The 68,959-nt window shown below is 40.2% G+C and overlaps 1 protein-coding gene across 6 annotated transcripts; it reads left to right on the plus strand.

The window, feature by feature from the left end:
* The first annotated feature begins 9,323 nt into the window (after positions 1 to 9,323).
* On the plus strand, positions 9,324 to 60,585 carry GUCY1A1 (guanylate cyclase 1 soluble subunit alpha 1). 6 transcript variants are annotated; one of them, XM_075127762.1, is made up of 10 exons: positions 9,324 to 9,490; positions 9,920 to 9,993; positions 35,668 to 36,087; positions 41,767 to 41,828; positions 43,542 to 43,600; positions 44,931 to 45,640; positions 47,354 to 47,839; positions 48,411 to 48,554; positions 50,877 to 51,031; positions 55,423 to 60,585. In XM_075127762.1, exons 3-10 carry the CDS (start codon positions 35,833 to 35,835, stop codon positions 55,622 to 55,624), a joined length of 2,073 nt encoding a protein of 690 aa, XP_074983863.1. In that variant the 5' UTR covers positions 9,324 to 9,490; positions 9,920 to 9,993; positions 35,668 to 35,832; the 3' UTR covers positions 55,625 to 60,585. The 6 variants fall into 6 exon arrangements, with proteins under 6 accessions (XP_074983863.1, XP_048703432.1, XP_048703426.1 ...); XM_048847475.2 differs by lacking the exon at positions 9,920 to 9,993 and having other exon boundaries at positions 47,354 to 47,645; positions 47,733 to 47,839; XM_048847469.2 differs by lacking the exon at positions 9,920 to 9,993.
* Positions 60,586 to 68,959: the final 8,374 nt, after the last annotated feature.

Below are 68,959 nucleotides of genomic sequence, written 5' to 3' on the forward strand. Positions count from 1 at the left end.
TTTATCATTGGCCACTCCTGTAGCCAGGGGAGCTGCACTTTTGATAATGCAACAGTGAGAGATTTCATCCAAAAAAAAAAAAAAAAGCCAGTGTGTAGAGAAGGCCTCAATGGTGAAAGAATGAAACCATCCAAGCAATACGATTACTCCCTTCTTACTGTTCACAGACATTTTCTAACCTTGATTCATTCTTCTGTTGCCACTTCTTACTATCACATATTTCCTCTTTTAGCCCCAATTATTCAGACTCTAATCAACCCCATTTCAGAATCTCTCTTTTTGTCTTCTTAATACCACATCTAAAGATTCAAAATTCAGACTGTACTGTATCAATACAATATAATAATAATGATTACTTTGTACTAATTTCGTATAAAGAATATGATCATAGGCATACTCGGATAGTAGAATGGAAAGGTCTATAGAACAAAGGGGATATCAGACTCATTATAGGACAACACATACTGCTAAAATGAGTTCTTTGTGATTAAATGCAATTGTAGAGTAAAGAGAAAATGATAAATGTTCCTGCTTAAAATGGCAAAAACGGAAGTATTCTGGCAGTGGTCTGATGTTTTAAAAACCACTTTGGGTGTTTTTAGAATAGGTGCAATAAGTATAAATAACTATCCGCACACATTAAAGCAAGCCACAGGTTAATGTATTAAATCCACAAAAGCCAAAAAACTTACAGATGATGTTCCCGCAGCCATCGTCAGTCTTAGGCCAATTAAACATGTGGTTATTTGGGGATCCACCTTACACATACACACTATCAATTACTGCTCAGGTAGGGGTCTGCTCTGATGCATAGGGAGTCAAATAGCAGACCATAGCGGCTAGTCCCTACTGCCACATTGCAGGGGTTGCTCTGTTGCTGCAGAGCACTCAGCTGGTTCATTTGTTTGTGATTTCCTGGCTCCTCCACTTCTATATTGTATGTAATGTGTGTCAGGGGAAGAGAGGTTCTAGCAGGCAGTGCATAAAGAAAAGGATTCAGTCGACATTAATATTGCAAGAAAAGCAAGGAGGGGGAAAAAGAGAGATGAGTGAATCCATGCAAATGAAAAGAGAGATGAGAGAGAAAAAGGCAGAGGGACTAACAGGGAGGAAAGGGAGAGAGAAAGGAAAGAAAAATAGGGTCTCTGGTGAATAAAAGAAAAGTAGAAATAGATGAGACCTATCTAAAAGAAGTACTGAGTAGGGCTGATGCTGCAAACGCCTACTTATGAGAGTAGCCGTTACTCACATGAGGAGTCCCACTGAAGAAAATTGGACTTCTTACATATGTAGGAGCTAGTTATGTGAGGAAAGGTTTTCTGGTTTGAGACTCTTGTATTTTTTTCTCATTTGAATAATTTAAAAGAATTTCAGTAACAACTAGTCACTAACTTTTCCACAACTGTAGACACTGAGCTGGGTTTTCAGTATTTGATGATAACTTTTTTGACTAAAAATGTGAGATTAATGAGGTTAATATAGCTCAAATGATCGTTACCAAGTGTGACGGGTTCGGTCACGGAGACCCACCCCCTTGGGACTGTCACCTGATGTGCTGAAATTACCTCTGAGCCCGTTTTCCCTGCCAGCTTGGGACCTCCAGAATCCTGTCTTGCTGAGCCAGACACGCTAGCCTGCTGCAACACAGACCCAGGACCCGGGCCATGCCCCCAAAGCTGCAGGCTTTAAGTGAAAACAGTGCTGCAGGTTACCTGACTCCAGCACCCAGACACCCAGCTCCTAGTGGGATCCAAACCCCAAATAAATCCATTTTACTCTGTATAAAGCTTATGCAGGGCAAATTCATAAATTGTCCACTCCCATAACACTAATAGAGAGATATGCACAGCTGTTTGCTCCCCCAGGTATTAATCACTTACACTAGGTTCATTAATAAACAAAAGTGATTTTATTAAGTATAAAAAGTAGGATTTAAGTGGTTTCAATTAATAACAGACAGACAAAGTAAGTCACCAAGCGAAATAAAGCAAAAACACACACCTCTAACCCTAATACATTAAGAAACTGATTACAGGTAATATCCCACCCTCAGAGATGTTCCAATAAGCTTCTTTCACAGACTAGATTCCTTCCTAGTCTGGGCCCAATCCTTTCCCCTGGTACAGTCCTTGTTAGTCCAGCAGCCATCTCAGGTGGTAAGCAGGGGTTTTCTCATGACTGGCAGCTCCCTTCGTCCTGTGCCACCCCCTTTTATAGCTTTCACACAAGACGGGACTCTTTTGTCTCTCTGGGTCCCCACCCCTCCTTTTAAATGGAAAAGCATGCCCTGGTTCTCATAGGTGACTTTAATTTTCCTGATATCTGCTGGGAGAGCAATACAACGGTGCATAGACAATCCAGGAAGTTTTTGGAAAGCATAGGGGACAATTTCCTGGTGCAAGTGCTAGAGGAGCCAACTAGGGGGGGGAGCTTTTCTTGACCTGCTGCTCACAAACCAGGAAGAATTAGTAGGGGAAGCAAAAGTGGATGGGAATCTGGGAGGCAGTGACCATGAGTTGGTTGAGTTCAGGATCCTGACACAGGAAAGAAAGGTAAGCAGCAGGATACGGACCCTGGACTTCAGGAAAGCTGACTTCGACTCCCTCAGGGAACGGATGGGTAGGATCCCCTGGGGGACTAACATGAAGGGGAAAGGAGTCCAGGAGAGCTGGCTGTATTTCAAGGAATCCCTGTTGAGGTTACAGGGACAAACCATCCCGATGTGTCGAAAGAATAGTAAATATGGCAGGCGACCAGCTTGGCTTAACGGTGAAATCCTAGCGGATCTTAAGCATAAAAAAGAAGCTTACAAGAAGTGGAAGGTTGGACATATGACCAGGGAAGAGTATAAAAATATTGCTCGGGCATGTAGGAATGAAATTAGGAGGGCCAAATCGCACCTGGAGCTGCAGCTAGCGAGAGATGTTAAGAGTAACAAGAAGGGTTTCTTCAGGTATGTTGGAAACAAGAAGAAAGCCAAGGAAAGTGTGGGCCCCTTAATGAATGAGGGAGGCAACCTAGTGACAGAGGATGTGGAAAAAGCTAATGTACTCAATGCTTTTTTTGCCTCTGTCTTCACAAACAAGGCCAGCTCCCAGACTGCTGCGCTGGGCATCACAACATGGGGAATAGATGGCCAGCCCTCTGTGGAGAAAGAGGTGGTTAGGGACTATTTAGAAAAGCTGGATGTGCACAAGTCCATGGGGCCAGACGAGCTGCATCCAAGAGTGCTAAAGGAACTGGCGGCTGTGATTGCAGAGCCATTGGCCTTTATCTTTGAAAACTCGTGGCAAACGGGGGAAGTCCCGGATGACTGGAAAAAGGCTAATGTAGTGCTAATCTTTAAAAAAGGGAAGAAGGAGGATCCTGGGAACTACAGGCCAGTCAGCCTCACTTCAGTCCCCAGAAAAATCATGGAGCAGGTCCTCAAGGAATCAATCCTGAAGCACTTACATGAGAGGAAAGTGATCAGGAACAGTCAGCATGGATTCACCAAGGGAAGGTCATGCCTGACTAATCTAATCGCCTTCTATAATGAGATTATTGGTTCTGTGGATGAAGGGAAAGCAGTGGATGTATTGTATCTTGACTTTAGCAAAGCTTTTGACACGGTCTCCCACAGTATTCTTGTCAGCACGTTAAAGAAGTATGGGCTGGATGAATGCACTATAAGGTGGGTAGAAAGTTGGCTAGATTGTCGGGCTCAACGGGTAGTGATCAATGGCTCCATGTCTAGTTGGCAGCCGGTGTCAAGTGGAGTGCCCCAGGGGTCGGTCCTGGGGCCGGTTTTGTTCAATATCTTCATAAATGATCTGGAGGATGGTGTGGATTGCACTCTCAGCAAATTTTCGGATGATACTAAACTGGGAGGAGTGGTAGATACGCTGGAGGGCAGGGATAGGATACAGAGGGACCTAGACAAATTGGAGGATTGGGCCAAAAGAAATCTGATGAGGTTCAATAAGGATAAGTGCAGGGTCCTGCACTTAGGACGGAAGAACCCAATGCACAGCTAGGGACCGAATGGCTAGGCAGCAGTTCTGCGGAAAAGGACCTAGGGGTGACAGTGGACGAGAAGCTGGATATGAGTCAGCAGTGTGCCCTTGTTGCCAAGAAGGCCAATGGCATTTTGGGGTGTATAAGTAGGGGCATAGTGAGCAGATCGAGGGACGTGATCGTCCCCCTCTATTCGACATTGGTAAGGCCTCATCTGCAGTACTGTGTCCCACACTACAAGAAGGATGTGGATAAATTGGAAAGAGTCCAGCGAAGGGCAACAAAAATGATTAGGGGTCTGGAACACATGACTTATGAGGAGAGGCTGAGGGAACTGGGATTGTTTAGTCTGCGGAAGAGAAGAATGAGGGGGGATTTGATAGCTGCTTTCAACTACCTGAGAGGTGGTTCCAGAGAGGATGGTTCTAGACTATTCTCAGTGGTGGAAGAGGACAGGACAAGGAGTAATGGTCTCAAGTTGCAGTGGGGGAGGTTTAGGTTGGATATTAGGAAAAACTTTTTCACTAGGAGGGTGGTGAAACCCTGGAATGTGTTGCCTAGGGAGGTGGTGGAATCTCCTTCCTTAGAAGTTTTTAAGGTCAGGCTTGACAAAGCCCTGGCTGGGATGATTTAATTGGAGATGGGTCCTGCTTTTGAGCAGGGGGTTGGACTAGATGACCTCCTGAGGTCCCTTCCAACCCTGATATTCTATGATTCTATGATAAGTACCAGATTTAAGATGGATTCCAGTATCATGTGACATGGTCACATATCCAGTGAGACCCTAAACTCCATTCTTCCTGGGCTGGCCCACAGGTACACAGGAAGATTTAGAGCCATTTAGAGTTCATTGATTCTGAAGCACCCTTAATGGCTTCCACTTAATATGTTTACATCAGTAATACAAGTGTATATCTTATTCTCCTAACTTCAGACATAGAAATAATACATGCAAACAAATAGGATGAACACACTCAGTAGATTATAAGCTTTGTAATGATACCTTACAAGAGACCTTTTGGATAAAGCATATTCTAGTTACATCATATTCACATTCATAAACACATTCTCATAAAACATATGAAGTGCAAAGTCACACCAAGTACTTCTTAACATTGATTAAAACTAAACTACGCACTTTGCTTGAGGGCTCCACATGGTTTTTCTGCTCAGTTTCCAAGTCAAAACCCTAATCAATTCCTTGCAGTCCTGCAGTATATATGAGAGTAGCTGCTATACTCAGCCATTTCCAGCAGTCACTAGTATCTATTAAGGGCCAGATTCTGTTAATGATAATTCCTTTGCTCACATTAAGAAGCATTTTACTCCACAAGCAGTCCCATTGGCTTTACCTCAGCATGAAACAGGATATCAGCACCCAGGCCTAAATGAACAGGAGATCTAGTCCAATAGCAAATGTTGAGCAAACTCTTCACAGTGTTGTCAATGGGAATTTGCCATTGATTTTAATAGGGGTAGGACTGGAGCCTTTATTTGTATAAATCAGAGTGATTGCAAAGCTGAGGTCAATCTAATTTCATTCCAAATAATGCTGTAGTCCTCTGAATGGAAAAGGCTTAGTTCTGTGTTTCATTTTCTTTTGACGAGGAGAGATGTTTGGAATAGAGTCTGTTTAACCACTCATAACATTTTCCCACACAATGAAGAGTGGATCCAGATGTTGGTAAAAGTGTCCAAAGGAGAATTTTCTTGACATTGTCCAAGAATGTTTTCATGAGTGGTTTATTAGTAGGAAATTGAGAGATTGTGTATATAGGAAGTTGGATCTTATTATTACTATTTATTTGGCATGAAAAAAGATTGCCTCCCCATTGTATCAGGCAGGGTACAAGCACTGAGTATCTGCACCAAAGGGAAAATGAAATTGGTTATGTATAATTATGAGGTTTTATTTAAATTAGAAGATCAGAGAGCTGAGATATTCAATGAGACATCCCAAATTTGTTGTGCACAATCTTACCAGCGATCTCTAATTTTCAGTTATTCCAGACTGGCAGATGGATTGACCATCTAAGATACAAATGTCATATTGTGTGCAATTTCTTCATCACAGATCAACAGATTTCATAACTGGATTTCATTGAAGTGATGTTGAGGATTTATATAGGAAGTGTATTAGTATAGTAGTGTGCTATGATACATCTTTCTCAATACTGAGGCATCTAGGAATAAATTAATTCTTCCTAAAATCAAACCCATTTTACGATATAAGTGAAAGGTCAAAAATGTAGAAATAACCATGGAAGGGTCATGCTGCCTAAATGCCAGCTTTCCCTCAAGTGTTTAATGCTATTTGTGTGTTTCCCTCTGAATATAAGAAATGTGTTAAATGAATGATCTTTCATGTGTATACCACTTTTCCTCCAAACAGATCCTTTACTATCTGACTGTACATATAGGAATCACTTTGCTCACCAGAGGGTGAAACACAGCAATATTTAGAACAGGAAGACCAGATAGCAAATGTCAAAAATCAGGACACTTTTTGGGGGTGGGTGGTAGGGCAGGAGATGAATAGTAGCATATATAAGATAACGCCCCCAATATTGGGATGGTCCAGATAATATCAGGTCATCTGGTCACCCTAGTTTAGAAACACAACAACACAATAAAGATTTCTTAACAATTGGTCGGGACAGGAAGTAAAGAATGGCATAGCAACTGAAATTACGGGATGAATTTTGATAAATAGCCAAACTTGCTCAGCAATAGAAGCAGAGTGACAAAAAAGGGCTCTAGGATTGGGAGAAACCACCGACTTGCTGGTTGAAAATGCGGAGGAAGAAGGCCAATCAGAATTGCAGGTGGAGGTTCTGCAGGAAGTAAAATAGCAGGAAATGCCTGGTAAAACCAGTGTGCTTCCTCCAATGCAAAAAGAGGGAATAGTCTTGCATATGTGCTGTTGCTGTTAGAGCTGCTGGAATATCATCCATGATTCATTAAGGTATATTGCGTAAGACTTTTTCTTTACAAAAAAAAAGAGAGTATTCAACAGAGTATGTAGAGGTACCTTCAGAGGGAACAACGTAATTCTAGACAACCATCCATGGACAGTATTTTAACAAGGAAAAAAAAATTCCTTCAATTCTGATAAACCATGGGACCCAAGAATGTGCACGCTTGTAAATAAACTGTATGGAGGAATGGGGAGTTTATACATTTGTCTCCAATTTAAACAAAAATTCTCTTCAATAACCTTAACCAATGGGGAGGAAACTCCCTTTGCAAAAATCATATTTTAATAAAAAGTTTAGGCTTTGTTCCCGAAAACTATACTAGGACTGATTTACTACTGCGTTACTCTGGTACTAGCATAAAACCGGAGTAACATAGTGGTGAACCAGCCCCACTGACTAAACTGACAGTATAGTCTTGTATAATTTGAAGATGTAAACAGGGGAGAAAGCCTTAGAGAGGAATATGGAAAGGAAATACATTTTAAAATATCTACCATTTTGAAATGCAGTGCATCCCCATGGCGATAAATGTGTTCTTCATAAATGTATTTCTGATCCTTAAGCTCTGGCAAATATGAATTAACAGTACTCAGAAAGGGGCAAATTCAACTGAAGGCATGTCAAGCACCTAAACCTCTTTTGAATTAGATATAATTTTTATATGACACATCAGGCACATCAGTGGAAGTCTATTTACCACAGTGCTTGCAGTTTCCCATTTCAAAGACAAATGAAACAATAATAATAAAGCCAGGAGGCAAAGAAAGTTAATATGTATTTTAAAGTTAAATTACCCTCCACTTTGCAACACATCTTTTGACTCTAAATCTGGGCTGAAAGTGCTCTCCAAAAAATGCAGGGTCTGTCATTACTTTTGTAGCCTCCCATATCCCCTTCTCCCTCCATTTGTTATTGTCATTCTTTGCTTAAAATTGTAAAGCTTAATTTTAATTGTAAGCTCCTTAGTGCAAGCACCTGCCTTTTTATTTGTCTATACAGTGCCATGAGCACCTAAATGTATAAATAATAATTAAATATATTAAAAGAATGCTAAGGTTGCAAAGTGAACCACTCCAAAGTAGAAAATGCAAGAATTAAGTTTGTCTGTGCATTGAGAAAAGACGCAGTCTTCCTACTCACAGTTCTGGTGTCTGGTGCCATAGCAGCAGGGATCATAGAATCTCTGGGTTGGAAGGGACCTCAGGAGGTCATCTAGTCCAATGCCCTGCTCAAAGTAGGACCAATCTCCAATTTTTGCCCCAGTTCCCTAAATGGCCCCCTCAAGGATTGAACTCACAATCCTGGGTTTAGCAGGCCAATGCTCAAACCACTCAGCTATCCCTCCCCCCTACTTGCAGGGAAAGTCCTGTGTAGCCCCTGCAATTCTGGATTGGAGCATGCTGGGTTCAGATGGCATGTTTGGAGAATTTAGCTGCCAAACTCAAATGTTTTTACTGAGCACTGTGAACCAAGATTTTTCAAAGGCTTGTAACTTGTACAAATTTGGGTGGATTTTCAAAGGGACAAGGAAAAGGCACATCCCTGACACCAGCGTGACCCTGCCCGAAATCCAGTAGGATCAGGGTGACCCCTCCAGGCAAATTCCAAGTCCCTGCTCCAAAACATTGGAGGTGCTAGAACTTCTCAACAAAACAGTTGTAAGACTTTTTTCACATGGGCAACACAATGTATTTTTTTTCTAATTTCATTCTTGGGAATGAAACTTTCCAGAAAAGTCCAGCCTGAGGCACACACTTGGTACGGGAAATTTCAGACTTAAAGTTAGATGTTAATAGCAACTGAAAACAGGGGCTTATAATGGAAAGTGCTGGGCAACCTTAACTACAGATGGTCCTGTCAGCTCTGACTATAATAAATGAATGTAAATACTAGTAACAAGACTCAGGGGATGGAATGTCAAGAGTGAAATCAGATTTTAGGGCTCAACCAGATTATTTGAATACATTTATAAGGCCTTTGATCAGCACTGACCTAGCCTGGCCCACAGATGCCAAGGCCAGAAGGGACCATTGTGATCATCTTGTATGAGCACAGCACAACACAACCAATAGAACACCACCCCCCCCCAAATAATTCCTGAAGCATCTCTGTAAGAAAAAACATCCCATCCTGATTTGAAAATTGCCAGAGATGAACAGTCCACGGGGACCCTTGGGAAATTGTTCCTAGACCCTCTTCTTTCTCTCTGAGCCTATTTCCCAGCTCTCTTCCCTCCTTCCCTGTCTCTTTGTCTCTGGTTCCCTCTCCCCCTCCCTGGCAGCCCTGCTCAGCACAGCCCTGATTGGGCCGGGGGGAGGCCCCACCTGCCGCAGAGTGTGTGGCTGGGGAGGGGACAGGGGGAGCGGCTGCCGTCCGCTGGCCAAATACACGTTTCAAACATGAGTTTGCCGGAGCTAGAAGCTCTGGAAGAGGAGCAGCGCCTTCTCCAGAGCCTCTGAGCGGGCCGGGCCGTGGCACAGGGACAAAGCAGGGGGCAGCGCAGCGCTCGCGCCATGGTGAGCGAAGGCAATTTCGGGCAGCGAGATGCGCGAGTCTCTCTCCTGTGGGGCCGGACTCAAACTCCGGTGGCGCAACAGAGGCGGGGCGGGGATCAGCAGGGCGGTTTGTGTGTGTGTGTGTGGGGGGGGGGGGTGGTTCGCCCTCTTGTGCCGCCCGGGGATGGGGTGGGGAGAGTCCCGCCTGCAGAGCTGAGCAGCTCCCGTGCAGCAGCAGGTGAGGAAGGGAAACAGGTGGCTCCGGGGTGTCTGTGTGTTACCCCCCACCCCCGTAGGGAGCGGCGCTGGGAAGGGGCTCAGCCCGCTCCCCCTTCCAGACTGATTCTCCCCCGTGTCCCTCTCCGGGTTTCACCCCCTGCCCCTCCCCCTCGCTGTTCGCACCCCGAGAAGTGACCGTGACCCGCCCCCTCCCCCGCTCCGTGTCCGCAGTACGGATTCGTCAATCACGCCCTGGAGCTGCTGGTGATCCGGAATTACGGCCCGGAGGTTTGGGAGGACATCAAGTAAGTGCCGCCCCCGGCGCGCTGCGAGAGACCCCGGCTCGCTCGCTCGCTCTGTCCCGGAGCCGCCTCTCCTCGGGGCAAGATGCGCCCCCCGCCCCCGCCCCCGCTGTTCGCCCCGCTCCGCCCCTGGCCTGCCCCTCATCGGGTCCCCCCGGGGGCCCCGCGGCAGCAGGAATCTTTCCCCGTGCGGATCGTGGCTCCCTTCCCCCGTCGGGATCCCCCCGCCCGGGCACTCTCCGCGGCAGCCGCGGCTGGTTCCCACGCTCCTGAGCAGGGCGGGAGGGAGCGGAGGCAGCCGCAGCAGCCCGGGGGACACGGGTCAGGGCCGCGGGGCGAGAGGCAGCTCCCGGCTCGCTGGCGCTTCCCGGTCAGCATCGCTCAGGTTCGTGGGAAGGAAGGAGCAAGGTCGGTTCCACAGACTCCGCAGCCTCCTGAATGGGCCGATCCGAGCTCAGTTGCTCGTGGGAATGTTGCAAACGCGCCAGGAGCCTCCAGCGCTGATCCCAGGCTGAGCTCCCGGGTGAGAGTCCAGGGGCTCCAGCGCATCCCCGCTCGCAGCCCGATCCCTCCTTTCACACAGCGCGGCTGCTGAGCTAGGCTACGTGCAGTGAGGGACAAGATATTTATTAGTGCATAGGGAGAAATGTATGTTGCGCGCATGCATTACGGTTGAAGATTCATCACTCTGCAAAGAAATGTGTAAGTACTAACCCTATGGCTTGAAATATGTACGGGACATGGGAAGCTAAGTTAGCTGACAAAATAACGATTTGTAACACTCTCTTTGCTTAACGCAGGCCCATGACTATATACTGAGAAATGTATAGTAAATCCAACAGGAGTCCACATATATGGCTTATGTATATTTCAGATTAATATTTGAAATAATCTCCAAGCAAACTAGAATATTAAAATAGGATGTGCGCTTACTGGAGCTTTGTACACTGTGCCTTTGTAAAAGACCTCACCAATTGATAGGAGATGTCAAGTTAGTGAAATCAGACTGGGTAGCTATCTCATTCTTTTCCTGGGTGTGTTTTCTGAATTTATATATAAAATAAAATGTACAAACATGGATTTAGTCAACATAATTATTTTATACTGTATATAATTTTACACTATTTCTTCAGTTTTATACTTTTTATTGCATATTTTCTGTGAAGAAATTGAACCCAAGGACTGTTTTATAATAATTTTTACTAAAAGTTTGCTTTTTTCTGTTAATTTCCTCAGCCTCACTATTTTTAATTTTAAAAAGTTGTTTTTGTCTATGGCTACATGCTTATGGTTTCTTTGTTGGGTTGATGGAGTTCTTTCTGCTTCAGTGGCACCAATTTAAGACTAACATGGGGCTTAGTAGTTAACTTATAAAAATCAGATGAATGTATAAACACTTGAAAAAGCTTCTCTCCAATATAAAGGAGTAGTTTTATGCATCTTAAGTACTCTGTCAAGCTGCTCCTAAAATGGCTGTATTTTCAGAGGTGGCTGTTTGGCCAAGTATGCACTGAGATGGCTTTCTTGTGTTCTGTGGCTGAATTAACAGCGGGAAAAGTCTTATCTAGAGATTTAACATTAATAAAAAATGAATATTAAGGTGCACATAGCTAGTCTCTGTCACAGTATGATGGCTTGTATTATGTGCTTGTTGATCTCTGGGTTACACTGTACTGCATTTGTGTTAGTCTAGGCAAAATTAATAAGACTTCTGACAGATACTGTAATTTTTTGAGGAAAACAGCATATTTGCTCACACAGACTTTCCATTTTGCAATTATAGAATAATCTAAATGAAGAATTCTTCATTAGAAAATGTAAAGCAATAACAAAACAAAAGATGCTGGTGTTTGCTTATTCATTACATTCGTTAGGCAGTGAATAACGTGGGGTATTAGTAACTCTAAATGGCCTATTTCAGAGTATTTCAGAGTAGCAGCCATGTTAGTTGTATTCGCAAAAAGAAAAGGAGTACTTGTGACACCTTAGAGACTAGCCAATTTATTTGAGCATAAGCTTTCATGAGTGCATCCGATGAAGTGAGCTGTAGCTCACGAAAGCTTATGCTCAAATAAATTGGTTAGTCTCTAAGGTGCCACAAGTACTCCTTTTCTTTTTTCTAAATGGCCTAATCCAACAACCATTGCTCAGGCAAAACTCCCATAGAAGTCATTAGGTGGTTTCCTTGAGTTAGGAATATGGGATCACCCCCTAATTGCAGAAAATAGGGGTGCAGGAACATGTAAATTAAACTAAGCAAAATATGATACTTCTAATTTTTCCAGCAATTGTGACAGTACAAGACAAACATGGATTTCCATAATGGAAATCTTCTCTACTTGAAATCAACTGCATAACTAGGTGAATATGCTGGGTTATGCCATTCAAATGTGATATCAATACACTTAATGGGAAATTCAGTTTACTATATAGAAGTACTTGAGACAGCCCGTGGCTCATCAGGGCTGTACATATGGCTGTGGATTCTGTAGCGCTGATCAGCGTCTCTTTACCAATCATAAGAGCATAAGATGAACCACTAAATAAATGTGAGGTAGCATGTGGAGTATTGAGCAACTGGACTGGTTATATGGAAGCCATCAGTATCCACTATGTAAGGACAGCAATGAAATTACTGAAATTCCTCTGATCTACAGGCAGCCAGGGAAGATGAGGAGGAAGGAGAGAGGAAATATGTTTTTGATGTTTGTCTCATGGCATTATGTCAGTCTACAATGATTGGCATGAAGCAAATACCATCACAGGATGTCAGGATGTTATGCACTGATTATTGTCTTTTTGACTTTGCTGATAAAGTGGCTCCCCATCTTTTCTACCATTGACTTAGCTATGTCTGCATATACGTTTAAAATAATGAAAAGTTTTCTGACGAAAAGAATAAAGGACATCACAGGGTAATATTAATGGTTGTGTCCCATTGGTAAAGAGGAAATACAAGAAGGAAAAAGTCCATAGATATTTGTCTTACTGTGAGTAATGTTTGGTTTATTGTCTGTCCACACCCCTGAGAGACGTAGCGAGGCCAACCTAACTCCAGGTGTAGGCAATGCTAGATCGACGGAACACATTGGAAGGCAATTGAAACCTTGTTATGTAATGGAGAAGAATGTAAAATATCACAGAGGTACATACATATGCTATGCACTTGAAATATTGCGATTAAAAACTGTAAAAACAAACCAACCAGAAACCAATAAAATGTTTCATTGTGTTACAAAAATTATATTTGTTTGTTTTGTTAAAAACTGGCTGTGAAATGTTATAATTTTGGAAATTATTCTATAAAATATAAAGTATCTCAGAAATTTTGGAAATCTTGGGAAACAAATAGAATGCTATTCTAAATTCAGTACAAAGAAAGTAGTTAAAAATATGCATTTGTCTTCGTAAGGCAGATATATTTTGACTGGATTTTGCAGCTTTTGTAGAGATTCAGAAAGTGTATTCAGCATACACACAAACTTTTTATTTTTTTAAAACAGCTTCGGAATGGAAAATACAAGCTTTTAAAATATTTGTAAATGGTTTACTGGAAAGGCTTATTGGAAACTAAAGTAAGATATATCTAGAAATCTTTAGGTGCCATGTTGCATATTTTCTTAGCAATTCAAAACTGAGTTATGAAATGCTAACACTTTTTTGTTGCTAGTCATACATTCAGTTCTATCATCACTTTTCAAACCATTTTGTCTACATAGTTATGACAACATTACATTTATTCAATTGTTTAGCATTATATTGAAGTTTTGCACCAAATAAATTTTAAAGGACAAAAAAATCGAGCCATTTGATGTAACATTTGAAGATTCCTTCTAGCAGGTATTCAATAACCTGAAGTGGTTTTAAAATGTAGAGCTCCAGTAGGTTTTAAATGGGCTATTTGTACCAATGGTACAGAATCATACTTATTAGATAAATGTGATACTTTAAAATAATATTTAGAGCTACAGCCTCGATTCAGGAAAGAACACATCCTTTTGAATACAGAGCTTAAACACACACTTAACTTTAAAATTCTATAGGAACTTAAGCACCTTCTTAAAATCAAACAGGTATGATGGATTTAAGCACTTGCATCAGTGCTTTCCTGTACCAGGACCTAAACCCTGAAGTCATTGGTTGTTTTCCTTTAGTAAAAACTCCAGAATTTACTGAAGACAGCAGTTAGTAGTATTAATTTAAATTCTTGTTTATTGCTCTGCTAGTACGAAGCAATTGAAGAGACTGTTCTATCATCTCTAATGAAGCCTTTTATACATGCTGCACAGCTATTGATTACTACTGATTAAGTAATGTGCTGTTATCCAAAGTTGTTGCTCCTGCTAATGTCATTCTGAGATACACAGCTAGTGTTCTTTAGACATTCTTGGCTCCTCATTTATTTCAGATAATGTGCATTGTGTACGTCTTCATTCTTCCATATGTGGAGTTTGCAGGAGCTTTTGTTTTGTTTTGAATTTTCTGGTAATAATTTCTATATGGTAGATTGCTCTGACACCCAGCAGTGTGTGATGCAGTGAGATTTTTTCTCTTAAGGAAAACAAAGTGAAATGCTTTACTGCATGATAGTCTAAGTCAGAGCCGTACTATTCTCTAGGGGTAAATTTCAGCTCAGGGCAGAGGGCCCACACAAGGTTCTGTGCACCATTTCAGCTCCATAAGATGACTTTTAGGCTTTACAATGATTAGGGTCTTGCACAGGCCCTCTACCTTTAGATGAATTTCACAGTAAAAAAATGTGTGAATTTTGAGGGGGGAGGGGATTTTATTTAACAACTGAGCCTGCTGGCAGTTGCTCTTATCATTTTTTCTTTAATATTATGTTATGACCTTTATTTTATTTAAAGTAGCATCCATGCCACCTCTAAACATTTGTTACTTCTTTTATTTTTAGCTTTAGGGCCTGTCACAGGGTATGATGCCCCACACTCTGCCTCTTACTTTGCAAGCAGTCCTCATACACTCCTGAGTAAGTTCATCACAGTGTGCTTTATTTACAAAGTCTTTGTACAGTTTTGTGTCCCCACAGCATAAGACTTTCCTCAAGCTTCTACCTACTCTCTAGGTATGGGGAGAGGGGTAAAGAGATCTTACTTCTCTGAGATCATGGGCTTCTTTGCCTGCTCTCCCTCCCAACCCCCTCTGTTTCCCTTCCAGTCTCTTATTTAACAGCCCCCAGCTGATGAGCTGAATCTCCTTATTAACTGGTTAATTACTCAATACTCATCAATTATCTCACAATTTGTCCTATGTGGAATGCTTACAAAGTGCACAGAATGATCACTCAGCTCTGGGCTACTCCCATTCTGTCACAAGGCCTTTTTGACTGATCTCATTTTACTAGAAATCTCCCTTTCTAAAATTTAGCAAGACTGTTACTCTTTGGTACCTTACCTGACCATTGGATGTTGAACCTAATTATATTGTGATCCCTATTACTTAGTGATTCAGCTACTGTCACTTCTTGAACACTTCTGTGTGCTACTTAAGACTTAGTCAAAATTAGCATCTCCTATTGTGTGTGCTCTAGATCTAGTTGTTTCAAGAAGCAATCACTTAAAGTGTCATTAAATTGTTTCTCTGAACCTTGTCTTGTTGTGCCATTAGATCAGTTTATATGTGGGGTTTTTATCATTATTATCTTTTTGTTAGATTTTGTTGCCTCTTTGATGATACTCAGTTGCTTTTACTTGATCTGAAGGCCAGTAGTATAGTGTACTTACTAGTGTATTTACATTCTTACAGCTTGGGGTTTTGTCCATATAGGTTCAACTGTGTGGTCTTCTCCACTCACAAGTTTTATCTCTCTGGATTCTATGAAATTCTTTAAATACAGCTACTCCCCAGTCTCTTTAACCTAGTCTGTCTGTCTTATGTAGTTTATAGCGAGGTATTACAGTATCCCAATGGCTTTTGTCATTTTCCCCAGGTCTCCGTAATGCCTGTTATCTCAATGACTTGCTCCACTGCAGGGCATTCTAGCTCACCTGTTTTTGTTTTTAAACTTCTTGCCTTTGTATAGAGACATTTATAATTTTTATTCTTGAGTAGGAGCCAGGTTTTTTTATTTAACTCCTCAGTTTAGTTTGTTACATTTTCCTTTTAGGGCCCTATTACTACTATTGTTTATTTGTAGTGCAGTAGCACCCAAAGGTCCCAATCCGCATTGACACTCCCTAGTGCTGGATGCTCTACAAATATATATATATCCTGTGAAGATTCAATACCTGCCAGGAGGAGTTTACAATCTAACTGAAAACAAGATGCAAGTGCGGGTAGGGAGAGTAAGGATAGCACAATTACATTCAACCAGTTATGTAGTCAAGTGATATGAATAACTTGATAGTTGTGGTTCATTTGAAGGATTTTTTAAATTAATAAATAAGATCAGCAGTCTCTGACTGTCCTTCATTCTAGTCAATGTTACTGGGCTGATTTCTTGTAGATGTCACAATAGAGGTGAGCCTTGAGGATGGATATGAATGAAGAGAAGGTAGTGACTTTATGTATTATTTCACGGAGGCCATGTCCTGTGTAAGGGACTTCGCTCCACCCCTCAGGCATTGTGCCTTGTCTGAGTGCATGGGGTGACTATACTGTATCTTTTTAGGAGATGCAGCAACTTTCTCCATCTCCAGCTGCAAAAAGGGATCGACACCCTGAAGAACTGTTTCATAGAAGGGTATCTGTAAGGCACAGTGGTGCCTGGTGCTCCCCCTGGGTCTGTGTCATCTATGCATCACTCTACTCATAGCTGTGTGTATTGGCACACTCTACTGAAAATTGGTCAATCCAATAGTGGAGGAACTCTGGGAGAGTGCATTAGCTGAGTACACAATGACCCAGAAAGCAGGGTATGTATGCATGCCATCATGGCAGGTGTGAGCCAGTTCCAAAGACTTGATTAAATGCTGCAGAGTCTGGCCCTTAGGGCTTCATTTGCACTGTTTATTATCATGTAGAGCAACTCATACACGTAGTCCAGGAAGTTAGGTGAGAGTAAAAACTAGTCAATGTGAGGAAAAGGTTTGGAATCAGTCCTCTAGTTATTTCCCCTCTCCAGTTGGTTCTATATGTAAAGCTGAAATTAAAATTGAATTAAATGCACGTTTATGAATGGAAGTCTCCACCAACCAGAATATGGCAGATGATCAGCACAAAAATAACTACTGGTAATTATTTACAATTTGCTTTTTCCTCTCATAGAAATCCTCCTGGCTCTTTGTTTCAGTGACATGCTGGGGTGTCACAGATTCCAGAGATTACAGTGAAACTTCTGGAATCTGTGATGTCATAACAAGAACAGGGGTTGCTACTAAAAAAGCCATCATATAGCAATAGTTATAACACGGTGGTTATTGAGATACTAGGGTCAGGAAATAACTGCAGTATAGGGATACATTGTGTGATAGTGAGGGATATTTTAATTGTGACCAAGGTAAATATGTATTTAACTTAGTTTTCATTTTAGCCTTGTATTTCACTTTGGATTGATGTAGGTGGAAACTGTCAAATTTGTTCAGGGAAAGTTGATTTCTCTCTGCATCAAATGCAGAAACTGTTTACATGTGGAAGAGCTTTATGATTGCAGGATACCTTAGCAAGATTTTCAGTTTATTACATGGAAAAATGGCTAATTTTGTGTAATTATTTCTGTGATTAAAAAACAAAACAATATACAATCATGTTCTCCTTTCTTGGTTATGGGTTTTGTTATATGCTTTCACTAAAAGCTGTGCAGCTCCCTATTCATCACTGCATGGACTCCAAAGCCTAAAATATTTGTTGCAGGGCCAGTTTCTTTAACTTTCACTGCTGAAAATGGCCAGAGTTCCATGTATTTTGAGAACATATGTATGTGTCAACCCAACTTTTGACTGCTCCCATTTTCCCTAAATTGTTTCCCCTATTGTCCATTTAGTTTGCTGAAAGTACAAAATCACTCAACTTGTGTTCTGAAAGTGCTGCACTAATTGAAATGTGGTGGAATGAGACGTGTTTGCTGTTTGGCACAGACATTCCTGTAAAACCCAATCAGAACAAATCACAAACATCATTGACCTCTACAGTGTGGTTTTCAAGATAGAATTTTGGTTTTCCCAAACAGGAAGAATGCTCTGAAGGGAAGGACAGCCATGTGGTAAAGCTACTCAGGAAGTCTGGATTCAATTCCTGGCTCTGCCATAGATTTCTTGTGTACCCTTGTGCAGGTTCCTCTATGCTTCAGTTTCCTATATGTAAAATGGGGATAGTAATACTTCCTTTCTCTTGATGTTTATCTGTTTTATTTATTTGAGACTGTAAGCTCTTCAGGGCAAGTATTGTCATTTACTATAATATATTTATACAGGGCTCTGATCTCAGTCAGGGCTTGCTAAGTACTAATACAAAAAATAATACAATCCATGACAGACTTAGACAAAGCAGTAAAACTAACATGTGCAAGGTAACTTTAGTGCACTATCTCAGTCAAAGAAGCACAGCTGAGGCTAGACAACAGGGTAATCAATAGCATTTCCGTTTAAGCAAAAGCTAGAAAAGAGTTTGCATTTGTTGACTGAATGCAAAACACATTGATTGCATGTAAGCCTAGCCAAAATTAAGAGAAAAGTAATTAAATCATCTCTTTCTAAGCCACAGGCATTCCACTGACTAGAGCAGATTAACATAGTAGATCTTATTCCGTTAGGAGAGCACAGAACGGCATTAGAAAAATATGTCTGTGTTGCTTTAGCATTGGTCTGTACAGTACAGCAGAACATGATTTTCCACAAACCTTTTCTGAGAACACTTTACAGTGTTAAGTAATACCATTATAATTTTAGATAATAGATAAGGGAGGAATTAAAAGGTAAAGGGAAGCAATAAAAGATGTCTTTTCAGATTGGCTTTAAAGATTTTAGGTGGCAGCAACTAGAGAAGATTCCTCTTGTTCCAGTTGTGGCCAGATTTTGGTTAGGGACGAAGTACAGTGGAGCTAGATGAGATGAGGCCGTGAGAAGAACAGTAAGCAGGAGCAAGCTCTATGTAGGAGGCTGGAGGAAGTCCATGGAGAGTTTTAATAGCAATGCAGGCAATTTTAATTGATTCTGAAGTGCCACGCATGTTTGATTCTGAAGTATGATGTGACTGTTTGTACATGTGAGGAAGCAGGTAGAAGTATTCTGCACATACTGGGAACTGGCTTTTGGGGAAGTGAAAGAAACAGCTGCATTAATAGTCTAGATGAGAGGAGATATAGGCATTGAAGTAGATTTTATCTTTAGTAATTGGAGAAAAATATCTACCAAATGCCAGATTAAAAGATAAAACTGCACAATCTTCCAAAAGATAAAACAAAGGGGAAAAGCTATGTGTATACTGATATAGGACGCATCTCTTTACCATTTGCTTATTATAGTATACAGGGCTGTAGACTGGTACAGTTTGCATCATATACATGAGAAGTGTAGCTCCCCAGCACTTAAACCTGTCCAACGCCAAATCTGAAAACATTGCTCTCTCTGTTTGAAAGATGATGCTTAAAGTCAATACTTTTACCAATGTATAGGATTTACCACTGCTCAGAGCAGTCACTGTGTGGCTCTTCCAGTATAGCAGGATGAGGCTGAAAATTCTTAACTGAACAAGAACATTGAGATATATGCCTATTTTAATACTCTTGGACATGAGACTTATCTTTAAAAAATCAATGCCATTTTAAAATGATGTATTCAGAATTTTATTGCTATTGCTGTAATTTATGTACTGTGGATGGCTGGTCTATCTGATGTTAGAAGAAGAATGTGATAGGCGAAGTTCTTATGCAAATGTTTATATAACATATCACTACTATTTTATTTCAACAGTTACTGTACAACTAGTGGAAAACATTCATAATCTTAAGTCAAATATTAACAACTGCTTTCTGAGCCTCAATGCTAAACTTAGGTTTGGCTTTTAGTTACAGAGCTGCATTACTTTGGAATTCACTCCTGTTGTCAGTTTGATGTACTACTAGCAACGGAGGATTTAATCCTCTGTTATAAACAGAGTTGAAAACTCTGTGCAAAGATTTTTAATATTAATGTGTTATAAAGATAGTTGTAATGCTGTGGTTATGCACCACTCCTTCATTTCTCTGTCGCCCTAAGACACCCTTGGGGATTAGATATTTTGTCGCGATGGAAATTTCGTGGTGCAAATATTTTAAATACATTACAAAAATTCCAGTCTGATCTGGGCTCAAAACAAAGAAATAGCAGGGTTCTGATTCTGGCTCCACCTGTATGAGTGAACAAAGCTGGAGAGGATGCTGAAGACTTCTTTCCTCCCTGTATTATGTACCTACATAGGGGACAGTCACAAATCCTAGAGCATAAATACCACAAGATTCAGAATACTGCCAGCAGCATTAGATACTCCAAAAGAGGTGGTGTTGGGCCCTCATCCTGCTCCACTGTGGTACCCATTGGAATTCTAGGGTCAGTGCTGGAATGGAGTGTGTGCCGCCCTTCACAAAAGAGATGTAAGAGCTGCTTCTTAGCATGCTTTCCCCCTGCGCTTCTGTCCTCTGGGAACTAGCACTCATGCAGCATTCCTGCACACCAAGTAGCAGAGCTGCTATGTCTTCTCCACCCATAGGCTGTCTCTAAGAGATTTTATAGAATCCCTGCTAGCAAGTATGTGTGTAGTCTGAATTTTGGATTTTTCATATTGTCATTTCATATGTAAGATGGCTCCTTACATAACACACACAATAAGGTTTAACCATCCTTTATGGGGTTTCTAATGTAAACTTCCTACCAGAGAAACTGATTCAATAAAACATTCCTGTTTGGGACAATACTCAATTACATGCTTAACTTTAAGCATATGTGTAAGTGCTGTCCTGAATAGGAATGGATTAAGCGGTTGTCTAAATGCTTTCCTGCAGCTGGGTCGGGTTGTTCTTGGGCTGTTTTTAGGGTTGTTCTCCTCAGGTAGATGGACACTCACATTGCTTTATATCGTGGCTTGGAGCTAATTGTAGGAGTGCCAGTGTGAACCAGTAGAGGAGCTCTGAACCTACGCATAGATTCTTAGAACCGGTCTTCCTGTTACAAGACCACCAAAGAGCCATCAAATTAAAATCAGCTTTTGGTCATTTGGCTGGAATCTAACTGGTAACCTATGATGAGCATGGTAAAAAAGCTAGGTAAATAGGTAGAAAGTTTACATACCTCATTATGATTCCCAGAGCCATCTAGTCTCTTAATATCAGAGTCTTCAAACAGTCATTATCTTATTACCCAAGTCTCCAGTGTAATGAGACTTCTGGAAATTCATTCTGTCTCTAAATGTAATGAAATAATAAGTGCCTCGGCAACAGATGACTTACCCAATTTATATCTTAAGAAAATAATGAGTAAGCACAGAAATTGCTTTATTTTTAAAACGGTGAGTGGGAAATAGTGTTGAATGGCTATAAGTCTGATAAAGCTTAAAATTATTTTTTTATCTCTGTTCAGTACATCTGTTATTTCATTAGCTGTTGGGTCAGACAAAAAAAGGAGCCTGCCAATTCTATGTCATGTCATAATACTCTTGTCAAAGTCCCTAGGTAGGCTGTCCCTTCTTAGACCTTCTTCCAGTCCCCCGTGCGCTTCACTTCTCTTTGGGATGGGATCCCGTAATCCAGCTGCTCTCCGAGGGGGTCTTTGGGTTACACCCCTGTTGTTGCCAACAGTGATACCTAGTGGGCCCAGTGGATTTGGCACCTGAAAAATTTTCCTTTGGGAGACTGTGGAAAGTAATAATATGCAGAGACACAGAAGCAGTTTCTTAATAGCAAAGTGTGATTTACTTCTAAAATGTACATATTGCTCAGGGAAATTGATTTAAAACAACAAAGAGACCTATATGCATGCTGTTTTACCTACACCTGGCATTCTCCCCAAAACTCTCCTAGGTAGATGGGATTTAGCCTTGGTGCTCCTCCCTGTTCACTTATGGATCAAGTAATAGCCAGCTTACCTCAGTCTGTGTCAGCCTGCAGTGGCAGACAACTTCTCCCTCCATTTCTGCAGGCTAGTACCTTGTAAGCTTTTAGTATCCCCTTTGATCTTAGGTTTGGTCTGAGAAGAGGAGGCTTTGCCAGATTGGAGGGAGCCAGGCACCCTCCATTGTTTGCTTAAGGAGCCTTGGTATTCTCTATGATATTACTTTATTTTTGTCATTGTTTTGCCTTTCCTACTTGATTCCATTAACAACCTCTTTGTATCTCACCTTATAGCAAATAATCCATTGTACATAAACACACAGAACTATGCACAATATTAATAAAAAGTAATTCAGATACTTCTGAATCAATAGGACAACTCACAGAGTAAGATACTACACAATATGAGTAACAGTGATAGAATCTGGCTCCCCTCGTATCTGGCAGAGTTGGGGTGTGAAACGCAGAATATTACAGAATGTGCATTCTTGACTCTTGACTGCAGTACAGGAGTTTGCAAGTTTCACATGAACTCTCGGCAACGGAGGTTAGAATCTTTAAGGAAATCCCATATACAGTGTTTCCTTCTCAGGATTTCAGATGCAGGAAGAAGTGTCATCCCAGTGCTAGTGAAAAAAGGAAATGTAGAGGAGGAAAAGGAGAGATGAAGAAAGGAATGAGATTCTCTGTGGACATTTCATAAAAGTGGAATGAAATATGTTAAAAATGAAATGCAAAGCTATACAATCTCGAATCAGTAACAGTATATAGCCTTACATTTAAATTGCAAATCAATGCAGTTTAAAACAAAATAGTAGGAATTAATTTCCTTCTTAACTTACCTGCCAAGACCAGAGTTCTGGGTTTGGTGTTTTCCCTGCTGCAGCAAATGACCTCACTAATATCTCTGGAAGGTAGTCTGTGAGACTGCAGCTCCCAGCTCCATGGTGTTGGTTAGTGAAACAACCATCTATTGAAGGAAGAAGAAGAAACTCGAAGGCCTTGATGCAGTTCACTTCATCTTTAAGCTTACTTGTATCCTGAACTAGATTAGTTAACAGAAGCAAACAAAACATTTCAGAGGTAGGAGAGCTGTTTGGTGTTTCACAGCTGTTTGGAGCTGTTTAAGCTTTGGTGTTTCACAGAATTCTCAGTAGAGAAAAATGTGAAATAACAAGAGTACCCCCACATTTTCTATGCCCTTTTGATTTTATTTTTCTCTGTTCCATATGTTTTCCCCCTCTCCGTTCCCATATCTTTTTCTCCCTCTTTTTGCCATTTTGTGATCGTTCTTCTCTGCTTTTTTCTGTCCTTTCCCACCTGTTTCCCATTGTATCCTTTTCTGGCTGTTTTAATTTTCTCCTTGTTCTCCTTTATTTTCCCCCTTGTTTCCCCCCATTTTTTTCTCCCTTGTGAGATAAGCAGCAGGAACTATTGTCAAGCAATAATAATTTACACCTGGGAAAAAGTTTAACTACAGTAGAGAAATGACTAGGGCTCTGATCTGTATGTGGATTACACAATGTGAATAGTCCCATTGTACTCAGTAGAACTACTCACAGTGTTGCATCAAGGCCTAGGACTGTGCAGGACTATGCAGTTCTAGTAGATTTCCTCTTGCAACTTGCTCCTAGTGCCAAGTGCTCTTGGTCTGGAGTGCTGCTTTGGCTTCAGCTACTGACTGATTGTCTTACACTTAAGGTGAGGTCCACCACAACACACTGATATCAAAATGCCAACTATGTGTGATGGGCCTGCCAAGCAGAAGCATTTCCGGAGTGGAGGCCCAGCAGGCTCTGTACCTTAACCCCATTTATTTGAGCTACAAGACCACCCAATTATTTTAATAATTTATAATAAATATTGTTCCTTCCTTTTGAAGGTTCAAAGCACCATGTAAACACTAGTGTGTCAACATCACCCCCCTGAGTTATTGGAAATATTGTCCCCATTTTACACATGTAGAAACATACAGCAAAAATTAGAGGGCCAAGGTCACACAAGAAGTTCGTGATAGTGCTAGAAATAGAACCCGGATGAACTATTTTGATTTCAGTTGCCTTCCTATTTAAGTCCATACTTTTTGTCCAGATTTAGGGGTCCAGTATTTTTGTACATCTAAATCCATGATTCTACAGTTTCTTGTCCTTTGGTCTTCCCTCATATTTCAATCCCACCAAATTCCTTTATCAGTTTTGTTCCACTTGCAGGCAAACTCTAGGGAGTGCTAATATTTGTCCAATTCAGGAAACCATCCCTGCTCAGGACAGTGCTTAATTACATACCTAAATCCTGTCTATGTGCTGTCCTGAACAAAGACCTTAAGATGCCCAGAACTGAATGTAGTAACTAGATTTTAAAAGGCTGGATGGTCTATTGTTCTGTGGGATACAGTATGCAAATTCAGTAGTTCTGTGAAATGCTGAAATTTTTACACTTACTTGAAGTGGTGTTAGGTGTAGTTTGTAATATGCTAAATATTTTTAAATGTGTTAGTTGTTATAATTAGGACAGCAGCATAGATCAATCATGTTAATCAGCATTTGATAATATTTGGGGCAATGTTTGTAGCAATATTTGCAATGTTGAAGAGTTCTGTGGAGCTCAAAAGCTTGTCTCTTTCACCAACAGAAGATGGTTCAATAAAATATATTACCTCACCCACTTTGTCTCTTAATTAATCTTTTGGCTATACTTTGGAAAATATGACAGTGAATTCTGAAAGTTCAAAGTAATATATATGTCCTCTTTGACTGACTTTTCGGGGATCTGGTTTTCAGTGAAAGTGTTATTAAAACACTAAGCCAGTTTTAGAAATGATTAGCTATTTCTGATGTAACATCTCAGATTTTTAGACCTAGATAACCTGTGTTTCTACTGCAGGCTGTTGCACGTACTTTTTAAATATAGTTGTCACATAAGAATTACTATTGTTATTTTCAGATTCTCACTTCAGTCTTTGCACAAAACTCCTACTGATGTCAAGGAGAGTTGCAAATACAGAACAAGGGCAGAACATGGCAATTAGCATGGAGATCATTTTACATGTCCTCTCCCTGTTGCTGTCATTTGCATATGCTGACTTTTCCTGTGCAGAAGTCTTTCCAGAAGCATACTATGCCATTTGACAGTAGCTCTTCCTTTCCACAGTGATGAGAAAGCAGAATATTTTGAATGGAAGGATCTCACAGAAAAGCAGCTGAGATAACTGCAGAAGTCCCACTGAAAACAATGGCCGGCATAGCAGAGATTAAATATCCTAAGAAATACCAAGATTTGCCTTCTGATTTATTTACTTTCCAATTTGTTGCAGAGGTTCAGTAAAGCCTGTTTTGCATACACCTTAATAGAAAGGCTGACAACAAAAGTGTTTGTTCATTTACTGCAGTCAATCCATTGTGCTGCTTTCTCTTAACGTTATGTGTGCAAGATAATAAGCTGGTGAGATCTCAAGGACTGGAGAAGGGCAAACATAATACCTATCTGTAAAAAGGGGAACAAAGAAGACCCGAGGAATTATATATTGATACCTGGAAAGACATCAGAACAAATTATGAAACAATCAATTTTTAGCACCTAGATGATAACAGGGGTATAAGTGATTGCCAGTGTGAATTAGTCAAGAACAAATCATGCCAAACCAACCTAATTTCTTTCTTTGGCAGTGCTACTGGCCTTGTGGATGGGGGAAGCAGTAGAAGTGACAAATTTTGATTTTAGTAAGGTTTTTGACTGTCACACATGATATTCTCGTAAGCAAATTAGGGAGATATGGTCTAGATGAAATTACTATAAGGTTGATTCACAACTGGTGGAAAAACCATAGTCAAAGAGTAGTTATCAATAGTTGGCAGTCAAACTTGGGGGGGTTGGGGGAACATATCAACTGGGGTCCCATAGGGTGTCTGTTTTGAGTCTAGTACTATAAAATATTTTCATTAACTTCTTGGATAGTGAAATGGAGAGTATGCTTTTGTGCAGCTGACACCAAGGTGCAGGGGGCGTGGGGGGAGGCGGGGATGCCAGCCCTTTGGAGGATAGGATTAGAATTCAAAGCGTCCTTGACAAATTGGAGAATTGGTCTGGAAACAAGATGAAGTTCCATAAAGACAAGTGCAAAGTACTACATGTAGAAAGGGAAAATCAAATGCACAATTACAAAATGGGGAATAACTGGCTGAAAAAGATCTGGGGGTGACAATGGATCACAAATTGAATACAAGTCAACAATGTGATGGAGATGCAAAAAAAGCTAATGTCATTCTGGGAGGTATTAACAGGTGTGCCGTGTAAAACACTGGAGGTAATTGTCCTCTACTTGGAACTGGTCAGAACTCAGCTGGAGTACCGTGTCCAGGTCTGGGCACCACACTTTACAAAAGATGTGGACTAACTGAAGAGAGGGACAGAGGAGAGCAATAAAAATAAAAGGTATAGAAAACCTGGTGGCTGAGGAAAGATTTAAAACAAACAACAAACAAACAAAACCAGGCATGTTTAGTCTTGAGGTAAGAAGACTGGGGGGGTTGGGGAGGAGGGATCTGATAACAGTTTTCAAATATGTTAAAGGCTGTTACAAAAAGGACTGTAATCAATTGTTCTCTATGTCCACTGAAGGTAGGACAAGAAGTAGTGTACTTAATCTGCAGCAAGGGAGATTTGGGTTAGATAATAGAAAAAAATCTTTCTAAGTATAAGGATAGCTAAGCAATGGAACAGGCTTCCAGCGGAGGTTGTGGAATCCCCGTCACTGGAGGTTTCTAAAAACATGATTTGACAAATACCTGCCGGAGATGGTCTAGATACCTCTCAAGATCCCTTTAAGCCCTATGTTTCTGTGATAAATTTAATCCTGCCTCATCTGCACAAAAATGTTTCACTTTCTGTTTTCCCCATAAATTTGGTGAAAGAATAAAAACCACCCTGGTCTTTTCACATATTGTAGACATACATTTAATTATTAAGCTCTGTGAGAAACATTGTCTGCTTACAATAAGTATCTCCTTGATTTTTCCAGGAGAGCATTAAAAATGCAATAAGATGACAACACAAACTATGAAATGTTATCTTACCGTATTCCTAAATGGTGCCATTTTGGTGGCCTTTGTGTCTTTGGACTACAAATATACGGCCTGATCCTGCAGTACTTGCATATTCCAAATTCCTATCGGTGTGAATGGGAGTTTGAGGTGTGCAAGGACTGTTGGTCCCGGCCCAAATTGTCATATTATCAGTAATGTCAGGGTTGCATCATGGTGTATTATGTGAATAGTCAGTCTGGTCACTGAAACAAAAGACAAATGTCACCGGTTTATAGTATAAACTGCTGATTTTAAACAAAGTACTAAAAAAACAATTCAGAATTATGGAATAAAAGTGAAAAAGTGCTATTCTGGGGCCTGGCTCCCTCCTCTTCAGAGCTGCTTTCCTGCCTCAGGCTCTTCAAAAGCAGCAGCACACCAGCTCTGAGAACACCTCTTAAACCAGCTACAGTAGAACCTCAGAGTTACGAATGCCAGAGTTACTGGTCTGCCACACACCTCATCTGGAACTGACTGGTCAGCCACACACCTCATCTGGAACTGGAAGGACACAATCAGGCAGCAGCAGAGACAAAAGAAAAAGCAAATACAGTACAGTACTGTGTTAAACGTAAACTACTAAAAAAATAGGGGAAAAGTTTTTTAAAAGATTTGACAAGGTAAGGATACTGTTTCTTTGCTTGTTTCATTTAAGATGGTTAAAACAGCATTTTTCTTCTGCATAGTAAAGTTTCAAAGCTGTATTAAGTCAATGTTCAGTTGTAAACTTTTGAAAGAACAACCGTAACGTTTTGTTCAGTTACAAATGTTTCAAAGTTTCAAACAACCTCCATTCCTGAGGTGTTTGTAACTCTGAGGTTCTACTGTAAATAGCTTCAAATATCCCTTTTCCCCCCAAACCAGAGAAATCATGGACCCATGACCTTCTCGCCCATATGACAAACCATCTTCTCTAATTAGGAAAGTTCCTACTCTTACATAGCCTCCCATGCAGCCTACCTCTTACTAGCTCTCAAGGATCTCAGAGGAGTTGGTTCAGTTGCTACTATCATGTCTAACACATTCACCTGCAAAAGTGCCAGAATGTCAAAAGTCATGGATGTGTTTTCTTTCAACTAGAAGAAAACATGCAAATCTCTGAATCTATTTCCGTGACAACTGTGGCAAAACTACTAGGATCTGATCCAACTACTGTTGGATTCTGAAAACTGTTGTTGACTTCCATGGGAGTTGGCTTGGGCATTTAACTGCCTTTCGTGTTTACTCATAGTTATTAGTGATTATTCTGTGTGAAAGACACAGTAGTGCTACAGGTGGCAAACATTGAGTCAGAAAAACCTGCAGTTAGAATTTGTTTATAAAACACTGCTTGCCTCGAAAGGGCTTAGTTTTCGAACAAATATGTGGGATCCAGAGATTTCAGGGAAACTTTTGGTACACAATTGCTTTTTAAACTTTCTGTTCATTACAATTTAAAACAGTGAACACAACAATATGTACCAGGAAATATTTAGCCATTTAGTATCTTAATACAATCAATGTTTTATACCACCACGTAGTGTCCCAGTGCCTTAGATAAAACAATGGCAATTGTACTTGTGCAAGCTTGTGGCTTAATACGGCAAACATACATGTTTAACTTTACTGATTATGAAAAAGAGGGGGGTTTTTTGTTTCAAGGGCTGTAGGATTTTGGAATCTCTTAATGGCTTGTTTTTAAATTCATCCACTGTTATAAAAAAGAAACAACAAATCTGTTAGATCATGAATATCAAACAAAAATTATAGTTATAGCCACTGTCAGATAAAGGCTATTAATGTTCAGATTTTATTATAATAAAGTATTTACTGTATCACTGCAAGTCAAGTGATTTTGTAGACATGTACACAACTAACTTTATTCCTGAGAGCAGTCGTGGGACTACTCAGGTGAGTAAAGTAACTTGGGTGTGTATAAGTTTGTGGGGCCAGGCTGTAAGTATGCAATTAGAGAAGAGGGAGCCAACCAACAGAACACTTGAATGTCACAGTTTTCATCACAATAACCTCATGTTTTTGGACCTGCAATCTCTTTCTCATTTGTTGATCCCAATTTACATTGTTTGAAGTGTGGAAAAAATTCTGTTCTCAGTCATATGCATATAACTCCTGTTGGTTACCATGGAAGTTGTACCTGAGGACAGGATTTTGCACTATAAGATCAAGAAAAGATTCTGTCATGGGACTATTCGTAGATTTATTTCTTTGACTCCCCATTATTATTCATTACAATTATTCAGTTAAAAGCTTTATTGCATTTTGACAGATTGCAAATCCAGAGAATAAGAGGAAAATATTACATATAAGTCTATGTATTTCACTTAGAAGTATGAAAATACAATTTCCCAAAGTTCAGTGGTGTTTTGAAACTTGGATTTGGGTTGGGTCCATCTCTGAGAAGACTGACTGATAAATCATGATATGCATCTTTGTTCTCTTATATTAATAGTTAATCAACTATTCATGCAGCAGAAACATAAGTCACATGTTAGGTACAAAGCCCTTCATTTTATCTTTAAAATGTACACATCTGTGATTTTTAAAGTCTACTCATGTATTTTATGGAGCCCTCATTTCACATTGATTGCAATGGAACCACTGAGGACTAAGGTGCTACTCAGCATGAGTTGTGGTGGAAGAATCTGATTTAGGAAACTCCCTATCCCCAAACCCTCCCTCCACCTCCAATGTTTTTTCTTCCCCTTATGGTCTATCTCGTGGCTGGACAGCTGGCTAATTTTGCAGTAGCAGAATTATTGGTCCTGTTTTCTCTGACGTAACAGATTTTTAAAAAGAATAAAATATTAAAAATTAGGAGGAGCTATCACACTAGACTGAGAGAAGGTCTTTCTTGTGGCTCAGAGTGAGATATCAAGCAGGGGAGTAACTGGGATGATGTTCAGTATTTAATTTGGATTTCATAATATGGTTTCATTATTGCAGGAAGTCATTAAGACTTTTAAAGTAATGGTAATCCCATGAATGTTAAATTTCACTATTGATGTTTTGAAATATTAGTTTGTAATCACTGAAATATTTCAGTAATTATTATGACTGCTTAGTACTGTGGCACACCAACCTCTTAAGGTATTCAGTAGCAACAGATGTACCATGCCTTGGAGGCAAGCCTTGAAAGTGCTTCAGTTGTTAGGTCCTATAGTCACCAGCCCTGGTGGATCTCAGTAAGTACTCAGACATGTGGCTAAAATGAAGGGATATTTTATTAGGCAAGAAATGCCAAGGGATATTTTACTAGGACTTGCAAGGATACAAATACCTTGCAGACCAATAAAAGGTTTGGGAGGCTTGCCTTAGTGCCTGGGATGCGTCTCCAGTCCAGTGCCCTGCTAACAGTAGCAAACTTGCAGGTTTCCTGGATAAAATCAGTCCATGGTGTGTCTCATCGGGGGACCCCTTTACATTGTTCACAGCTACTGTGGCAGCATTTTCTGCACAGCTTCTTATAAGGGAATGCTTCAACAACAGTGGCAGCTATGCTATACACCTCCTCTCCCCTCCCCCAACATACTCCCTGGCTGAATGTAATTGTCCTGTACAAGGTCAGTAAGCCCTTCTTATGTATCCAACACCTGGTCACAAAACACTGACCACTTCTCAGACTAATCTCCAGTGTTGAAGGCACTTTGTCTGCAATAGACTTTTTCTGGAGCCTGTATATTTAAGAGCCTGAGCTAGCCACCAGGCCCCCTCCCTGCTCAGTCATCTGGCTGCAGGTCCCATACCTAGTCTCTGCTGTTTCCCTGCAGGTTCTGCAGAACCCTGAATCTGGTAGCAGAATCTGCCCATCACAGTCTGCTCTGCATTTGGTTGTCCAGCTTCTGCTGCAGCCTGTTCCCTGCTTGCCATGTGGTTCCTCAGCAACTTCTTCCCTGTAGTCGGCATCTTTATTTTGCTATTGGCTCATCATGCAGCAAGTTCTTGGGTCAGAGTCTTTTATAGAGTTTCTGTCCCTCCCCATATTGGTCAAGACAGGGGGCCTGCATCTATGTGTCCATCCTGGAGGGTCACAGGGCAGCCAGGAGGCAGATAGCATTTTTCTGCTTAGCGGATTCATCACATTTCTTTACATTTAATAATACAGTCCCAGTCCTTGTGGAGTATGGTGCCAGTGTGGACGCTGGCCAGAATCTAAACCTCTGTGTACTACACATGATATAGAATAGATATTATGCTTTTTAAAGGCTGTATTCTGCCCTTCATCTAGGAATCATGATTATGTTATATGTACCCATAAAATGCCTGTATGCCAAACTCTTCTTGATGCTAATGAGAGTTCTGTGCAAGGAATGAGGACACTCAAGGATAGATTCTCAACTCTCTCCAAGTTCTGCACAAGCAAACTTGATTGTGGCATTTCCTAGCTTTTGAGTGCTAAATTGTACAATCTTTTAATATTGTTTTCTTTTGTATGTTATAGACATATAAAAATAGGGTTATGTAGTGTTGCCAGTGTTGAATTGGATATCCATTCTATAGTGTGAGTATGAAGAAGTTTCTGGGCCAGATTCTTAGCTGGTGTAAACCGCTGTAGCTCCTTTGGGATCAGTGAGCTACCCTGGTTAATACCAGATGAGGATCTGATGTTTATGAAGTGTATTTTATCGGCCTATTTTTAAATTTTTGTATTGTTTTTCATGATTTCTAGGTACTAATGCAATTGCCTCAAGGCAGGTTGGCTGATGTGTTTGCTCTGCTAAAATTAGGACCAGATTATTGGCAGGAGGCAAGGTGTGGTGTCATCGAACACCTCAATGGGAGAGTTAATCTCATACTGAAAAGACACAAAAAGGTTTAACAAACATCTCATTGAGGAGATGGGCACGTTTGGGATCACATGGGTCACACTCTTCTCCAAGATCTGCAGTACCTAACACAGCAACTGGCACTTGTCCACCTGAAACCACTCTTACTGACACTGAGAATACTGTATGCAGATGTGAATATATCCTCCAATTGTTGAGCTGCTGTGTGCTTGAAAGCAGTCACCAACCCAAAACAAATGAATGTTTCCCTGATATGTGAAGTCTGCATCTGCTTCATAAGGTAACTTACCAACAAAGCAGATGAAGCAGATGAAGAAATACAATTAATTTTTTTATACATATGAGATTTAATGAGATTAAATGAGACTAAACAAATACTTTAAAGTTCTTAAAAGATGAACATGTTTTTTGTTGTGGGTTTGGGGGATCTTCTCTGTGTGTATTTTAACAGAAACTTGATTAAGATGCTTGGGACTAGACAAAGTACTCTCACTTAATTTCAAATCACTGAGGATAAGAGATGCCATAAATCCCCATATTTCACTATATGTCTGTACTCCACATAATTATAAAATAAATCTTTTGGTTTACAGACTAGTTTGCTTATGATTTTTGTCCTATTTGCATGAAATAAGATTATTAAATAGTGCTTGTTAAATGCTAGTTAACAAGTAGTCATGCATCTGCTCTTCATGGAAATTTTAATATTAACCTGTTTTTGAAAGGTATGGTTGATCCATTGCACTGTACTTAACATTTATTTTTCATGGACATTTATTACTAGAGTAAAGAATTCACAGGTAAATAATACAAGTGAGCATAGAGGAAGGCACGTCACCTGGTATACAGGCAAGTATAGATGGAAGTATACTGAAAAGTATTAAAAACAAAAGATTTTGAGCAGTGCAGTAAATATCCTGTATAATTTCATCAGTGTTTTCCTCTGCATAGCATGGTATAATTTTGGACAGAGTCAAATGATCAACACATTTACTGTTTGTTGTTTGATCCTGGGAGCTGTGAGTTTTTTTATTTTAAACTTGCTTCCAAAGGTAAATATGATGACAGTTAATATGAGACAGAGGGAGAACATGAATTAACACTAGACGTTGTCCTGGGATGCACTCTGTAAGAGCAAGATTTGGGCAGGAAGGACAGGGCTAGAAACTTTCCAGGTTTCCTCATATCTCTTTAAATTATTATTTGTTGTCAGTGGGTGTGTTCAAGTATTGTGAGCAACCATCATTCTTCAAACAAGTATTGGGACTGTCTGATTCAGGCTGTGATGTACTCCATGTCCCATATTTCTCATACTTTTTTAAGGCCCATTATAACTGATGATATTTCCCCAGTAAACAGTAGCATGATAATGCATTGTCTTGCTACTGTCAGTATATTAAATACCTATATCTCTATATTGTTTGAATTAGGGAAGTGTCTTCCATAACATAACAAACTTCATTTTCTTACTTCTACCAAACTGAGTGCCAAATACATAATGTAACTTTTCATGTTCATATGACTAGAATTTGTCTTCTAACAGTTTCAGGAGTGCCTGATATCTCACTTGCCCATATTTTCTCCAGCAGAAGTCAGAATTCAGGGGTTTGTTTTGGGAGTGTAAAAGATGCATGTGATGATGTCCTCCTATAATTTCTCTCTGTGATTTTTATAAGGTGGTGGTGTATGGATGCTGGCATGTTACTGTACATGAGTCTGCCAAGACATTGTAGAACTATGTTTCCTACTTTGTTTTCATTAAAGGTTTGATTCTGTGTAAGGCAATGTAGAGGTTCATGGTTTGGCCCTACTTTGTTAGGCTAATTCAGTGCACTGTGGTTTTAAATGGGGATATACTGTACCAAAGGGCCATCCAGTTTCTTTTTGTAAAAAAGATAATGTACTTAGCGATAGTAATAACAAATCAGTTCTTAGGAATACCTTTGTTAGGAGTAAGCTTCAGCCTTTTCTTAAACTGTTTTGAAATTTAAATATTAGTACAGTAATAATATTTTTATTAATATTATTGGAGTAATTAAGGCTCCAATTCTTCTCACTTGAAAATCTATGAGGGTTTGATATAGACTTCAGTTGAAAGAAGATCAACCTCATGTTTGGAATAGACTTACTGGAGCCATAGGTTCAAATGCTACTGGGATTAACACAACCCTTCAATCTTCAAAAGCTGAGAATTTGAAATTTTCATACAGTTCATTTCTGATCAGAGGCAGTGTGTATAAATGAAGAATTTCATTATCAGGAGCCACTTTCCAAGGGTCACTGTATTTCAATGCTACATTGTTTTCCAAAAGATCTTTTCAAAAAGAAAATTTTCTTAAACCCTAGTGTATTTCATACAGTGTTTATACAAAGTGCTTCAGTATTGATATTAAACTGATTCAACATTATTCTTAAAAAGTAAGGCCCCGAATCAGCAAAGCACTGGAGCATGTGCTTAAGGATAATCAAAGACCTAAAAAACATTTTTTGACAACGTAGCACATACATTATTATCAAGCTTGGAAGGATTAGATTTTTTTGGATAAATGTCGGTAAATGTTGATTTCTCCATACATATAGAATTGGTTGAAAAAATATTTCCATAGATGATAATCAGAGTTTACAGATAGGCAAAGAAAGATGAATGCTGCTTGAGAACTTTTTAGAGTCAAAATCCTGTGATTTAGACTTTTGAATGAGACTTATTATAAATGGACTAAAATGAATAGTAAAAACTGGCATGATTTGTTGATTTCTGGATATTTACTTTCTATATTTCGACATGTGATGTTGAAAATTTGTGTTTTAATGGTTTATAAAGCTTGAACTTTTTGAATTTTGTCTATCCCATTCCATAATTGTCTGACCCTGCCCCCAGTCTGGAGGTTAAGTCAAGATATTGCAATTTAGGAGGTAACAGGTACGGCATATACTTGTTACAAAGGGGATATCATTGAGTGATAAACAGGAGTTGGAAGTAGTTTTAAGGAAGCTGGGAAAAGGAGGGTTGGGGCTTCTAAAATCTGGTTCCATGGGAGACAATTCCACCCTTTTCCTACCCCCCTTTAATCCTCATATGAGGGGAGGACTGTGGGGTCGCAGCAAGAGGCTTGGACCAGACTGGAAATGGGGAGAGCTGGTGGCAGCCCTCTCAAATGATTAAGGAAAGAAAGATGACCAGCAACGTACAATGTATTGCTGCATATTCCCAGATGTGTTAAGTGAAAACAGTTGCAGCCTAATTAAACCACATCCACTGCAGCTTGCCTTTCTACCTGCATGGCCAGGACAACAGCCCTGAGCTGAGGGGCTGGATCTTGGCATCCAGGTCTTACATTCCAGAAGTACATCCAACTCTGTCATACTTACACCGCATATGAATGTGATGCTGTGAGTAGTAAGAGCACTGAGGCTTAAATTCCCATGTTAGTAAAAACAAATCCCATTGTTCCACTTCAGGTAGTTTTTTTGAACAGGAATGAAACTTGTTTTCTGACTGTTGTCAGTGTGTCTTTGTTTGTTTTTCAACAGAGACCTATTCCTTCAACATGATCACAGTTACAGTTCAGATAAAATATATTTCGGTATAGCTACCAGGGCCCCAATCCAACATGCACATAAAGTACATCAGTAGTTGAAGTCAATGAAATTATTCATGGGCTTAAAGTTAGGCATGTACTTAAGTTCTTTCTTGGGTGAGAGCCTCTGGGTTATGGTAAGACTGACCTTACCATAACTTGACATTCCCATAGCCATAAGGCAAACTAAATTAGTGTACACTATCAGTCTTTCATGTTTTGATTCTCTTTTTTTCTTTCCTCTTGTTTTGTAGGATTATAAAGCTACATCTGTTCCTGCAGTGATTTATAACGACAAATAATCTTCCACAGCAATTGCATTCATCTACTGTTCTGGCTTCTACTGTTAGTCAGCAGAAGAGAATTAAACACAAAGCAAAGCACTCTTAATCTCAGTAGACAGAGAGACTTTGTACATTATGTTCTGTACCAAACTGAAAGACCTGAAGATCACCGGGGAATGTCCTTTCTCCTTACTGACCCAAAGTCATATATCTGATGAACATGAGGAGGAATGTGGAGAAGTGCCAAATAGTTCTAGAGCAGCTTTGCCAATCTGCAAAGAAGTCAGTGAAAAAGACGCTCACAGGAACCTTCCACAAAGGAAAACCAGTAGAAGCCGGGTGTATCTGCACACATTAGCTGAAAGCATCTGCAAACTGCTCTTTCCTGAGGTAAATGATTACAGGGTACTGATAATAGTATTTTATTAGAGATTACGGATAAACGTTCAAAGAATGCATTTTAAATAAGCATTAAAGTATATGTAAGTCTTCGAATCAAGTTCAAGCTCCTTGTTTTCCTTCAGGGCCTTGCCTACCTCTGTCCTTGCCTACATCTCTGCTCTCATTTCTTCATTCTCCCACTGCTGCTGGATGTAATTGTGGCAAAATCCATTTTGAATCATTGTGCCTCTTTCGCTTCATCCCTTCTTCCATGCTGCCCGGTACTCTTCAAAGGCCTCCCTTCGCCTTTTACATTAATCATCCTCCATCACTTCATTTAAATCACTCCTTAAAAATATGTTTCTTCTGCAAATCATTACACATAATCCACTACAGATAGGTAAATAAATCCTTTTAATAAAAATGCAAAATAGCTATTTCCATACTGAAGGCCCTTCTGGCATATTGCTTGTTTAAACTGTATTGTCTGTGTTTGATTTAGGGCCCAAACCTGTAATGCTTATTCATATAAGTAGTCCTTCTGAAGTCAACAGGATGCCTACATGCAGTATTGAAACCAGTGGGCCTACTCGCCTCATTAAGGGTTACAGCAGCTAGCTTCCAAACTACTTGAAGCATTTCTTACTGTATTGCACTGAACATAGAATCATAGAGGGTTAGGGTTGGAAGGGACCTCAGGAGGTCATCTAGTCCAACCCCCTGCTTGAAGCAGGACCAATCCCCAATTTTTGCCCCAGATCCCTAAATGGCCCACTCAAGGATTGAACTCACAACCCTAGGTTTAGCAGGCCAGTGCTCAAACCACTGAGCTATCCCTCCCCCCGAATGTCTGTGCTAAATTAATGACAGGTTTCAGAGTAGCAGCCGTGTTAGTCTGTATTCGCAAAAAGAAAAGGAGTACTTGTGGCACCTTAGAGACTAACCAATTTATTTGAGCATAAGCTTTCGTGAGATACAGCTCACTTCATCGGATGCATAAAGTGGAAAATACAGTGAGGAGATTTATATACACACAGACCATGAAAAAATGGGTGTTTATCATACACATTGTAAGGAGAGTGATCACTTAAGTTGAGCTATTACCAGCAGGAGAGTGGGGTGGGGGGAGAGAAAACCTTTTGAAGTGATAATCTTGTTTATTCCTCCTCCTCCCCCCCACCCCCATTGATCCTCAGGCGTTCTTGTTAACTCCTGGAAATGTGCTGGAAATGGCCCACCTTGATTATCACTTCAAAAGGTTTTCTCTCCCCCCACCCCACTCTCCTGCTGGTAATAGCTCAACTTAAGTGATCACTCTCCTTACAATGTGTATGATAAACACCAATTTTTTCATGGTCTGTGTGTATATAAATCTCCTCACTGTATTTTCCACTTTATGCATCCGATGAAGTGAGCTGTAGCTCACGAAAGCTTATGCTCAAATAAATAGGTTAGTCTCTAAGGTGCCACAAGTACTCCTTTTCTTTTCGTGCTAAATTAATAATACAAATAATAGTGACATGCAGAAATAGTAAAGACATATTTTCACAGGTGCAACTTAAGGCCTAGTGCAAAAAGAAATAGAGGATATAGATGCCCTGCTCAAACTAGCTGAGCAGTCAGGTGCCACAATATCGGTTTCAAAAAGTATTGATAGCAGTTGTTTTAAATACTAAAAATAAGTAATTAAACATTGCCCAAATAGTGAGGTCCATGCACAGGCAAACTCCATTGATTTCAATAGTAGTGAGAACTGGATTAAGTCCTGAGGGTTTGACTCAATGAAAGGAGCTATGTGAACCTGCACCAAACAGATTTTAGAAAGCATCTGCTTGACCTGCAAGGCCATATGTGCACTGCAGATGAGAGGGAGACTGCCAGTCCATATAGACAGACTTGTGCTAGCTTGCGTGGGTGTTGCAGCATAGGTGGCAGCTTGGGCTAGTCACCCAAGATCGGACCCAGGGAGTTGGATGGGCGTGGACTCAAGTGGCTATCCTGAGCCACCACCCATGCCACAGCATCCACACTGCTATTTTTAGCATGCTAGCTAGAGGAGAGCTAGCGCATGTCTGTCTACTCAGGCTGGGAGACACACTCCCAGCTGCAGTGTAAACATAGTCCAATTGTCTGGCTTAGGCTGAGTTCCATGACAGGTGTGATGTCATGTGTATAGTGCATGCTGGGACCTTCTAGTGGATGGGGAGTTGGTGATCAGTGGTTAAGTTGGTTGTCATGAAGTCTTAATAGGGGGAAATAAATTTTCAATTGTTAATGTGCTGAGTGTCTATGTTAGCTTGGCTGGTGACATTCAGCACACATTGCAGCAAGCGATGGAATGTTGTTCATTCTATTTGTATGTCTGTTTTCACAGCTCTTCCAGTTCTTATACTCAGCCTATCAATTTTTAATAGACTCTCTTCTTTTACTTTCTGCCTGGTGCAGTAACATGAAAGACATCTATCACTTAAAATAAATTCAGAGGAAATTAAATTCTGCAGGCAAATGTATTGGCCACAGTGCCTTCTCGCAGTGGTCCCACCACAGTCATTTGTTAACACATTGTCTGTGACCGAAGCATATTTTGCTTGGCTAATTTTATTTTTAATTTGCTGCTGCTAATTCTCTCTCTCTCTCTCTCGCTCTCACTCTTTCTCTCTAACAAAATAGATTTTTTGTTTTTTGGAGAATGGTGTAAGTGTACACAGCTCTTCTATATAGAAAGACCATAGTCCAGATCCTCGTTGGGTGAAAAGGGCGCAGCTCCACTAATGCTGTGACCATGTGCACTAGCAGAGGACCTGGCCCAAGGTTACTACAACAGGAGTCGACAGTGGTTGAAATCAGTGGAGCTCTGTGCAGGCACAGCAGTCTGTTTTCATCCTATCAGCTGCAGGATCAGGGCCTGTTTTCCCAATCATCCTCCTTTCTAGATGGATTTAAGTTTGTTTAAAAGCTTATTTCTTACTAGATTACCTTGTGCTTCCCTGCCTAACAGTGACTTATGTCACCCTTTTTTCAATATGAAAACTTCAAAACAAAATGCCAGATTGTGTCCCTGATCAAAACGTGTCGCTTCCATTGACGTCGGTTAGACTTATGCATAGGAATCAAGAGCACAATATGGCCCAAAATAACTTTTCTTTAGTCTCAAGATAAAGGAGAATGCATGTGGGTTTTTTGTTTCCTTGCTTGTTTGGATTCTTTTTTTTTTTTTAATGATAGAGTACAGTACTTGGAGTTGAGTGAAGAGTTGGATGGCCCTCCACAATCTGTTCCTGTTGATATGCTCATGTGAATTACATCTTGATTAAATGAGGTTTATTTGGGTTTATTTGAAAACCAAACTATTTGCCTTCCTTATGATATTTGTTTTTCCAGCAGAGTATCCTTCCGTCCTGGCCTGTCTTCTGGAAGCATACAAAGTGGAAATTACAGTGGAACTGATACATTTCCACTGGATGTGGACAGGCCAGACCAAAGAGAGTCTGCACACAGGGACCCTGAAATGAGAGCATGCTCCCTGGTGGTTTTCTGTGCTGGACCATGGAGGTGTGGGTTTTGAGTGGTGCTGGGGCATGGTCAATAGATCCAGTCACAGGGCAGATTCACTGGTCTGGAGCCATATATTAGGTGTGTGCAGAGAGCTGTGGCCTGTGTTCCAGACTGGAGGCTGGAGTAGGAACTGCAGAGTGTATGTGCAAGTGTGGGCTGGAGCGGGGTTGGATTATATCTTTCAGGCACCCTAGTTGGCCATTCTCACCAAGTCTTTTTACCTGGCTCTTTAAATAACCAGAATTTCACCCTTAGGATGCCTTTTTTAGAATGGGCAGAGTCACGCTGGGGTTATGGGAATTCCTATATTCAAAACTGTTCTCTTTTCTCAGGTATTTTATCATCACAAAAATGGGTGTAGAGGTTATTTGAGGCACTGGTTGGTGGTTATTTTGGAAACTATATTTTATGACTTTTCATCTTGACCCCTTTAACGTGACTTCCTAAAATTGCCAGGAAAAAAATTGCAGCACTTAATGCCCATAGAAACGTTATTGCTTAAGAGAAGCACTATCTGTTGTCCTTCAATGTGGGATGTACAAGAAATATAATTAGTTTTTTAGGAAAAAGTTAACTGCAATATGAAAACATGGCATTAGTAGGAACATTGCCAGCAGATCGAGGGAAGTGATTATTCCCCTCTATTCAACACTGGTGAGGCCACATCTGGAGTATGGTGTTCAATTTTGGGCCCCCCACTATAGAAAGGATGTGGACAAATTGGAGAGAGTCCAGCGGAGGGCAATGAAAATGATTAGGAGGCTGGGGCACATGACTTATGAGGAGAGGCTGAGGGAACTGGGCTTATTTAGTCTGCAGAAGAGAAGATGGGGGGGGGGGGTTGATAGCAGCCTTCAACTACCTGAAGGGGGGCTCCAAAGATGATGGAGCTAGGCTGTTCTCAATGATGGCAGATGACAGAACAAGGAGCAATGGTCTCAAGTTGCAGTGAGGGGGATCTAGGTTGGAAATTAGGAAAAACTATTTCACTAGGAGGGTGGTGAAGCACTGGAATGGGTTACCTAGGGAGGTGGTGGAATCTCCATCCTTAGAGATTTTTAAGGCCCAGCTTGACAAAGCCCTGGCTGGGATGATTTAGTTGGGGTTGGTCCTGCTTTGAGCAGGGGATTGGACTAGGTGATCTCCTGAGGTCTTTTCCAACCCTTATCTTCTATGATTCTATGATTATTTTTCTTATCCTTACAGCCACATTTCGTAGGGCAGTTTTGAGCTATGGTGTTTAGTCTTTTTCATTTTTAATTTATGGCAATAGAAAGTAGAGCTGATTATGTCAAAAGCTACATTTTAGAAACAGTGTTTTCGTTATCAGCATCTAGCAACATGGAAGTAAAGCCACATCACAGTATTTAGAATACACCACCATAGTGGCACATTGACACAGATAACTTGATTACAGTGTTACTGGAACTGAAGATACCAAAATAAACTAATCTCTAAAAATTGATATTTTATGCTTTTCTAATGACTTTCACTCTTTGAAAGGGAATATTAATTCTTAAAAAGCAAATAAAGCCTTTTTATAATAATATAATTCTTTTTATTACATTTTTTTGTTGGGATTCCTCTGAGACCTTTTCTACTCGGCTTATCCAGAACACTTCATCCAGTTCTCTGGGATTCAGAAAACTCAGTTCAACTCCAGATTTTGTCACTGAGGTTCCTTTATTTGGCATACAGCAACACTATGCTGAGTTGATCCAACTCAAACCCGGGGGTGCGGTGGTGGGGTGAATGCAGGGTAAATCACAGCTCCAAAGTTATACAGAAACTCTCTCCCTTTACATACATTTACACATCTCACTCAAATTAATATACCTTACATCACACGTTTTTGAATTGGCTTGATTACTCTACAGGAAAAATTCCCAGTGCAGCATGCTCTGTCCCTGAATTGTACATGCGCTACCTATTCCTTACCTACATTCCTGTGAATGGTTCTCTGAGTGTTCTCCCTCTTGTCTTAGCTGACACAGACATTCTATGCTTACTTCCCATTCTGTCTTCCAAGAAATGAAACCTCCTGCTAAGTGTTAATTGCTCATGTCAGGACAGGCCTCAGCTACAATTTTAAGCAACTGACATTTTAATTAACTTATCACTTTTCATTTCCAGTTTGAAAGGTTACATCTTGCACTTCAGAGAACATTAGCAAAGAACAAAATAAAAGAAAGCAGGTATGTTTAATGTGTTCGTGTAAATGACACTTGGTAAAGGAGAGTGGAAAGGAGTAGTTAGTGAAGGTGAATCAGGATTCCTGAGATCTATTTTCAGTTCCACCACTGATTTGATGTGTGGTCTTGTTCATGTCATTTAATTTCTCTGTGCAACAGTTTATTTAAAAATACTTACAGAGGTGTTGTCTGACTTAAATAACTAAAGGGATAATTCAACAACATTGGTGCAGGGACCACCCCTTGGGTAGGATAGGCAGGAGTGTTTATAGGAGCCCAGCTAGCAGAGGCTGCAACAGATATGCGCAGTGTAGATGTTTGTTTGGGTTATGGCTAGAGCAAGAGGGTACCAGAATCTGGGCTCTAGCGTGAACCTAAATGCCTATGCTGCAATTAAACAGCCCCTAGCCCAAGTCAGCTGACACGAGTCATCTGCAGGTGTTTAACTGCAGTGTAGACATACCCTCAGTCAAAGTCAATGGGAGCTAACTGTGCTCAGCATCTCTAAAAGATAAGGCCCCTCAAGGTGTCTCAAGTTGGCTATTCAAAAAGCAAGGCCTCTTGAATTAGTGGATATTTTTGAAAATGTTGGCTTAAGTGTTTATTGTTTATATCTGCAGGAGAAAACAATACTGAATTAGGGGAAAATGTTGCTACTAACTACAACAATATACAATTCCTGTGTAGCATATAAATAATATTTTACATTTTAAAAGTACTTTACAAACACTGACTAATCCAAAATTAACCAATTGGATAGTATATGTTAATTGCTGCTTCCTGAATGGTTCATCAATGGGGATTATTTTTTTCTTGATTTTTAATTTTATATTCCTTTTAGAATGTTAGTCTGAAAGAGAAAAAAAATAAGCTATTAAAAATCCGGATGATAATGAAGAATGTAGACACTTCCAGTACTATGGTGATATATATATTTCCAGGTATTTCAGATTCAGAATGTAGGGAACAGTATATGTACAATGTGTTCAAAATGTATTGGTTAAATTAAGGTAAGGATAATCCTTAGTTTAGCTCAAAGTTTGTCAGTGAATCCTGATTACCTCAAGAGAATTCAGTGGGCCTAATTCTTGTCTTGTGCAAATCTGGAGCAACTCCACTGAACTAACTAATTTTGAAATCAATGGAGTTACCCCTGATATTTATCAGTAAAATAGAAATATTTTCTGACATGCATTTTTAATGTAAATTAATTCAGAGAAATGCATAATTTCAATAAATGCCTGATTATATTATAGTATATAGAATACAAGTACAGGTAAGTAGAAAATGTCACCATAGGTACAAATGCTGAAGTCAATGAGAATTTCAGTCAATTAAGGTCCATAGCATTTGACCTATATTTCTTACAATTTAATTCAAGATCAGACCACTTAAAACATGAATGTATCACAAGTTTACAGGGCAATGTAATATTGTACCAAGGCCCATTTGTGATGAAATGAAAATTTGCATATTGATCAACAGAGCCAATCTTTACACAGCATGCATGGGGAAAATATTTTATGTTACTTTCCTAGTATATTTTTCATTGCATTGCATTGCAGTGGAGTTGCTCCAGATTTGCACAAGACAAGAATTAGGCCCACTGAATTCTTCATTGCATTTCCTAGTATATTTTTCATTGTGATCTTCATTAAGTTTTATTGTTGATTTTGCAGATTTTTTTTTAAATTTACATTTTTATGGTCTTTTCAGGAAATACGAGGAGAGAGAAGATTTTGAAAAAATAATCACTGATCATGCAAATGCAGCAGGTAATATGACACCATTAAATAATATTAAGTAATAGCTAATCTTGGTTGTACACACCTGGGATTGAACTGGGGACTAAATGCTAAAAGAACTAAAAGCATGAGTTGTACAACTTGAGATAAAGAGCCAAAGTGCTTTATGTAGGGCTGTAACAGACTCATATCAGAGTGGGACATGTTACATATACTCACCAGTGGATTACAGATATTGCTGGTCAAACATTTTCAATTGAAATTGAAATCCAGATTTGTTTGAACCTGTACTACCCTCTAAATAACTAGCAGCCTACTGCAGTCTGGGGAGAACAGATCAAGTTTGATCTAAAACATGAAATTCATAAGAATGGCTATACTGGGTCAGACTAATGGTCCATCTAGCCCAGTATCCTGTCTTTCGACAGAGGCCAGTGCCAGATGCTTCAGAGGGAGTGAACAGAACAGGGTAATTTAATCAAGTGATCTATATCCCCTGTCACCAGTCCCAGCTTCTAGCCGTCACAGGTATAGGGACACTCAGAGAGCATTGGGTTGCTTCTCTGGTAATCTTGACTAATAGCCATTGGTGGACCAATCCACCATGAACTTATCTAATTCTTTTTTTTACCCAGTTATACTTTTGGCCTTCACAACATTCTTTGGCAATGAGTTCCACAGGTTGGCTATGGGTTGTGTGAAGAAGTACTTCTGTATATTTGCCAGCCTATTAATTTCATCGGGGACCCCTGGTTCTTGTGTTATGTTAAGGGGTAAATAACATTCCCATATTCACTTTCTCCACACCATTCATGATTTTATAGACCTCTATCATATCCCCTTTAGTCATCTCTTTTCTAACCAGAACAGTCCCTGTCTTGTTTTTAGCTGTGCTGTATATAGGACTAGCTTATTGACCTGGAGGTAAGTGCTGTGCCAAAATATGTTTTAATTCCTGAAGCCAAGAGCGGCTCTTTCTGCATCTCTGGAGGGAAGGTGGAGTCTTGTGTCCTTCAATAGCAAGACCTACTAACTGGTTAGGAATGACACTGGCAAAGTTTTGAGGAGCCCAGTTCAGCACTACTGGGCAGAAGATGTTTAGCTGAGACAAAACTTGTATTTGGTAAGGGAGATTATATAAGGAGAAAACAAGAGGTTAAGGTGCAAGCTCTACCCAGACTCTGTGTTTCCCAGTCACTGGATATTATGACTTAACTAAGTTAATTCTAACCCAGAGTCTCTTTTGATGGCTGTGCTGGGATGGGGAAGTGTAGTGCTAGAAGGGTATGAGTTCGTGCTGGGTGGGGAAAAAGGATTGAAACTCAAAGTGATTGACTGAAATGTGGGTCTACATTTGTAGGTGTTCCAGTTGAAACTGTAAAGGAATCTCTTGGTGAAGAGCTATTCAAAATATGTTATGAAGAGGATGAACACATCTTAGGAGCTGTTGGAGGAACCCTTAAGGACTTCTTGAACAGTTTCAATACCTTTCTGAAGCAGAGTGGCCATTGCCAAGAAGCAGACGAAAAGAGCAAACTTGAGGAAGCCTCCATATTATGCCTGGAAAAAGATCAAGACTTCTTAAATGTGTACTGTTTCTTTCCTAAGAAAATAACTAGTCTCATTCTGCCTGGCATTATTAAGGCAGCAGCTCATATTTTGTATGAAACCGAAGTGGAAGTTATGCTTATGCCCCCCTGCTTTCGTAATGACTGCACGGAGTTTATTAACCAGCCATATTTGTTGTACTCTGTACTAGTCAAAAGCACAAGACCTTCCTTATCTCCATGTAAACCACAGTCCTCTCTTGTGATTTCCGCCTCTCTCTTCTGTAAGACTTTCCCATTTCATTTCATGTTTGACAAGGATATGGCTGTTCTGCAAGTTGGCAATGGGATAAGGAGACTTTTGAACAGGAGAGAATTTCTAGCAAATCCTAACTTTGAGGAGTACTTTGAAATTCTTACCCCTAGAATAAACTGCACATTTAGTGGGATCATGACAATGCTCAATATGCAGTTTACTGTACGAGTGAAGAGATGGGACAATGCTGTTAAGAAGTCATCAAGGGTAAGAACTGATGCATAAGTATTATTTCTGTGAAGCATTTATTTGCTTTTCTTTTCTTTATTGGAGGCAGAGTTATAAATCAATAGCCACTATAAAGAAGGCACAGTCTGTAATCCTAGATTTTCTGCCTCCCAATAGCTAATACAACAAATAATGATTATAATAATATTTTCTAAACTTGAGTATCTCCAGGAAACAGGAGACTATACTGTCATCTCTAGTCAGATGCAGAATGTTGTGTAACAAAATGTAGGCCAAATCCTGAAGCTTTTACTCAATCAAAACTCTTTGACTTCCCTAGGAATTTAATCTGAATAAGGACCGCAAGATTTGGCCCTATATTTGTTTATGTTAAGAAAATGTAACAGGTGGTCGTTGAGATGAAAAGTAAAGCCAAGGAAGCACTGTCCCTTTGGAGACAGTTACATTCGCTAAGGGACAGAGCAGCTGCAGAACAGAGGCAGAGAAAGTGGCATTGAAAGCTTTACCACAGTGCCCTGTTAGTCTGCCTTATCCCTGATCTGGAGAGGGTGAGAGGATAGTTCACTCTCCAGATTCATTCAGCCTTTGATACCTTTGCTGACAGTGTCCTCATGTATACCAATTAGTGATATATTTATTTATTTAGTGCTGTGGACACTGCGTCACTGGCAAACAGGCTGAGACACTGTAGCTCAGACAGCGGCTTTTGATCATCATTGGCCTGTGCTCAGTTCGAACTTATGACTTATATGAGATGGGCTCCAAACCCCCATTAATGAGTAACTGAGCCATTCAGCCCCACCATCTGAAGAACTCTATGTATTAAAGGTTTTAATCAACTTTTACCTTAAAGTGGGGGGAAATGACAATGCTGCTTTAGTGAGTTTATCTAAGGTTTGTTTCTTTTACTGGTAGCTCAAATACAGTAATAGACTGTATCTTAAAGACTCCAAGAGATGACAGATTCCAGAAATATGTGTATATGTTTGTGCCTGCAAAAGATACATTTGCCTTTGCAGGTACATACACATTCAAATGTCCATTTGCAAACAACATAGGGTGTCTGCTCTTTGAAAATTTGCCCATAAAAGCAATGTTAATGAAAGCTATGCATTACCTTCATATACTATATGATTAGGTGTGAAAGAGAACAAAAGAAAATAGTTAATGCAAAACGTTTTGCTTTCTTTTGTAGAGAATTAAAACATGATGCTCATGTTACTTATGCCTATTTATTTTTAAATTGTGCTAGTTTGTAAAGTTCTTCTGCTGAAATAGAAGCGGATTCCCTCCCCCCATTCCTTCAGACACACAGACAAACATAAACAAGTTGGTGCATGAAACAGATAATGTAGTTGTTAACTCAGATCTATAGATTTCTGATCAACAAATGCACACCAAAAATGCACAAAATTATGTTCTTGGCTATTGGTTTCTCCCCAGTATACACTGACACTTACTGATGCCATATCAGACATAGGCATTTTATCAGTAAGTACTGCTTTACCCTGGCACCTAGGAGTCCAACAGTAGTTCTGATAATTGCCTGGGTCCACTGGATGGCTTTAAGGGAACTTCAGCACCATATGTTTCCCTTTAATTATTTTTAAAAAATACAAGGCCATAGGACCAAACCGTTCCTTGTGTGATACAGCCTGTCTGCCCTAATTCTTCCCCTTCCTGAATTATTGCCATAGCTGTGGACGACTCTTCTTTCTTTTATTGTCTCAGGTAATGGATCTTAAAGGCCAAATGATCTATATTTTTGAATCCGGTGCCATCTTGTTCTTGGGATCTCCCTGTGTGGACAGATTAGAAGATTTTACAGGACGTGGATTATACCTTTCTGATATTCCAATTCATAATGCACTGAGGGATGTTGTTTTGATAGGAGAACAAGCCAGAGCTCAAGATGGACTAAAGAAGAGATTAGGAAAGCTTAAAGCTACTCTTGAGAAGGCCCACCAAGCTCTGGAAGAGGAGAAGAAGAAGACAGTAGATCTTTTGTGCTCAATTTTTCCTGGTGAGGTTGCTCAGCAGCTGTGGCAGGGACAAGTTGTGCAAGCCAAGAAATTTAATAATGTCACAATGCTTTTCTCTGACATTGTAGGATTCACTGCCATCTGTGCCCAGTGCTCACCTATGCAGGTTATCACCATGCTTAATGAGCTCTATACTCGCTTTGATTACCAGTGCGGAGAGCTAGATGTCTACAAGGTAGAGAATTTATTGCATTTCTATGGCAATCTTGGGGGTCAGAGTAGGGGGGGGGGGGAGGAAGGAAAGGGAGACTAAGCTGGTATAGAGAATAATAGGATTTGAAAAATTATTTTGACACAGACCTTAACTATAATAGTTTGACAGGTCACAAAATGAAACAGAGATTGTCTACAAAGTCAGCTGATTGTGCAAACATGTGGGAAATTTGCTGAAAGTTAGAGGCCTTAGGTTAAAGTTCTGCTCTCAGGTACACTCTCAGGTGAATCGGGGGTAAGCATTTGATCAAAGTAGGTGCCAGAGTCCCACAGCAGGGGGTAAGTATTTTAGCATAATAAAGCAATTGCCAGCACCAGTGCAAGGCAGTCTTTGCAACTGCTCTTTGCAGGACTTGATCCAATTATCTTTTAGGACTCAGTCTTTCCTCAGATAAAACTCCAATTGAATCCAGTGGCAGTTTTGTCTTAGTAAGAACTGCAGGGTGTGGCCTATTGAGAGCATTTAAAACTATGCCATATGTCTTCTTCATCTCAGACTGCATAGACAGTAAGAGACAAATGTATATGTTTAGGTGGAGACCATTGGAGATGCTTATTGCGTGGCTGGAGGTTTACACAAAGAAAGCGAGACACACGCTGTTCAAATAGCATTGATGGCACTGAAGATGATGGAGCTGTCAGATGAGGTGATGTCTCCCCATGGAGAGCCTATCAAGGTCAGGCAAATATATTAGAAACATATTCATGTATAGATTTTTTTGCTGGGGTGGAAATGTTTATTATTTTGTCATCAATGAAATGTCACCTACGTAACATTTAATAACTAGTGTGGGAATGATCTGACAAGAGGACCAGAGTTTTAATTCTCTTAGGGATTAGGGTTCTATAAGGAAGGAAAGATTAAACCAAAAATGTAAAAATCCATTAGGAGGGCTGAAATTCTCTGAAATCATTCGCAGAACATTAGTGTACTGTTGTTCAGTGTTCAGTAGCAATAAAGTTACCATGGATGTGCAATATTCTGCTATGGTACTTTATTTAGGAGACTAAACCTGTCTCTCTCAAATGAAATCAGTGAGAAAATTACATTTGGAAGGGACTATTTTGAGGCAGTGGGTGAATATGAATCACCAAAAGGACAACAATAATCCTTATTGCAAGAGTGTCTAAAACATGACAGTTTTTTCCATCCCAGTTTTGTGTTAAACCATTAACATCAACTTGGGCAAAACTTCAGTCAGCTACGGTGGGGTTACAACAAAGTAAGGCCCCAATTTAACAAAGCATGTGCTTAATTTTAGGCATGGGTTTACATCTCATTAAAAAAAATGGGACTAGTATGAACAAATTTACTCCTGTGCATGTTTGCATTAAAAGAATGGTCAACTAAACATTTTATCAGTTTCACCAGGAGGTACTAAATATGGCACTAATCCAAAATACATATGTCAAGAGAAGTCTTTCTATTGAATTCAGTGAGATTTGGATTGGATCCTGTTTTTATTAAGTCTATAGGCCTCTGGGACCCCAGACATTATTATTATTATTTAGTACATTTCCTTGCATCTTTATTCATTTGTTTTTAAATCCAGTTCCTCTTTTATGGGTTAAAATAATTCTTGTGGCTCAGATAGAAGTCCAAGAAAAGTTATTTTGAGATGGCTATGTACTCCACATTTTATCAGCAAGAACGCCACCCTACTGTTATAAACATGTCCCATTATTTATTATAAGTCACAACAGATTAAAAAAATAAAATGTAATTAGAAAGATGCTGGAAACATTTTAACAATATTTAATGAAGAACTTCACAATTTCCATCACAAATGCTGACGTCATAGTTTTGAAAGACAGATACTATTAAACTTATAAAATTCATTTAAGAGTTGCAGAAAATAAAGTGTATTGCATAAGAAGTTACAAGCATCAAATGGAAGCTTTTTATAAATGAAAGTGAAGCTTCCTCCATTTCTGATCTCTTAATAGAATTATTGGCTGTTTTGTGCACTGTGTCTCAGCTTTATTATTCCATTTTTTAAATACATTTTCTAAAAAAGATGCCTGAGTGCACATTTCTTATTTTAAGCTAGCCTGCTATATTAGTGTCCATTAGTGTCAGACATCCGTGGGCTCTGTTGCGTGGTGGATGTTGTTTTTGTTGCAGAGAGCTCTGCTTTTCTATTTAAAACTGTACAGAACGTCAGTTCAGCTCTTGTTAAAGGTGTAGAATTGAGAGTTGTAGAGATGCAAAAGAATGGTCTAGCACAGGTAGTAGCAGTGCAAGCTCCTCCACAGTGTTCCACCACTGTGCCAAAACACTGTTCTGGAGAGACCCGCTCTAAGTGCGAGAGAATCGTTCATATAAGAGGTCCTTTAAAGGGAGAACAAATAAAACAGAAGGAACACAAAAAACAATACCAAATAAGCAAAATATGCAAACCCTAATACTAATTACAGAAGAAGAGACTCCTGCACACTCCAACCGACCTATGCATTCGATAGCCTGCTTGTTTGATCAATTACTCAATTCCCCTGTCTTAGAACCAGGCTTTACTCTAGGTATGCCCACTTCTACCACTGGAACTGTGGTGTACATGTGTCATAATTTTCCTTCTTTAGAGCTCAAACTCTGACCTTAAGACAAAACCCAATGCTTCTTACATTTATTTAATCATGTCACCAGCCCATCTTTCCACTGTATAATTCCCCTTCCCTCTAAATACCCAGGAAGGTAAACTGAGAGTTATTGTGTCTCCTGATGTCATTTCTAGATCAATTTAGGGCTGTAGAGACCAACTTGATCACAGTTATATAAGCAAATGAATGTCTGTTTAATATTTATGGCAGTAAAATTAAGCAGTTCAGTCTCTCCCTGAGCAGGTTTACTTCCCTCTAATGAAAACGGAATACGTGCATCTAAAGGAGATGACCCCCACCTCATGATCATTCTAATTAAGGATGAACCAATAAAATGAACTGATTTCAATAGATTAAACTATTTTAGCTAACAAATATTGTTTTATGTATTTTATTTAAAGATGCGTATTGGCCTCCATTCTGGATCCGTCTTTGCTGGAGTTGTTGGGGTTAAAATGCCACGTTATTGTCTCTTTGGAAACAATGTAACTCTTGCCAACAAGTTTGAGTCTTGCAGTATACCTAGGAAAATAAATGTCAGTCCAACAACTTACAGGTACAGTAATTTACAGCGTATAGTTACCAAAAAAATAATCTAAAACTAGTGACTGTTTCTTTAGTACATTCACAATTGTTTCCCTCATTTTCTTTTCAAAATATTGTTTGCTTTCCTATTTTATCCATTGACCTTACTGCTCATGACTGTACCTTGATTATTTTTACTCAAGAGCTGGACAGCCACAAGCAAAGTGTGGCGTGAGGCTGAGTAGCTAATATGTATTTTCTCCCCGCCCTATTTAGAACAATAAAAAGTCTTGATAACTTAAATACATTTTGCTACTAACCTTGAAGCTTTGTATCTTTTACTTTTTCTTCATCTCCTGGTATCTGGTCTTCATTGAGCTAAGTGATTTTCAATGGGAGCTGGGAAACTAACTCACTTAGGCACCTTCGAAAATAACAGCCTAACTGAACAGTTGGTAGGCTCTTAAGAAAACATCTCTAGACATTGACAAGCATGGCTACTATCACCAGATCTTGAATATTCCTTGTTTAAGAAAGATAACTGAGTAGATTGTAGCAAAGCAACTCTAGTGACATCTGATTTATAAAAATTTCGTTGATGCCATTGACCCCAAGGCATTGTTGACAGTTCTGTGGACACTACTGGAGAGACACAGAGTTGCAGTTAAGTTGCTCTGCTGTTTTCTCACAGGGAGGACCCAGAATACAGGGTTAGGAGATTATTCAATCAGTCAGATAGAGAGCTGTCCCTTGTGAGATACAGAAGGATCCTGTTCTGTCACACTTCCTGTTGAATGTATATTTGAGGCCACTAGGGGAAATAATGCGGTTTGTTTGAATTTGCTGATGATACACAGCTCTAAGTCTTTATTTCACATCCCCAGATCATATAATCTGTTGGCTTTTCCAGCATCTGGCCAAGATCACGGCTTGAATAATAATGGGCTGGTTGAAAAATGAATTCAGATAAAGTCTGAGGTGATGACGTTGGGTGGGGGAAGAAACCAGAGACAACAGGGAAGTGATATTTGTTCCTTCTATTAAGGAGGTACCCTGCCTTTTGTTCCTGTAGCTCACAGTGGAGGTCTATTAGATCCCTAGCTTCTTCAGAGTGTCAAGATAACCTTGGTGGCCAAGAATGCTTTTTTTTCTATATGCACATGGCAAAGAAGTTGTGAGGATGTAGTCACATATCAGATGTAGTCCTCAACACCATTATTCATGTCTGTGTCACTTCTAGATTGGATTAGTGCAATATACTTTACTTACGGTTACACCTGAAGAACACCTGGAAACTTCAACTAGTGCAGATTATGTCTTCTTGCTTTCTTAGAAGTGTTTTGCACATAGACCATATTTTACTTGTGTTTCACAGACTGTGCTGGCTTCCACTTCATTTCTGGGTTCAATTCAAGGTGCCAGTTTTGATCTATAGAGTACTTATGAGTTGGACCCTAAGTATCCAAGTCCATCTCTCTTGTCCTGTTTTACCTGGCAGTTGAGATCAGCTGGAAAGTTTGAGCTGATAGTTCCTTGATGTATACTTCATTGGGAAGTATGCAGTGTTGTTGTATCTGTGTTGGTCCCAGGATACTAGAGAGCCAAAGTGGGTGAGGTAATATCTTTTATTGGACCAACTTCAGAAGTGAAATCCTTGCTGATCTTAAACACAAAAAAGAAGCTTACAAGAAGTGGAAGATTGGACAAATGACCAGGGATGAGTATAAAAATATTGCTCGGGCATGCAGGAGTGAAATCAGGAAGGCCAAATCACACCTGGAGTTGCAGCTAACAAGAGATGTTAAGAGTAACAAGAAGGGTTTCTTCAGGTATGTTAGCAACAAGAAGAAAGTCAAGGAAAGTGTGGGCCCCTTACTGAATGAGGGAGGCAACCTAGTGACAGAGGATGTGGAAAAAGCTAATGTACTCAATGCTTTTTTTGCCTCTGTCTTCACAAACAAGGCCAGCTCCCAGACTGCTGCACTAGACAGCACAGCATGGGGAGGAGGTGACCAGCCCTCTCTGGAGAAAGAATGGTTCAGGATTATTTAGAAAAGCTGGACGTGCACAAGTCCATGGGGCCAGATGCGTTGCATCCGAGAGTGCTAAAGGAGTTGGCGAATGTGATTGCAGAGCCATTGGCCATTATCTTTGAAAACTCATGGTGATCGGGTGAGGTCCCGGATGACTGGAAAAAGGCTAATGTAGTGCCCATGTTTAAAAAAGGGAAGAAGGAGATCCTGGGAAATACAGGCCAGTCAGCCTCACCTCAGTCCCTGGAAAAATCATGGAGCAGGTCCTCAAGGAATCAATTCTGAAGCACTTAGAGGAGAGGAAAGTGATCAGGAACAGTCAGCATGGATTCACCAAGGGCAAGTCATGCTTGACTAATCTAATTGCCTTCTATGACGAGATAACTGGCTCTGTGGATAAAGGGAAAGCAGTGGACATGTTGTTCCTTGACTTTAGCAAAGCTTTTGACACAGTCTTCCACAGTATTCTTGCCAGCAAGTTAAAGAAGTATGGGCTGGATGAATGCACTATAAGGTGGATAGAAAGCTGGCTAGATTGTCGGGCTCAACGGGTAGTGATCAATGGCTCCATGTCTAGTTGGCAGCCGGTATCAAGTGGAGTGCCCCAAGGGTCGCTCCTGAGGCCGGTTTTGTTCAATATCTTCATAAATGATCTGGAGGATGGTGTGGATTGCACCCTCAGCAAGTTTGCAGATGACACTAAACGGGGAGGAGAGGTAGATATGCTGGAGGATAGGGATAGGATACAGAGGGACCTAGACAAATTGGAGGATTGGGCCAAAAGAATCCTGATGAGGTTCAACAAGGAGAAGTGCAGAGTCCTGCACTTAGGACGGAAGAATCCAATGCACCGCTACAGACTAGGGACCGAATGGCTCGGCAGCAGTTCTGCAGAAAAGGACCTAGGGCTTACAGTGGACAAGAAGCTGGATATGAGTCAACAGTGTGCCTTTGTTGCCAAGAAGTCCAATGGCATTTTGGAATGTATAAGTAGGGGCATTGCCAGCAGATGGAGGGACGTGATTGTTCCCCTCTATTTGACACTGGTGAGGCCTCATCTGGAGTACTGTGTCCAGTTTTGGGCCCCACACTACAAGAAGGATGTGGAAAAATTGGAAAGAGTCCAGCGAAGGGCAACAAAAATGATTAGGGGACTGGAACACATGACTTATGAGGAGAAGCTGAGGGAACTGGGGATGTTTAGTTTGCGGAAGAGAAGAATGAGGGGGGATTTGATAGCTGCTTTCAACTACCTGAAAGGGAGTACCAAAGAGGATGGCTCTAGACTGTTCTCAGTGGTAGCAGATGACAGAACAAGGAGTAATGGTCTCGAGTTGCAGTGGGGGAGATTTAGGTTGGATATTAAGAAAAACTTTTTCACTGGGGGGGTGGTGAAACACTGGAATGCGTTACCTAGGGAGGTGGTGGAATCTCCTTCCTTAGAAGTTTTTAAGGTCAGGCTTGACAAAGCCCTGGCTGGGATGATTTAGTTGGTGTTGGTCCTGCTTTGAGCAGGGGGTTGGACTAGATGACCTCCTGAGGTCCCTTCCAACCCTGATGTTCTATGATTCTATGATTCACCCACCTAGTCTCTCCAACTTCATTGGGAAGGACATTTTCAATGCAGGACACTTAATTATGGAATTTGCTACCTTCCTTGGTGCAAAGGAGCCCAAATCTGTTGACCTTCAGTAAGACCTTCAGTCAGGCTTGTTGTGATGGCAGGGATTTGGCTGAGATGGGGAATTCCTTTCCCAATCATTTCAGCACTATCGTAAGTTGTTGATTACATGTATTCTTGCAGCCTTTTAATAGTTTACACACAAAGGTGTATTAAAACTTCACATATGTTGTGTCAATAATTATCTCTAAAATGTAGAAGTAAACTTTTTGATTGTAATTCAGATGCCAGAGGAGATGACTGGCTTTAGTGGAAGTTTGTGTAAAATAGCATAAAGGTTATATTTAATATTAGGTCTAAATATTTTACTTGACAAATCCTTCGCATCTCATTGGTTGAAAGATGACTTCTGGTGCCAGGTTTATATAATAATTTGATTTATTATTTAATGCTAAATAGTCTCTTGAAATGTTAACAACAAATCTATCATGTACATTCAGAACAAGGAGAAATACAAACATGCCTTGTATGGACAAAAAAGGAGAGACTATGTTCCTGTTTGAGTATCTCATGTACCCGCATGTCAATCAATGAGCAAAGGTTATGCTAAATAAGCAAGACAATATATCCTCTTTTAAAATAACATATAGATACTGGAACAAATTCTGCTCCAATTTACAAGATATGTAAAAAGAAGAATGTTGTCACTAGCAGTAGCAGTTAGTGTTTGATTTCATATTTAATCAAGTTATTTTAATTGTCTCATAGGCTGCTAAAAGAATATCCAGATTTTGTGTTCACATCTCGCTCAAGAGAAGAACTTCCTCCAAACTTTCCCAGTGATATTCCTGGTATTTGTTACTTTCTGGACGCTTATCTTCAAGGAACAAATTCAAAGCCTTGGTTTCAAAAGAGAGCATTTGAAGATGGTAATGCAAATTTCTTGGGCAAGGCAACGGGGGTAGACTAAATTGTACATTCACACATTTACAAAAGAATTTTATAAATATTTTAATTTTGTATAAATTGAGAGTTTAAAAAAGTATGAAACATGAAAGCACTTTAGATTGTTAATACCTGAAAGCCAGTATTAAAATTTCAGGAAGTATGTCAGATACTACTTTTTATTTTTACTTTCCAGAAGATATATAGTCACTAAAATAATATTTCAACTTCATTATTTAAAACACTGTTTAAGAGTACTTTTTCCCCCCGTGGTAATCTGTGCTACATAACGACCATTTCAACTCTACCTGTCCTGAAAATTCCAAACATGTTGTACGTACAGTGTATCAAAAAATATTGTGTACAAATGATGCAGTCAGATGCAGTTTGGTTCGCTGGTGCATACCAATGACTATTAAAATGCAGTTTTCTTAGTTGCTCCATATGAAAAAGGAAACACCCATTACTGAAATAACTCCTTCCATTGCATCTTTGCATCTTCCATTGCATCTTTACAGTCCTATGAGGTGCTGCCCATCTCCTAGAGGGAGCTGAAGTCAACAGTAATTGAAGGCACTCAGCACCTTGATGGATCAGGTTGCTACTTGTAACTAATGCCAGTATATACAGTGGAATATGGATGCTTACTGTTCCCTGAACTTTGATTTCTTTGTGCATAAAATAAATATTTATAGACTATTCAAATATTGTATAATCATACACTAAAGCCTCTGTAATCAAATAAGATTTTAGTTTTTGGAGTTTTTAAACCCTATTTTAAAAATTATTTCCCTCTGATACTATGTATCATAGCAATAAATGTTTTCTTTTTGTTGTCAATTAATTTTTAATTCTTTTGAGGGAAGTAATAGTACATAATGTAGAGTGTTTACATAGAAAGGAAATTCCAAGCGGACTGTATCGTGTGTAGGATACAAACATATTGCTTTGAACATATGATCTTATACTTCAGCTAGAAATAATGTAGAGGTGAAATGGACTCTGAAATATGTACAGTTCACTCACTTTAAAATTTGTCACTGAGACCTAAAGGTGAAGACAAATGCTTTGAAATATACGAGTACACATCTGCAGCCTTCATATTACTAATACATACGTTTTAAAAGTAAACAGAGGTTTCTTTAGCTATTGAGACTTGACTTCAGGATTCTATTTCTACTGCAAGTTAATAACTTTGCACAGTCACTCTCCTGAGACACACAACTTGGCCCCTATAGCAGATTGGGACTGGCATACCTTGCACTGACTTAGGGTATTTGTGATAACATCAGTTCCTTGCAAGAGAGACACTGATATCTGAACTCGTAAACGTTCTTGTGTATTTACTTACTGATTTAAAAAGCATTTCAGTTGTCCTCTAGGGCTGATCCAACAGAAAATATCAGTGGGCTTCGAGTCTGCCCAGGTACTAGAAATCCTGCCCCAGAAAACAACACGGTTAATCACTGCTGAGCTATCCAGGATGTTGGCAGATATCATAAAGTGACTTCTTTACTTTCCAACTCCCCTTCTGATTTTTGGAAAAGAGTTGTGTGTGGGTATTTCTGGGATCATGTGTGTATGCTAAGTGACACCATTAAGATTCTGCAGCTGTATAGTCCTGCTGGTTTTAAAAGTGACACCAAGGATGTGTCCACATGTCGGGGGGAGGAGAAGGTTAATCCACAGTTTTTCGAGTTAATCTGCTTTGAAAACACTTGCATACACATGACGCAATTCATTTTTAGCGCACTGACTCTACATTTATTGCAAACTCTGGAGTGCTCATTCAAAGTGAACTAATTTTGCTGCGAAGCAAGCTAGTCCAGCCTATTGTTCATGTGCACACAATGCTGTGGCAAAATACTTTCACAGTCTGTAATGGCTATCCCACACTCCTTTGGGGGTGACCATTACTGACCTGTCTGTTTACCTTTGTGCCCTCCCCTGTTCTGGGGTCAAGTTGACCAGATGTCCCCTCCCTCATTTATAAACTGGCACACAGTCAGATTTTGTCCATTCTCCCCTGGATTCCAGTTTACTACCGAAGACCTACAACATGCCTTGAGCAGCTTCACCAATATCCTGTCTCATCGCCATCTGGGGAGGTGTCAGTGCAGGGAGCTCTTGTGGCAGCCACTGGAATAAAGACCGTTCTGTAGCCATTGCTAGGCAGATGTCCATGAGGGACCATGACCAGAATGCGGAACAGTGCTGGATAAAGAGCAGACCGCTCTGGAGCACCTCCACTGAAATGACGGAGAACTGAGAAACTCCAGTGGGGGACATGTAACTTGTCCATTTTTGAGGAGCTGGACAGGATTTTATATAACTACAAGCCCACCCAACCTAGGCAGCTTGTGGAGTCTGCTGGCTGCCTTTCCCCCCTCCCCCTACCACCACTAGGATGACCAGCAAGACTCATTGAGGGATGAATCTGAGGAGGCCAGTGAAGAGATCTCCCCAGAAAGCCAGGATCTGTGCAGGACTCAGGACCCTGACAATGGCCAGGTAGAATCGAGCTCAGTTCCTGCTCTGTAGCAACCAACCCTGATTACCAGGTAGTAACCCAGATTGGGGCTGAGGGGGCTGATCCCATGGAGGGAGCTTCAGCATATAAATTTTGTATTATTGTTTTAAAATAAATTTACTATTTACATTTCTATTTATTATTATGCTATCCTGCCATGCTATCTTCTGTTCTGGGTGCGCCCTGGCCACAGCCATTGTAGGCAGATGTGAGCTAGAACCTTTTCCGAATCCAAGGTCCCACTTCCCTCCCTCTGCCCACACCGTCCATTCACTGCCTGCCACCCCTACCTCATACATCTTTCCAAAATGGCAGCTGCTCTGGGGGAAGTCAGCCTGTGTTTCATGTTAATGCCCTGGCTGCTGACTGTTTTCAGAAGGTACATATACTATGTCCCCTATTTTCCTTTCTCTTTCCCTCAGCTGTCCTGCCTGGAGAATGCTGCCCCCACTCCCAAACCCTGTTAGCCACTTCCAGAAGCAGGGCAGGCAGCATGATGCAGCCACCATGCCCGTCTGCACCAGATTCGAGTAAGGAAAACATTATTTCATGTGAAATGTAAAAGTTTATTCAGACAGTGATTACAGGAAGAGAAATTTGGTTCATGGTCTCACTTTTCATGAGGTGGACATGGGCATTTCATGCCCATAAAGCCACAAAGAATGGCTACCCAGTAAATGCCCTGTAACACTCATTTTTGCTGATGGGTAACAGTTCCTGAAGCATTCAGTCATTGCAGAAACCTGTCTATTTTTCTTTATACTTTCAACTTGTCTGCAGGGGAGATAAAGCAAAAATCTCAAGCTGAGAAGTTGCTCAGGTTTTGTTCAGAGATTGAGAAATATCTACACAACCATTCCCACCGGCATAGCTTGGGACTCCCTTCCACTCTGGTAATACTTCTGGGGGGAGCATCTTGGTGAATAACTTCACTGTGTATCTCCCTGATCTTTTGCCTTTTGAATAGGGCCATTCTCTGCCTCTTAGTCACCTAGTATTAAAAAAAAAATGCTATCACAGCCTCCCTAGAACATGAACAATAATCATCTGGCATTTTTATTACCCCCACAGCACTGGCCAGACCCTCAAAAGACAGGGCCCCATGAAGGGGGCCTGCTCCCCACAGATGCTGCCTCGTGGCTAGGCAAGGGTGTGACAGGACATCTTCTGTCTTTGTGCCTCCTGTTGACAGCTGCTCTGGCCATGCTGCAGTCTCTCCCTTTCTGTGACTCGGCACTCTGCCTGGGCCATAAGTTGTGTCCAACCCTTCTGGGGTATGTGAAAAGTCCAACAAATGCTAGTTCTGCTGCCCAGCAAGGGGCTTCAGGCTTCACCCAGCGAAAGTCCCAGAGTCGGGACTCTTGAGACATGGGCTCTTCCTAGTCCCAAGTTTCTAGTATTAGAGATAGTCTTTTTGCCTCCAGCCCCATGATGGGTTCGGTAGGTGAACCCAGATGCACCCTCTCCCCCAGCTTCCAATACAGGGCCCAAAGGTAGGCAATTGAGTCCCTCAGCAGGTCAGGTAGGCCATCCATAGTCCATAGGCCATCCATAGTCAGTGGGTCTGGCAGCTGAGCCTCCCACAGTGCAAGTCTGCTAACCTCTGCTGGCTGCCTGCAAGTGAGCTACTTTGCTCCCTTTTAAAGCTCATCTTCCAGCCTGTGCATGCATTGCAGGTGTGGCAGGGCAGAGTTGCCTGGGCTCAGAGTGGCTCTTAACCCTTCCTCTCCAGTGTGGAGTTTGTACACCCCATCCCAGGCCCTTATCAATGGCTGTACAGCCAGCAAACCTGAGGGGGAGAAAATGGAAAACTTTGATGAAACGTTTGCAGCCATCACTACAGAAAGAACAAATAGAAAAATGTAGAGAGGTGGAGTCAGTATATGAGGATTGAGAAAGGGAATCTGGTAAGGAGCTTTCCATGGAGATCGTTGCAATGGCAAAGGACAGCATAGCAGTTGCTAGGGAAAATATTGCCATGGCCAGAGACAGCACGGAAAAAGGGAGGTGCAGAGGCGACTCCTGGAGGCCATATAAAGCCGAAGTGCCCTGTTGTAGCACATGTTGCTGTTAGGGGAGGCAGGCAATGCAGTACTGCAAACCAGCACGCAGCCATGTTATGCAGCCCTTGGACAATACAGGTTGCTGGAAATAACAGCATCTCCTCCTCCCTGTACCCCCGCAGCACTGCCTCCTCCTAGAGGCCATTCCCCATGCTAATCAGGGCAGCAAGAACAGTGGCACCTAGGATCCCAGCTCTTTTGAACCCTCTGTCACCCTTGGTAAATTCAAGTCTCTGCACTCCATGCCAGAAGGCCATGAACCAGAAGAGGTATACTTGCCTGTAATTTTAAGCCCTCCTGCATCTTGTGTTGTGCCTTGTACTGTACTGTTACACTTTACTGTTTTGTTTCACTGCTGGTGTAATAAATAGGTTCTTCGCAGTTAGATAATAAGATTGTTTTGTTTCTTAATTTAAAAGCTGTTTTTTTCATTTTCATGTCAGTTGATGGTTTATTTCTGTTCGTTACATAATATTTAATAATAAAAACCTTTAAAATTGCATTCATAAGGAGGTGACAGTTCATTTTACTCAGAAAAAAATTAAATTTGCATGAATTCAGAAGGTTTTACAAACATAGGTAGGCAAAGAGACAAGGTACAATAGGGATCGCTGCAATGTTGGACTTCGTTGCCAACAGACACTGAACTACACAAACAACTTCTACCCCCCTCCAGGGTTAACAGCTGGATGTACAGCCACCAGTTTCAGGCCTGAGACTCAAAATAAGAGCACTAGGAATACCTGACAATACTGCCCTGGCTGTTTGCATTTTATATTAAACACATCGCTGGCAGCTCAAACCACTGAGTGAGTTTCTGTACCTCAGCCTGCCACCTGTCATTAAGGTTTTCTCTCTTAGTCTCACAAATGTTGTGCAAAATACAACATGCTGCTATAATCTTTGGGATTTTTTTTTCTGCTTCCAACCTATTCCACAAACAACATCATCTCCCTTTCAAAAGGCAAAATACACACTCTACGGTCATTCTGCAACTAGTGAGGAGGTAGTTAAATGGTTCTTTCCTTCTGTCCAAGCGGACGTGAATGGCTTCATTGTCAAGGAAGTAGAGGGTAAGCTGGTTCTCCCAGGATAACCAGTCCTTTCTCCATTAATTTATATAGAGCTGAATTCCAAAAGATCCTAGTATGAACACCACACGGTCTTTAATATATTTATTCACAAAACACTCTGTGAGGTACACAAATATTATTATCCCCATTTTACAGATGGGGAAATGAGGTACAGAGACTAGCCCAAGCTCACAGAGGAAATCTGTGGCCGATGAGGGACTCAAGCCCAGATCATCCAAGGCATAGGCTAGTACACAAACCACTGGAACATCCTTTCCTTCTGAGTACATACAGGAAGCAGATATGTTTGTGTAAAGTGCCATTTTTACATAGTCACTCTTCTGACCATAACTGTGTGTATGAACTTTTAAAGCATATTCTTTTCCATCCTTTAGTTTTGTGATGAGAGCCAATGGTTGAGGACAGCTGGACAGAGCTAGCACCTACAGAGCCTTGAAAAAAGTACTTGCAAAATGCAGAAATTAAGAACAAAGTTTGAAAAAAGTATATATTAATACAGATTTTCCATAAACACCATCTTGAACAGGATTGCTCATGGCCAAGGTGAGACAATTCCATTTCAAGAGCTTTAGAAATCGCTCTGTTACAAAACAAGAAAGATAAGAGAGGAAAAATAGCAGTGCTGCAGGAACCCAAGAACTTTGAACAATGAAGGTCACAACAGTATTGTTTTTATATACAGATTTTATCCTCTTGATCAAAAGTAATATCCAGCAAAGACTTAGGAGTCCTGTGAGGATATCTCTAAGTCTTGAGGAACAATAGTTCTGATTCTTTGGGAGGCCCACAATAGGCAGTGATCCAATGAATATTGAAGTCAGTCGGAATCTGTCCATTCCTAGGATGGTGTGAATGGTAAAACATAAAGTTGCTTGTTTCTTAAGAAACTATTTTTTCCAAATCTGAGTTCTTTTCCACAGTGTGGAAAGGACAGGAGTCAGTAGCAACTACAAATACCTTTACAGGGAGTGAGTTCCTTTTTGGTCATGGAAGAAAGGAAATGCTGTGTTTGGAGGATGGCCATTCTCAAGGCCAGATTTAGTACAAGTCTGTAACGCCATAGGATGTACAGCATGGAGTTTCCTGACTGCTCTCACCCCTTCCCAAGGGTATTATGGCAAGTGGGTATAATTTTGCCTTAAACCAAAGATAGTATATTAAATTAAATGAAAATAACTTCTTTTTTTTTTACTTCTGACTATTTCATCATTAATTTTAAACATGTTGAACCAGTTCGTCAGCAGTGGTGTAAACCACTGACTTCAATGACCTTTCATCTCAAAATGCCAACGCTTTCCTGTACCCACTAATGCCCCAGTTCAGAGGAGTGTCCCTATTCAGGAAAAATGCTTAAGCTTATGCTTCACTTTAAGCAGTATGTGTGAATCTCACTGAAGTCAACTGGATTGCAACACATGCATAAATTTATGTGCTTAAATACTTTCCTAATTCAAGGACTTAAGCATGTGCTGAAGTCCCACTCAAATTAAGTACTTAAATTCTTTGTTGAATTAGCACCTAAGTACAAATGCAAAATTGTATATTTTAAAACTAATCTCTCTAGTTAAATTAGATCTGACAGGGAAAAAATGAGAATGCCAATAAGCACCTTCTTTGCATTTACAAAAGCAAGATACAGCTTAACTACCATAACATTTTTTGCAAGCAAATAAATGAAATGCAATTGTTTCCCGGCTGATGACTTCTGTGCCATTGTATACACTCAGATACAATGGCATGCTCAGATACCATGTGATGACAGCAATATAAATACATAATAGATTACAATGTTGTCAAGAACCTTTTGCATTAGATAGATGAATTAACTTTTTATTAGATCCAGAAGATTTTATGGGATTGATTCCCATTTAAACTAAGACCCCTTTATACTGATCAGGTGTAATTCACATTTATGCTCACTGAAAGGCCCTTTTGCTCTGCCAGAGCAGTATAAAGGGAACTTAGTGTAAATGAGAATCAGACCCTAGGAATCTAACAATGTCATTTGAAATATGTCATGGAAAAGGTGAGTCAAAATAATTCCATTAATAACTATGTTTCCATCAAGACCTGACATGATCTCAGTGAGATAGTTGGAGGAATTTTTCTCACCACTGGTGCCAAAGAAAGTACAATTAGTCTTTCTTTCTTTCTTTCTTTCTTTCTTTCTCTTTCTTTCTTTCTTTCTTTCTTTCTTTCTTTCTTTCTTTCCCAAACTATTGTGTAAAAACAAAGTAAACAAAAAACATGCAGAAACTGAGAAAACAATGAAATACAGAGATAGTTCAACCCCTGAGCCAGATCTGCTTCCTCCTTCATAAATCACACAGAAGGGGCATTCATACCTCTGCAGAACTGCAGTCGTTTCTCACATCCCTTTCCAGTGCATTCTCTCAAATGGCAGCAGCAGCACTGAGGCTCTGATTCAGGACCAAGACACAGCTTGCAAGGGCAGCATTTCCCACAGAAAGCAGAGATCCATAAGAAGGAAAGGGCACATTACTCTTGAATCTTGACCTGCGTGTACTTCTCCTACCCTCCCTCCACCCCATTGAACGGCTATTTACCATGTTGTGCTGTCTTTTTTCATGCCCACTCATTGTTGTGTAAAAGCTGTGGAAGGGGAGTGCTGGGAGTAGCAGTAACTCCTGTGGTGATTTGCCAGTCATAGTATGCAAGCATGCTACTCTCAAGCCCTGTTTTCTCAGGACGCACCCTCTCAGCCATGTAGTCAAGCTGCTTGAAAGTATGTAGAGTTGGCCTTAGTTTTAATAAGGCGTAATTGTGCAAATGACTGGCTAACCCGAGACCCCAGCTACTTGGGCATTAGGTGCGCCCTCTAGTGAATTTTCACACATTTAGCTCTTTTACAGACATTAACTGTCACAGCTCCCTTCTGAATAAGGTAAGTATTATTTTTATAGCTAGGAATAATGAAGGCAGAAAGTTTAAGTGACTTGATGAGGCCATGAAGAGTGTTGGTGTCATAGCCAAGTTTAGAGTCCGTGTTCTCAGCCCTACCTTGTCTGCTCATCCCTGCCTCATATTATTGTGCTGCCTCTGCCTGAGGATAAATGACTTGCTGATAGGGCAGCAAAGAAATTTGCTCAGCTGCTGTAGACACCTAGTTGGGATGGAGCTCTTGCTATCACTGGCACCTTGGGCAGCACTGCCTATCTCAGTCTGAGGTCCTTCCAAAAGATGGACGTGTGGTAGTAGAGTTCATTGGTAAGAATAAATGGTCAGTTTTCGCAGTGGAGAGAGGGAAATAGTGAGATACCCCCAAGGATCTGCACTGGGCCCAGTACTGTTCAATGTATTCATAAATGATCTGGGAAAAGGGGTGAACAGTGAGGTGACTAAATTTGCAGACAATACAAAAATACTCAAGATAGGTAAATGCAACGCTAACTGCAGATGAAATTCAATGTTGATAAGTGGAAAGTAATGCACAACCGGGGAGAAAATCCCAACTATACATACACAATGATGGGGTCTCAATGAGTTGTTACTGCTCAAGAAAGAGATCTTGGAGTCATTGTGGACAGTTCTCTGAAAACCTCCACTCAATGGGCAGTGGCAGTCAAAAAACAAAACAAAAACAAACAAAAAACCCTGCAAACTAATGGAATGTTAGAAACCAGAGCAGAGGGGAGAATATAACCCACTATTTGTAGTTACTCAGCAGTGCAGGAATGTTGAAGTTGAATATATGGGCGATAAAATATCAGTTGTTCTGAAACTCCTGCAATTTGCAGACACAACAGTTTAAAATGTGTATTCTTCTGAGCACAAATTCCTGATCTGAATGTTACATATGCAGTTATGGGGGAACATGAGGCTAGACATCCAGTCAAAGAAATAATAAACTAAGACCAACGTAAACAACCTTTTAAATCTGTGAGTCCCATGTGCCTTAGAAGTTTTTGATGCTGACAGTAAAGCAGCTCTTCTAATTAAGCCAGCAATTACCTATTCTAAGTGGAAATGACTTCATCGTTTCGATACTATCTTCATTGTGCTGTTGTCTTTAGAACTTCTACTGGAATTGTTTAGTTGTTTTCTGATTGTTGTGAGGTTACAAGTTTCCCAGTCAGTGTTACTACACAAGCAAACAAACATTTGTTCAGTAGCTTTATTCAAACTTAAGTATTCCAATTTTATTCAAACTTAACTTATTTTACAAACACTTAGGTCAAAATGCTCCCTCTTCACATGAAGCATGGGATAGAAAATGCCCCTTAGCCCTGGGGAATATCCTCAATAAAATTCAGCCTCTGCAGGGGAGGCGGTGGCAGGTTAAATACAGGGGACTAGCCACTTGCTACCAGATTCTCTCTGCCCAACCAAAGCTGCAAGGGAATGCAGTGCAAGTTCATGGAGGATAGGTCCATCAGTGGCTATTAGCCAAGATTGCTAAGCCTCCAATTGCCAGACACTGGAACTGGACAACAGGGGATGGATCACTCAATAATTGCCCTAGTCTGTCCATTCCTTCTGAAGTATCTGGCAGTGGCCATTGTCAGAAGACAGGATTCTGGGCTAGATAGACCATTGGTCTGACCCAGTATGGCCATTCTTGTGTTCCTAAGTTAGTGCCCACTGAGAGCCTGATCCAAAGCCCATAGAAGTCAATAGGAGTCTTTCTATTGACTTCAGTGGGCTGTGGATTGGGCTCTGAGTTATCACTGCTCTTTTTTGGCCTGTCAAAATAACACTAGACAGATCCTCAAAGGTATTTAAGTACACAACTCATGGATTTCAATGGGAGCTAGGCACCTAAATACATTTGAGGATCTGCGACACTCCCCATTGAGGGAAGATTTAAAAGAAAGCTCACAATTTCCCATCTTTTGCATAACTGGGTTATTCCAGTACAAGGAAGCATGGGATCTGGAACTTTTCTTTATCATCAAATTCATCTTTCACTGCAGCTTGTCAATAACAGTATAAAAACCAGAATTTAAATGACATCTTGCTGCAGTACAAATGCTGAACCTTTCTGAGCCAATCTTAACAAAATTAATGTATATTTGCAGGCCCTTAGAAATATGTTAGGGCAATCCAAATGTCAAGGCTCAGCCCATTGTGATTTGGAAACAGCCAAAGCAGGTTTGCTGTTGGTAAAGTAACACAACCCTCAACAAACTAACTCCAACAGTACCATATAAGGCTGAATTTTTATTGAAGTTTTTAAGAGCAAGAGCAAAGTCCAGAATAAACATGTAGCTTATTAAAACATGTAGCTTATTAAAATTTGCTGCATTTTATAATGCTTTTGTAGCAACAAAAACACATTGAAATACATGTAAATGTTATGGGCCAGCTAGTGTCTTCCATTCACATCCCCTCACACCACTGCACAGAGGCCATCCATTATTTCTTGCACTCCATAAGTTCAAGGACTACTCCCAAAGGGGTATGCAATGTGTGGGAAAGAGCACACGCTGTACCGTTTCTGAGGTGTAGTGGCAGCCGCTATGCTCCCTCTGCATTCCCATGCTGTATGGCTGGTCCTTAAAAACTCAACTGAGTTTTTAGCCTGGAAATCTGGTAAAACCAAAGGTCTAGGGGAATGGGATGACAATAATTCGGAGGCACTTCCCACTTCCAGTAACTCTTAGCCAGGAGTTTGAGCTCCTCCAGATATGATGTGAAGTGAATAGTTCTACCCCATTTTTGTTGCTTTTCCAGTATATAAACATTTTGTGCCTCCTTTACATTGCCCACAGGTATATTTTATTTCTTTATTAGCCATGTGCATTATCCATTGCCTGACTGGCATGAAAAAGTGATATAAAGAAGATGATTTATTTGACCATGGATTTTTGTCTGTTTCTAGTCATGTGCATTTTACAAGTTATATACAGTATGTCTGGAAATTAGACATTTGTATGGTTAATGTGAACATCTAAAGAAGAATAAATATTTATTTTAGAAAACAGATAAACCCTCATGTTTTTGTCCATAAACCAACTTCAAATTCCCTGGGTTTCAGAAGACGCTTCCCCTGGGGGCAGATCATTCCATAACTATCTACTACAGGGTATCTTGCACTTTTTCTGAGGCACCTGCTCCTGGGGACTGACAGAGACAAGATACTGGGCTAGACAGACCACTGTTCTGATCCTATATGCCCATCCTCATATTCCAGTAGGCCAAATTTTCAAAGAGGCCTCAATAATTTTCTTGGTTTTCGCTTTTTTTATATACACTTTGCCTATATATTACAACAGCTCCCTGTGGGTCTAATCCTGCAAACACCTGCATACATAATAAACATAGGTGACTTCAGAAGGCATCCTCTCATGAATAAAGTTACTAATATATATGTCTGCAGGACTGAGTCCTTTATATACTCACCTAAATCTAGTATGTAAGGACCAACACCCTGATTTGGGTGTAGAAATGTGATTTGCTCTCCCGTGTCTGTTTCTGTGCATGCAGCAATTTAGAGGTTAAAAAAAAAATCGTGCAAAATGTGTTTGATCCAGAAAATTAAGACTTCAGTTTTAAAGATTGCTTTTGAAAAACTGACCCTGTGAGCTAAGTTCACTACTAGGAGTGGCAAAACTTCATTGACATAAGTGGAGCTGTTGCCACTTAAGGAAGCAATGCCCCTTTGTGTTTAAGACAATATTATTTTCAAATAAAAATAGCATATTATAAAATACTTAAACTTTTTAAAAATCACTAAAAATATTTCAGTCGTATGATAACACACAGTGTTCCAGTGACAGCAGAGATACTAACCTATAATTTGTCACAACAGAGCTACTTCACCAGTCACAATAATGGAATAGAGTAGTCTAGTATCAGATCTGTTTTTCTAATGTCCAAAGAAAAATGGCAACTAAAAAGTAATGCTTTACAATTTGTGAATTTCTCTCAGAAATGTAAACCTGTCTTGAGCAATAACATTTTGTTAGCATCTTATTTTGCTTTTGATGCACTGGATCCAGCAAATAGAATTAACATTGCCTTGATAATTTAAATATTTTGTATTTCAAGCACAAATTTTGAGTACTGCACCAAGTTTGGTGTTCTAACAAGCAAAGATCCCATGCTGTTTTGCTCTTTCTTTAATCTTCAGACCAATAAACCAGTCATCTGTATTATTCATTATACTATACATTTGATTCCAAAACTTAAAGCACACATATGTCTCTGGGTATAAATGTCATTGTGTTTTACCCTTATTTAATTTTACTGACTTCTGAACTTTGACCATAGTACTTACATAGAAAAAGACAAGGGGTGAAATCTTGGCTCCACTGAAGTTAATCGCAAAACTCCTATAGACTTCAATGGGCCAGGATTTCACCCAAGAAGTTCAACCTGAGGGCTGTTGGAGTGGGTCAGCATGTATACAGTATAATACTGGTATGGTATAACACCTACAATAAGCCTGCTATATCTTAGATGTATTTATAATGCATTATTTAAAAAAAAAACCAGAAGTAAACTCCCCAGATTCTCTGTTTCGAGCAGAAAGGGCCAGATCTTTAGCTGATGTAAGGCACTTGAAGTTAACAGAACTACAAAGAATTACATTACCTTATGATTTGTCCCCAGAGTTCTTTTATTAGCCTAGTGATGGATGAAATGAGGAAGGAATGGGTTTGTAAATTTCATCCTTGATTTTTTTTCCTTCTCTTCCATATCAACCATCA

This window comes from Caretta caretta, chromosome 4 (assembly GCF_965140235.1).
Source record: "Caretta caretta isolate rCarCar2 chromosome 4, rCarCar1.hap1, whole genome shotgun sequence".
NCBI lineage: Eukaryota > Metazoa > Chordata > Testudines > Cheloniidae > Caretta > Caretta caretta.

Coding starts and splice junctions, on each gene's coding strand:
- GUCY1A1 (XM_075127762.1), top strand. CDS start 35,833: ATGTTCTGTACCAAACTGAAAGACCTGAAGATCACCGGGGAATGTCCT. Junction 41,829..43,541: donor AACAAAATAAAAGAAAGCAG/GTATGTTTAATG, acceptor TGGTCTTTTCAG/GAAATACGAGGAGAGAGAAG. Junction 43,601..44,930: donor TGATCATGCAAATGCAGCAG/GTAATATGACAC, acceptor CTACATTTGTAG/GTGTTCCAGTTGAAACTGTA.